Here is a 72,089-nt window from a genome sequence, read left to right on the forward strand (position 1 = left end):
GCGGAATAGAAACGCTCTCGGCGGAAATTTGAAGAGGGGCACGGCTTTGGCGGTCTGCGGTGTCAGTATCATCAGCTTTCTCGGTCGAAAAGGTCACGGTACGCTTCCGGAGATCGATAATGACCCCATATTCCCGGAGAAAATCGACACCAAGGATACAGTCGCGGGAGTAGTCAGGTATCAGAAGGCAGCTGACAACAAACGTGGAGTTGCGAATTTGGACTCTCGCCGTGCACTGACCGCTCGGAGTTACGACATGTCCGCCAGCGGTTCGAATCTGCGTGCCAGACCATTGCGTCATCACGTTTTTTAGAAGCGCCGCTAGCTTCCCGCTTAAAATCGAAAAATCAGCACCAGTGTCTACCAATGCGCTAACCTTATAGTCGTCGAGGAGCACGGGTATATCCAGCGAGAGTCTATCTTCACGTGTACGAACTGTCGTCGGGGCCGTCAAGTCGCGGTAGCTCACAGGTCGCGTTGTCGGGGGGTCTTCGTCGCGTCGATTTGAAGCGGCCTCGCCCCCTGAGGTTGGTGTCTTTAGTTTTCCCGGCTCGGACTAGGCGACCGTCGCTGCGCCATCCCGGAAGAGCTAGGCTGCCATGATGGTCGGCGTGGAGACGGAGATCGTGACTGTCGCCTAAAAGTTGGCGCCATGCGCTGCTGGGCTACGTAGTCCTCAATATCCCGGGGTCGTTGGTCTAAAGGAGGGCTACGCATGTCGATGGGGAAACCCTTCAGTCCCAGTTGTCGATGTGGGCACTGTCGATAGAGGTGACCAGATTCTCCGCAGTGGAAGCACAGGCGCTGCCGATTTGGGGTACGCCACAGGTCTGCCTTTCGCTGGGGTGGTCGGCGGTTGTCGATGTACGGCTCGGGGTGGGCTGAATACAGTGAGCCTTGGTCGGGTGGCAGTAATTGTGTGGAATCAGTTGGGGGACGTCGCAAAATGTCAGCATACGTTGGCCGACAGGACTCGGTGGAAAAAGATGGCGGGTTAGCAGATGGTACCGAAGGCCGAAGTGGTTGCTGGAGTTCTCGGACAATGCTAGCGACAGAGCCGACCGTCGGCTGGGGAGCACCGAAAAGCTTCTGGAGCTCTTCACGCAAAATGGAGCGGATGATGTCGCGAAGAAGATCCGGACTAGCCCCGAAGGCCGAATGCGGCTCCGTGAGCGAAGCGGCGAGTACCGGCCTGTCGTAGGTCGTAGACCGCTGCTGGAGCATCCTTTCCATCGTAATTTCTTCCGAAAGAAACTCGGCAACTGTGCTCGGCGGATTGCGCACGAGCCCAGCGAGGAGTTGTTCCTTAACGCCGTGCATGAGATGGCGCACCTTTTACTCTTCGGGCATGGCCGGGTCAGATCGTCGGAACAGCCTAATCATGTCCTCCACGTAAATTGTTGTGGTTTCGTTCGGCATCTGTACGCGAGAGCGTAAAGCCCTTTCCGCTCGTTCTCGGCGATCCGGGCTTGTGTAGGTGTCCAGGATGCAGCGGCAGAACTCGCGCCACGATGTTAGGGCGCCTTCGCGATTCTCGTACCAAGTACGAGCGCCATCTTCCAGGCTGAAGAAGACGTTCCTGAGCTTTGCGGCGTCGTCCCACTGATTAAATGCGGCGACCCGTTCAAACTGGGTGAGCCAGTCTTCGACGTCTTCCGTCTGACAGCCGTGGAAAGCCTTAGGCAGTCGTGGTGTCTGTAGAGTGTAATACGTTGGAGTTTGCATGACAGGTCGAGGGGCGGCTGCGGTGAATTCCAACGGCCCGTGCTCTGGTGGTAGGTCTAGGTTCTTCCGGCTAGCGCGGTGAACAGGAGTGTCGATTGGCACAGGACCTGAATCCTGGGTATGCGGAGGAATGCGGGACATATACTGGGATCGATACCCAGCACTTCCACCAAAATATGTCACAGACAACAGGGCTAGAGGTGACTAAAACGAAGGGACGAAGCTGCACCAGCAGGAAACGTTCGGCGCACAGCACGCGAGTCAACTTCAGTGTCCTCTTCTTCCAGGCGCAGCAAGAACATGGGGACACCAAGTGGCAATATTCATCCATCTATAAGCATTTTGTTTATTGTCAGTAGTATGGGCTCTTCCACGTTACTAAGCTCCAGGACGTGGGCGCAACTTGAACTTCGTCAACGCAGGCAGAATTGGTGATGGGCTCTGCAGTTGTTTGGGTAAGAAACTCATTTTCGAGTTAAACCGTGTTATATTTGAAATAAACACCTAAGGTACTCCATCCTTTTAAACAAAATGTCTCGATATAATTTAGCCTAGGCGTGCAGGGAAAAGGCTTTCTTACAGGAAATCTTGCAAGCAGTTTACTATTCGGCCGCGGATGCCAAGGTCAGCTAGGTGGAGAAAAAATGCGAAGCCCCGAAGTACTTCCACGCCTTCAAAATTGCAAATTAAAGGATCAGACATTCTTGTCTTTGTATGAAAGCTTCTCGGACTGAAAGTCAGGTCAGTTTATGAGTATGTTTTACAAAACGACAGTGATGGATGTAAACTTCATGGGCTTTGAAAACTGCAACTAACCTAATGTAATAAACGCATTTCAAAATATTTGGCAAGAGGAGTAATGAATCTACAGTCCCCAAACAACTGGGAGAGGATGGCGTCTTTCCACTTTAAGAAATGGTGCAATCATTGCTCTATGTGTGGAGGTTTTTCCAAATACCTGTATATCTAGCTTTTAAATTTTTAAAATGTATCTATGGTAGAGAAAGATATTTAAGGCGTGTATTTTTCTTTCTAGCCTTGCGCTGCGTTGAACGAGTGGGAGACGAACGACGGTACACTTGGAGCAACACATGAAAGTCAACTTTATTCACCATTTCAAACTACAGAATTTAGTACCAATAATACACAAGACCTCTCTCCTATCAACATAGACTAGCTTGAAACCAAATGCAAGCTCAGCAGCTGGCACGGTAAACAACACTTGAGCTCCCTCGCAATTCTCTTCTCATTTCTTCAAAGCCGGTGTAAGGCCGCGGTGGTCCACTTTAAAATGATTAGGCGCGCGTGCCGGAGAAATCGGCGCAGATGGAAATGTCTAGCAATCTACAGAAGCAAGCGCCGCCGATTGCGCAATGCCGGCCACCGCGTTGCGCCTCCTTGCCCCCCATCGACTTTGGGGAGAAGGCAAGCTGGCCCATACGTGCATCCCACCGCATCGATCCGGTCCTCCTCACTTCACTTCGTGCGCTCGAGAAGTGATGTGATGAATAAACAGCGCTACAGGCCGGCCGCTCAGCGCACGGCTTCCAGTAAGTTCCAGTGAGGAGCAGAAGTTCGGAATCGCTGCGCGGATTGCGCTCCTTCTCCGCGTCTCGAAAATTCGGTGGCGATTATTTGATAGCGTGCCGCGGGGCGACCACCGGTTCTAATCTCGACGAAGCTAAGGTAGCGGTAGCAGGCAGACACCGGTTTAGATGAGGTCGTGAAAGGAGGCTATGACCTCATATCTTAGTTAACGCGCCTGCTCGAGCAGCGGCGTGTAGCGTGAGTTAATGTTTAGTCAAGTGTAGTCGCCTTTTTTTTGGTAAATAAACTTTCTATTCTTTGTGTTTTGCAATATGAAGTTTTGTCTTAATACGCCAGGTTAGTGGTGCTTCGTCTCACTGTATGTGTAAACTACACCTTTCCTGCCAAACCCACGAGCACCTTGAATAGGTGGGGAGAAGTAGAAGAAAAACAACGAACCTAACAATACGACTGGTGTCTGCCTGTCTCCACGATGTAATCTTGAACAAGAACCAAAACACCGGCGTCATGCATCTAACGTACTGACTTCCGCAATTTTCAGAACGTGAGGAGTGGTAGGCACTTCTTGGCTAGAAGCGTCTAGCATGCCTGAATGAAATTAGAAGCGAGTAGTTTCTACACGCTTCTATGTCCGATATTTTACACTTTGATCAGGTAAACAGCTGGAAAGCAGACTCCCGACAAGTTGCACCGATAAACCGTATTGCAATATGCTAATTGCATTCAAGCACTTCACGTATATATATCCGCTGGTAAACAGTGTGCCCCCTGTTGTGCATGATAACATGCACTGTGAAATTTTAATCAGTTGTCAGATCGAAATGTCACTGTAGTGTCTGCCTGGTCTTCAATGCTTGTTCTGTAAGCCGTGAGAGAATGATCTGTGAAATCACACCAGCTATCATTCAGTTTACGAAGCATATTCCCCCTTTTTCCAGATGCTAATGAATGACACAAAAACACGCACGCGCACAAGCACGCACGCACACACATACACGTGCACGCACAAGCACACACACACACAACCGCAATGATTCTTTTTTAGTACAATGGTGGATATTTTGTGCTTGAGTTTTCGAATTCTTTAGCTTTCGAATATATCGAGGTTCTCATGCATTAGGCATGTGAACGGAATGTTAGAAAAAAGAACGTCCAAAACCTCTATTTTCTCTTTCTTGCTTCTTTGGGTTCGCAAATTTACCGTGCCTTAATGTTTTGTTCCACAGCTCTTGAAAACTGTGTTGCAGCCAGCTGTGGTGTAGCCATAACGCAGCCAGTGAACGTTTTACTTAGCTCATCGATGCTAAAGCCATCTGAAAACAATTTATTGAGACTAAGTTCTGTTCGAAACAGGGCTCAGGATTCTAGATAAAGCTTCCAGCGGGAAAGTATCGGCGGAATGACTGGAAATGGTGATGGTATGCAGATGACAGCACGTAGATGATACATTCTAACAAGTTTTATTGGTTGGCGTTCAGCTGAAAATTTCGGCGTATTCTCTGCCGTGGAAGCTGATCTATCTTTCTCATGGTGGAATGTTTAAGTTTACAACCACCAGGCTATTTAACTCACCACCGATGCGTGGCTTTGATTTTGTGAATATCGCCCATAAAAACCGATAGAAAATGCCACTCGGCTGACCGTCAGCTCTCCCACCTGTCTACAGGTGCTAGGTGCAATTTGGGTAGACAAGAAATTGGTGTACTTTTCCGTTCGAGTGTTCATGATCACATAAGTCTCAAAATTAATCAATTAGAATTTTTCGCCTAAATGTAACAACTTAAAAAGGGAGTTCATGGTAGATCGCTGTTGATTTCCAATATAATCTAATCCTGGTCCTGCCAAAAAATGACCCCATGGAAGCATGTGTTCTGTCGGATGATTACGATCAGAGAAAAGCACGCGTTTGTTCTGAAGTTTGAAAAATTCTCTATAATTGGATAGGGCAAATATTATAGTTAAAAGGAAGTTATTGATGTGAAAACTTTAGTAAGCTATGTAGAAGTAATATTAAAAATGGTTGATATTAATAATAGTTGTTGATAATTAACGATCGTGGTGAATAACAATGATACAAAAATAGAAAAGAAAGTAAAAGTAAAAATGCGACAACCTCATGGGAGCGCTAATGCTTCCGAATTCTCGCAATGCTGTTTCTGCCCTGACCTGTAAGTTATTTTTCATTCAGCATTGTCCAGGTTTTATTAGAAGCTCAGATTTTGTGGAAACTAAATCTTTACGGCGCCATTGTTACTCAGGATCACCCATTTGTGACCGAAATTGACTGTTGACTAGGGCACGGTTCTCTTTTGGCTGGCTGCATATTCGCTGCATCCCCGGTTAATTTTGTTTCTTTATTCCAGCAGCTCTCAGCCGTTCTATGATTTGGATTTCAATAGTTTTCTATGTCAGAGCGAAAAGCAATGCCACTTTCGCTTTGAGCGTTTGTTAGGTATAAGACCTCGTGACTATATGACCATACTATGAAGGGTGACAAAAACTATATCAGAAGATTGCCGGTTCTTCTGGCACGCTCTCATGGTGCCCTCATGGCATTTTGATGGAGCAAAAATACTATATATAGTCAACGTGCTCAAGACTGCAGCCTCGTTGAAACCTGAAACACGAATTTTGAGAAAAGGGGCTTAGACATAAGATAACAATAAGACCTCGCTAACATATTGGTTCTATTAAATAAGGCAATTACAATGAATAATAGCACTCCATACAAAGGTAGCAAGCGAGAAAGCACTAATTGATGACGCAATGCAGAGCGGTCTTGGTGCTCTAGTAGCGAATGATTTGCAGCACGTGTTGGAACATTTCACACATTGCATAGTGTCCTCCGATAAAAGTTAGAAGATTGCTTCAAGTGTACATATGCCATATATAACAATCCTCAGGCTATAAAAACAAAATCTCACGCAAAATGAGAGCGTTCAATCACTCTGAAACACAATCAGTCCCGCTGTATTGTAAACGCAGTAGGGAGGCCCAAATCACATTAGAATTAGAGCTATAAAACGCGTTGAATCATTGCTTCGCTTGCTTTCATTATGGGCTGAAAAATTCTTGAGTGTAAACTTGCTGCAGGTGAGATGGCCACCCTAGAGGTACCGATCACCGCTCGATAACTGCAGCGGGTCGAGTAGGTGAGGGAATCCGGCAGGGAGTATGAATGCCCGTAAGCGATCGCAAGAGTCCGTCCTGGTGTCGCTGATCAGCTCGGTTCCTTTGTGGTCGATCCGCACGTAGTATCTCTGGCTGCGCGAATGCCTGGGCCACTCTGCGTTGCTCGCATGGGGCAGACGTCTGCAGAGGTAGGAGGCAAAGTATGGTTAGATAAAATTATCGGATGAAAGCGGTTGATTTTGCGTTTTAGCGTTTGTATTCCATGAAGGGTTAATAAGGTAACGAGGAACAAATGGCGAAACAAACGCCTCTTCTTTGCGAGCATCAGTGGCTTTTTGCGTTGTGTTTTGAGACTGGGTGTCGCAAAGGCAGCCAGTGCGAATAAGAGAAAGGGATTGGTTACACAGCAGCGAGGAAAACCAACTTTAAAGTATTTCTAAAATCATTAATGAATAAGACTCTTGCTTTATGTTCATAATAGTTCATAGCATATTTCATTACGAGACGATTTGGAGTTGTGGTGTGGTTCGTCATGTGTGCATAGGTGCGTTTGAGCGGGTGAGTGATAGGTCTTCATTGACCTTTAAAGAGTATGATTAAAATGGCTTTATTGGCGAGCAGGCATGGATCTCGCGTGAGCGTAAACAGATCAGCCTCGAAGGCAATTGCATTACTCCACTATGCCATTGCTGTAGCCGGATATCCCAGTGTGTCGTTCGTCTTTCGACATGTCGCCTTCATCATCCATGCGTACGCAACGGGCAAGGACACACCACTGACCCATTGCCTGTAATGGACGCAAACCCAAAACTACGACTGGAGCAAAACCCGAAGTGCTAGAGCACCTAGTCCAGCTTAAATTCACATTTGGCCTAGTAGTGTTCAATTGTCCGCCGTTTTTATTTAATTTCACATATTTATCCCTCTAAAGAAATACTGCTATTTATTGTCAGTTCGCTGCTGGCTCAAGTGGTCTTTACGGATCTGCATTCACATTATCTAACCTCTAGCACTCTTGGTTTGAAGCAGGCAAATGCTAGTACCGCCCACGCCCATCCATACTGCTGGGAAGTAAAGCTATAGCTTGCGCATACCCTCAGTCGACAAAAAAGGATAATCAGCCCTGATTTAATTTAACACTCATGTCTTCTTCGGATCTTCCTTCGATCATTTTGGGGTTACTCAGTTCCAAGTTGGAGCATTAAATCAGTCGTGCGATCCGTTTGCACTGGAAGGTTGATTCCTATTCCTCTTTCCCACCTCAAATGGGCAACCCGACTTGGCAGCTTTCCCTCTCCCCCCCCTTCACCAACGTTTTGATATATGTTCTTGTTAAGGCTAAAAATACAGCGAGGAGTCAACGCTCGACCATGGCATCTGCCAGCTATCACCTCCCAACGCCGTGCCTGTGATACACCGCTCAGAACGCCGACGCCGACACCAGATGTTCTGCGTAATGTGTCATTATATCGCGTTAAAGAGGTTCGTAATTTGCGAAGGAATGTCATTCTTTAAGGCCTTCTTTTAAGTTGGAGGGCTCCGATGTAGGGCCTAACGAACTGTAATTTGTCCGTTTATAATGTTGATGTGGGTTTTGCAAAACACAAGGCAGACGTGGGTATTAATACCTTTACGACAAGGAGACCAAGTGTAGATTTGGATGCCGATACACCGTCGCGCGCTGAGTGAAATCTCTTGCGGTGGTACTTCGGCCCATACAAAGTTCTTCGACGCATCGTAAAACTGGACTACGAAGTGATCCTCGACGACACGACCACATCCCAGCGGCGCCGGGCGCGACCAGAAATCATTCCTGCTGTGCACTTGAAGGCTAATTACGCGCACTAAAGGCCGTAGATATGTTAATTTCTAATGATTTGCTTTACTTTTCTTTGTTTATTTTGGAAGCATCGAGTCGATGCTTTTCAATGGGAAAGTAATACGGTGAACCTTTCAAATCTGTCTTTCAACAGCCGCCGGCATGCGGCCTTGTCGTTGTTATTGTGGCGCACGGACCGACGTTTTACTCTGCGTGTGCATGCTCGGTATCGTACAACACTCGCCTTTATAGCTTTCTTTGTAGCGCGAGATGCCCCGAGATTAGGATGGAATGATCGCAGCCAAAAGCAAGTGTTTTCGTAATGTTCCAGAAATTTCCAGCCTAGCTTGGCTGATTTATGTAGATGTTTCTGCGACGATAACAATTGAGTACTCCCAAGTACCGTCGAGCAGGCTTGCTTTTATCGCCGCCCCCGAATCGTTACGTTCTTTTTCGGCTGCAAGTCAGTCCAATAAAGAGTTCATTCAGTCCAACGCCAGTCTCTTCGCTTGTTGGCTCGGGCAGCGTCACCAACACGCGACATTACAATAACAGCCTGAGATGAGCTTGGGCACCACAGTCCTTACTACAACGCGATAAAACTGGCGCAGAAAGACAACAAATTATTGTATTTTGGTAACCTGAAAGAACTGTAAGTACTATCTGGTATTCTCAATCCTTGGAAATCCCACTCAGGTGAAATAACCAATTTAAAATGCTCTGTGATCTCCTCCCTGTTACCAATTTGGATTGTTTTCTGCTGATATAAGTGTCTCGGATTTGTATGTTTTCATGATGTGGAGGCATATTTGCTGTGAAGAGGAAGAAGTGCACAATGAACATGCCAGTTAGTGGCATCGTGATCGCTGCGCGTGCTGGAGCTGACTGTGTTCGCTGCCGCTGTATTCGCCGCTGATCTGCTCAGTCCTGCTGATCAAGTCCTGTTGATCTGCTGAATAAACCCCCCATTCTTACATTTGGTGGAGGTGCTGGGTAAGATCTATCCTCTCGCCCTGGAACTCCGCAGCCGTACATTACCACCTCCTGCGATGCCTGAGGACGTCAACCACCAAGCCGTACAAGTTGGCTCGGCCATCATCTGTCCCGGCTCCCTCCGCCAGCGAGACCCCGCCATCTTCAGCGGCACTGACGACCACGATGTCGAGGACTGGCTCACATCCTATGAACGAGTGAGCGTTTACAACAAATGGGACGCGGAAACAAAGTTAAGCAACGTCATTTTCTATCTCACCGGCGTAGCAAACCTATGGTTTCGAAACCATGAAGCGGACATCCCTTCATGGTCCGCGTTTAAAGCCAGCTTCACTGAAGTTTTCGGCCGACCAGCTGTGAGGAAACTCCGCGCTGAACAGCGCTTGCGTACGCGGTCTCAACAAGTTGGCGAAAATTTCACGAGCTATATCGAGGACGTCGTCGACTTGTGCAAGCGCGTTAACCCACACATGTCAGAGGCCGAGAAGATCAAGCACATTCTGCAAGGCATCGATGACGATGCCTTTCAGATGCTGTCGGCTCGTGATATCCGCACCATCGCGGAAGTGGTCACACTATGTCAAAGTTATGATGAACTGCGGAAACAAAGGGCCATAACTCGCGCGAACACCATGCACTCTGAGTCCCTTGCTGGCCTGACAGATGCAGGCGAGCATTCTGCGCTCCTGCCACAAATTAAGACCTTCATTCGGGAAGAAGTTGCTCGACAGCTCTCCTTATATCCTGCCATCAAGAACCTTCCTCACACCTAGCTCCCAGTTTGCGCCACATTATTCAAGAACAGGTAGCCGAATCTCTTCCTCCAGCCCCTCAACCCATGCCTGTTACAGCGCCGTTAACATATGCGGCTGTTGCGGCCCGACCGCCACCTACATATGCTCCACCGCCACCAGCCTACGTTCAGCCGCCTCCTGCGCCTGCACGAGAACCTGCGCAGTTTATGCGACCGGCTCCAAGACCACGTAATCCCTGGCGCACGACGGATAACCGGCGAATTTGTTACACTTGCGGGCTTGCTGGACATATTTCTCGTTATTGCCGCAACCGTCTCCCGGTGTCGGCACCACCTACTCATGATTCTGCATACTGGTCTCCGACGCCTCAGTATTCCGCGCCTACTGAGCCTCCAGCCCGCCCTCAGTTCTCCCCAGACCGCTCAGCCATGTCCGACCGCCGTTCACAGTCGCCGCGACGCCGCTCTATCTCTCCGATGCGACGTCGACAGAACGCTTCACATGAGCAAAACTAGAGGCCGCAGTTCCTGAGGCGAGAACTGCGACCCAGTCGAACTTCCCAACTCCTCATCTGTCGCCGACAAATCTAATTGAAGTTTTCATCGAGGGTGTTGCTGTCATGGCCCTAATTGACACTGGTGCTGCGATTTCGGTAATGGACGCAAAACTATGTCGCACTTTAAAGAAAGTGAAGACGCCAATTGCGGGACTTTCGTTGCGAACGGCCAGCGCTCAGCATATCTAGCCTTTAGCAGCGTGCACCGCTCGAATAGTCATCCAGAATTCCCTTTATACGATTGAGTTCGTCGTGCTGCCAAGTTGCTCGCACGCTGTAATTTTAGGCTGGGATTTCCTGTCGCGTCATGCTGCTATTATCGATTGTGCTCGAGCTGAAGTGGGGTTCTCGACTCTGCCCGATGCCTTACCAGACGCTGATCAATCAAATTCCGGTGCTAAAGCCCTCGCCACCGAAGATATCGACCTTCCTCCCTGCTCTTCAGTGCTTGTTCGTGTCGCTTGTGCATCTATTAGCGATGACACCGTTCTCTTCACACCAGCCCATACTTTCCTGCGCCGCAAGTGCCTTCCATCGCCCTACGCAGTGCTCGCTATTTCCGCTGGCCTTTCCATGTTATGGGTCTCTAACCCATTTAACTCCCCTACTGCTTTGCGCCATGGCGAATGCCTCGGAAGTATCCAGTCAATCTCATCTCTTCTGATCTCTGAGGAACCTGACGACGCGCCGCACTGTGCCGTGACTGCGCTCAGCCCCCCTTCACCTGCGCCCGCTCCCCCCACTACAGACTTGTTCCTCCGTTCCATCGATGCCGATCTTCCTCCAGAGCAGCGTACTCAGCTTTTGAACCTACTACATCACTTTCGCTCCTCCTTCGACTCTCATCAAAGTTCTTTGGGTCAAACTTCTACAGTCACTCATCGCATCGACACCGGCACCCACGCACCACTACGACAGCGCCCCTATCGTGTGTCTGCAACCGAACGCCAGGCTATTGAAGAGCAAGTCGACCTAATGATCCAGAATGGCGTGATTCAGCCCTCAAGCAGCCCTTGGGCCTCACCTGTTGTCCTTGTAAAAAATAAAGATGGTTCTATCCGCTTCTGCGTCGATTATCGCCGCCTTAATAAGATTACGCGAAAGGACGTCTATCCTCTCCCACGCATCGACGACGCTCTCGATTGTTTGCAAGGCGCCGAACTCTTTTCTTCCCTAGATTTACGTTCCGGGTACTGGCAAGTCCCCTTGGAAGCGGCTGATCGCCCCAAAACTGCCTTTGTAACTCCCGACGGCTTGTACGAATTCACAGTTATGCCGTTTGGCCTTTGTAATGCTCCGGCAACATTTCAGCGGATGATGGACACCATTTTGCGTGGCCTAAAGTGGAAGACATGCCTCTGCTACCTCGATGACATTGTTGTCTTTTCTCGTGACTTTGACACACACCTCTACCGTCTAAAGCACGTTTTGACCTGCCTATCTGATGCCAGACTGCAGCTGAATTTGAAAAAATGTCGTTTTGCAGCCCGCCAGCTCACCATACTCGGCCATGTTGTTTCCAAAGAAGGTGTATCTCCAGACCCTGCCAAACTTCGTGCTGTAACAGCCTTTCCGAAACCGACTTCCATCAAAGATCTACGTAGCTTCCTCGGACTCTGCTCTTACTTTCGCCGCTTTATTAGGAATTTTGCTTCCATTGCTGCTCCCTTGACAGAACTTCTGTCCGGCAGTTCCGACCTTTCGTCGTGGTCACCAGCGTGCGACGACGCCTTCAGTGCTTTACGACACATCCTCACGGCACCGCCTGTCCTACGTCACTTCGACCCCACAGCGCCTACTGAGGTCCACACAGACGCCAGTGGTATTGGTCTTGGCGCTGTGCTCGCTCAGCGCAAAGCAGGTTGTACTGAATACGTGGTCGCCTATGCCAGCCGTACACTCACGAAGGCTGAATCCAATTACTCTGTCACTGAAAAAGAATGCTTAGCGATTATTTGGGCTCTTACTAAATTCCGCCCTTACCTCTATGGTCGCCCTTTTGACGTAGTGACGGACCACCATGCGCTTTGCTGGCTTTCCTCACTGAAAGACCCGTCCGGCAGACTGGCAAGATGGGCTCTTCGCCTTCAGGAATATGATGTCCGCGTTGTTTACCGCTCTGGCCGCAAACATCACGATGCCGATGCACTTTCCCGCTGCCCCCTTACAGCTGAGGTCGCGAGCCTTTCCCCTTCCGACGATTCCCCGCCATCGCTTCACATCAATGACATGCCGTCAGCGCAGCGGCAAGATCCTTGGATAAACTCTATCCTCGATTTTATCTCCAATCCTACAGCTGCTTCTCCATCGCGTGCTCTTCGCCGCCATGCTTCCCACTTCGCCATTCGTGATAACCTCCTCTACTGCCGCAACTACTGTGCAGATGGCCGCAAGTGGTTGCTAGTTATTCCCCGGCAGCTACGTTCGCAAATTTGTGACTATTTCCACGCTGACCCACAATCCGGTCACGCGGGCGTCTTCAAGACATACACTCGTCTCCGGCTACGTTACTACTGGCGGGGTATGTACACCTTTGTACTCAAGTACGTACGCTCATGCCTCACCTGTCAACGTCGCAAGCCATCTCCTCAACGTTCTGCTGGAGAGTTGCTGCCGTTACCCAGCCCACCACGTCCTTTCGACCGAGTCGGCATTGATTTGTACGGGCCGCTTCCCTACACTGCGGCTGGCAACCGCTGGGCTATCGTAGCCGTTGATCATCTGACGAGGTATGCCGAAACCGCCGCACTTCCATCTGCCACAGCGTCAGAAGTAGCTTCCTTCATTTTGCAGCGATTTGTTCTTCGCCATGGCGCACCTCGAGAGCTGCTCAGCGACAGAGGACTCGTTTTCTTGAGTTACGTTGTGAAAGCCTTGCTCACCAAGTGCAACATTATTCATAGAACCACCTCCGCCTATCATCCCCAGACTAATGGCCTCACTGAGCGTTTTAATCGTACCCTTGGCGACATGCTCTCTATGTACGTCTCCTCCAACCACTCAAACTGGGACCTCGTCCTTCCGTATGTCACGTACGCATACAATACCGCAACGCAGTCTACTACTGGCTTCTCCCCTTTTTTTCTCCTCTACGGCCGTCACTCCTCTGCTACAATCGACACCATACTCCAGTATCAGCCAGACATATCAGAGTATACACCTGCGTCTCAAGCAGCCCAGCATGCAGAAGACTGCCGACAAATCGCCCGCGCATTCACGGCTAACACCCAGTACCGCCATAAATCCAACCATGACAGCCAACACTCGACACCGCACTTCTCGTCTGGCGCTCTTGTGTGGCTATGGATACCTTCCAATGCCCCTGGACTGTCTTCAAAATTTCTTGCTAAATACCATGGCCCATACCGTGTTCTGGAGCGCACCTCTCCGGTTAATTATGTGGTGGAACCTGTTACGCCGTCCCATGATCTACGCCGGCGCGGACGCGAGATTGTTCACGTCCAGCGTCTCAAACCCTATTACGACCCTGCCGTCTTGCTCACGCCGTAAGTCGCCAGGATGTCTCCTCTTCGTCCCGCGGGTAATTGTGAAGAGGAAGAAGTGCACAATGAACATGCCAGTTAGCGGCATCGTGATCGCTGCGCGTGCTGGAGCTGACTGTGTTCGCTGCCGCTGTATTCGCCGCTGATCTGCTCAGTCCTGCTGATCAAGTCCTGTTGATCTGCTAAATAAACCCCCCATTCTTACATTGCTTATATTTTATTATTTGTCACATCCCAAAAACCCCACTGTGGTACAGTGTTTTTTATGGCCATGCACATGATTGTGGCATGGCTCAACTTTGCTGTCTCGTTAACATGTCTGAACATAGTGAAAAATCGTTTATGTGCATAGTTGTTTACAGTTATGTTAATCTAGCCTAAAATAATTGTTTTTGTATACCACGCTGCAACTAATGCATGGTAATGGATCTAATGAAGGTCATCGGAGGCTTTTTGTCCAAGGCCATCGGCATCATCGATGTTGGAATAAAGATTTGACTCGGTTAGGGTATGATGAAATGGAGCAGTGAAACCCTTAAGGAGCAGCAGTTGTGCCGCACAGGAAGTTGTAGTTGAGGTGCCGCTTAGTCCTAGTAGGTGCAGGGCGATGAGTGTGCTCCCCAAATGTGTCCGAGTTCTGACTCATATATCGGGTTGTATTTCACGCGCGATAGCCATTCGCCGACTAACCCGGTTTTGGCGAACCCACTGAAGATGTCGATGAGCTTCCGACTTAAGTCCTGCTCGTAGAAGAACGAACTGCTGGTGTTGACTAGTGGCTCTCCGAACAGCAAGGCGAGGTCATCCTTGAACATGACGCCATGGCCAGCCTCTTCAGCAGTGATCAAAGACGATTTGTAGTCCAGCACGTACGGGTACACAGTGTGGCCCAGAGAACTCAGGTACTCGGAGAAGTACAGCACAGGACATTTAATCGTCACGTAGCCGTACAGTTCCTGCAAATAATTCGGCCCCAAAATAGCGCTTGTAAATGAGTGTCTAGGCCACTGCATGCGCTTTCTTCCGCGATATGGTGAGATTTTTTGAAACAAAGCTTTCCCGCTCTGTACCGAACATTAAGTAGGAGATAGAGCGATAGCTTGAGAATGGAAGGATGCAGCTTCTCTAAAGAGAACATAGCAGCAAGATAACGTAATGCCGGTGGGTTTTCTTTCCTTGTTCCTTTATAAATGCAGTGATTTTCGTCCAGACACTGGCTATGTGCTCCCGTGCTCTTCAATGATATGCTGACAATGACCTGATAATGAACAGAATGAGCAAGAAACGAGTGCCTAAGACACTGTCCGCAAACGATGTCCGCTTTTCACTTTATATATTCCTCTTTGCTTTGCTATTCTAATCTGCAGTAGTATGGCAGGGTAAAAATGAGGCAAAAGTCTCCCGCAGTCACCTGTATCAAGCGCGTGCATGACAGTGTGCCTGTTCCTCACAAGTGCGCCGCGGTCATCCCGTTATCACTTGGTCGGCTAGAAAAGTAACGCTTTCCAATAAACCTGCATTCCTTTTCTGGCTATCAAGCTGTTGCACATCCTTCGTGGCACGAATACACCGCCTAAACGCCTCTTGCTTTCCTTGGCAAAAACGATGAATTACCTGTCGGTACTACTCGCCGAAGCAACGTGACATGTAAAACATAGTTATTTGGGTAAGTTTTTCGCTTGTCAGAAAAGTGAAAACATTTGTCCCCCTTGGTCCTTCGCGGCGCGCGGTGTTTCGAGGGATGCGCGGTTCTCCTCGTTCGCTACACCCCACAATATTTTACTACTTCATGTTGATGGAAATAGGCAACGGGTATTCGCTAGGAGCCGCCGCGATCCACTTAAGGCTCCTCTATTTTTTAAAGGTAGCGACAGGTCTTGATCCAGCCGCCTCTCCCTCCGATAGGCTGGTTGGCTGCACGTGACCTCTTCGCCGCCAAGCTCCGCCCAAAGGGTCCAGCGGTGCTCGCTGCGCCGCTGAAATGCATGGCGGTTTGCGCTTGTCAGCGTGATATTGGCCGATAAGTTAAGCAAAAAGTACTTCACATGCCTCTATTGCATCTTTAGGAGTCTATATGCAGTACTTAATGTTTAAGCGGACGCAAGAATTACATCTCTGAACTCAAATCTTGAAGCGTGCGCGTGACATGCGACTGCGTCGGGCTGCTGTGCTTTCGGCTGCCGGTACAGTGCGGAAGACGCAAAAAAGTCATTTTCCATTCTTCGCGGTGACGATAATAGCAACAGAAGGAAGCTATCGTCTCATGAAATCGGGCGTAAGATTTTCATGGCCACGAAAAACACCCGACTATGCGAAGTGATTTCTGTCTGCTTAAAAAGCCATTCGCTTACCTGGGATGGCCTTTGTTTGGGCATATGCTATTTCACGAGCAAAATATCAAGAACGCTATGACTATGTAGTCATTTGTACTGTGGATGTCTAGTGAAAAGTCACTGCCGTTTCGAGCCTCCTTACTTTCCCGAACATATCAGGACTGCAATATTACGTGTGGAATCAATGCTGTCAAAATGCTCAGAATGAAAAGCTAATGCTTGATTATGCTTATTACGAAAGTTTAGTCCGTACAATTGATCAGTTAATTGATATAAATGAAAAATGAAACATTGGAAAAAGAGGAGGTTGCGAATGTGTCAAAGTGATCGAAATGGAAAGTCAAAATTTGCCTATGCTAAATATCGGTGTATAAAATTAAAAAATAAAAATAAAACTTTGTACCATAAAAAGTGAAAAAAACAACCGTGTGTGTGAAACGCAATTGAGCCATTGGTTTAACGGAGGAGTCTCGCAGCTTTGCATCGAATGCTAACACAGAGAAAGAAAAACACTTTATTTAAGAGCGCACATTAAGCACTCAACATATCCTTCGCCTGGTTTACGAAGGCAAGCAGGTCTTCCATCTGTGCCGATGACAGCCAGGCACTCCAGGAGGGAGGTGAAGGGAGGGGGATGTAGTGACTGGACTGGGCGACTGGACAGGAGTAGAGGCAGTGTTCTAGATTGGCATACAGCGCAGGACAGTTGGAACCGGAAGGGTCTGAACGAAGACGGAAATGGAATTGTCGGGAAGGTGTAATAAGAGTGTTTGTTTGAATCCTACGAAGTATATGTGCTTGAGCAACGTTGAGATGCCGATCGGGGCGGGGTACGTGCCTAAATGACGTTTTTAGTTGGCGGTAGTGTTCCTTAATTGTGAGTTTATAGGCCAACGCATCTTCTCACGTCGGAGGGCTTCACCAAGGGATCACAGGCGCCCGTATGTGAATATCGCGGGCTAGCTGATGAGCCAGCTCATTTCCTGTGATCCCTGCATGGCCAGGGACCCACCGTATCGTGACTGACGATGGAGCCAACGAACGTAAGGCGTAGTGTAATGCTGTTTCTAGGTCCGAAGGAATTAGCCGACGCTGCAGCAACCGAATAGCCGCCATTGAGTCAGTGTAAATCGTGTACGAAGAAGTGAGAGGAAGTTCAGAGAAGGACATGATGGCATGAATGATAGGTACAATCTCTAGAGTAGCGATGGGGGGAGGATTGCTGTATGGGCCGCATGTATGAAGGGAAGGGTCCGCCTCCAAAAGGGTGAAGATTACATATGCCGCAGAACCTGCGTCCAATATGGTGGCGTCTGTATATGCTACTGTCTGTGTTGATAATGGAGGACTGTGGTGAGCTGCCTGAGCTTCCCTGCGACCATTATTCACACAAGGGGCCATATGACGGGGTAGAGGGGCGAAGCGCATGTTGGAGGGAAGGGGTGCAGATGATTCTTGGATAGGCAGGTTGATAGGAGACAGATATTCTTTCTCTAGGAGCCAGCCACCCTGCAAAGTGCCAGACAGTCGAGCCAGCTGCCTGTCTCTGTGGAGAATGAGTAATGTGCGGAGGGGAAGAAAAAGGCCCGTGTCGTAGAGCCTCTTGTTTGAAGTGTGTACTGGAAGGTTAAGAGATGCTTTATATAGGCTGTTGAGCGCTGATGAAGCTTTTATAGTTTGCTGTTGTGTGAGTTCAAAATAAGGAAGAGTGTATAAAATTTTGCTTAGTGCTAGTGCGTGTACTAACTGACTGGCTTGTTTTTCTTGCAATCCGGCTTGGCGTTTAACAACACGCCTGACCAGGTGAGTAACGGAGCGGCATGTGCTAATCGCTGAATTGACACTTAATTGATTGGACCTTTCATGAATATAATGCCTAGAATTCTTCATGAAGAAACCTGGAATGCTAACAAGTTCCGCTGAACGCGCACAGGGACTCCTCAAGTTTCAAGAGGCGGCATCCAAGTTTACTGGTGATATTATTGCCCGGCAGGCTATAAGGAAACCAGTAAAAGCAAATAAATAATAGAGAAGTCAAAAAATATTATCCGTGAGCTTTTTATCACATCATACCCGATTATTGTTTTGTATTTGTTGGAAGATATACATGCGTTGTTATTGCACAGTTGCAAAAAAACTGACTTTTTCTCCAAAATAAAGCTATTAGAATACTGTAAACGAAATAAACTCGAGCCAAAAAAAGTTTGTACAACGGAGTATACCCGAACAGTTACAAACGCAATTACTCCCTTATTTCATCAGAGCTCTGTGCGCAACGATGTTTCCAAAAGTTGCAGAACACTCACAGTCTACTTATTTTTTAGTAAGGAAACGAGCCCAATAAGTTTACTGAAATATCGTTTCTACTTCAAGTTTGCTATTAATTTCAAACCATAATTAATGAACAGTTTCCTAGCTGCTGTACTGAGTCGAGAATGGTTCAGAAGAATGAGCTTGCTCATTTAACGCACGCCTTTTTTTTTTACATTAATTGCAGCACACGCATGTTTAAGTTATTATTCCTGTCTTTTGAAGTTTCCTGAGCAGCAGAGGACACAAATCTGTTGAGTTCACCGGTTTATGTGTGCACCGAGCGCGGCTTCATGAGTACGCGGTATACGCTAGAAAGAGTGCCACGCGTCGTCTGCCAGCGCTGCTCCTGGACCCTTCGAGAGGGCGCTCGCGTAGTTGTCGCTATGTTTAAAAAATAGAGGAGCCTTAAATCCCCTAGCAAGCCAGCGCCACCCTGCGAGCAACGATGAGAGTATTGCAGGATCATTTCGACACCGCCGGCGTAGGAGGCTGGCTATCGTAGTGAGAAACCGAAGGCATCGCAAAGGAAAGCGGGCGGCTAAATTGCTATTCCGGCGGCGATTTACACGTTACATATTTTAATTACCAGTTCTTTATTTTGCAGAGGCAATTTAATTTTGAGGCGCGCTGTGTAAAAGCACGACGCGTATAAAACGCGAATGAGTGATGTCCCTTACAAAAATGAGCATTGACAAAGAGTTTACAGATTGTGGAAAACTTGTGGAGTCAACAGCTTCTACACAGGTTGTTGACTGTGGTCAACAAGTGTAAGGGAAATGGATATTTACCTTTAGTCGACAGCGTAGTTGTTGACTAACATTTGTGTAAAGTTTGTTAACCATGTTTTGACCTAAGCAAATACATATAGTTGTTGACTAACAAGTGTGTGAATTTTGTTAACTATGGGTTGACTGAAGCATATACGGATGATCTTCAGAAATTCTCATCGAGACCTTAGTTCATAGTTTGACTCCGTTAGCATTTCTTCTTGCGAGTGATGTTTCTCTTTCTTCCTTTAAAGCTTTTTGTCTGCTGATTAGTCTGCTTCCATGTTTATTTCATTTTACCCTTCTGGCACAAAATTAAAAAACGCGTTACAAATGATAACAGATGTTTGGGATTTCTCGCATTTTACTTACGCAAAAAAAATAATAGAATCAGTTTCAATGCAATAGCCTGTTAACAAGCAAATTATCGTTCATTATGCCGAGAAAAAAATTGAGCTCCTGAGAAGACAGCTCCATACACTGGACGGACGGACGGACGGACGGACGGTGGATGGATGGATGGATGGATGGATGGATGGATGGATGGATGGATGGATGGATGGATGGATGGATGGATGGATGGATGGATGGATGGATGGATGGATGGATGGATGGACGGATGGATGGATGGATGGATGGATGGAGGGATGGATGGATGGATGGATGGATGGATGGATGGACGGACGGACGGACGGACGGACGGACGGGATGGATGGATGGAAGGATGAATGGATGGAATATAGGAGCGTCCCCTTTGAAACGGGTAGTAACAGTAGCTAAATGCTCATTTTTCTGCCTATATCTTAATTATTGATTTAGATTAGTTAACTAAACCATCATTCTATTTATTACATTTTTGTTTCTACATTACTAGCAATATGTGACTTCTCTGCTTTTAAGCCACCAATCTTCCAGTCGTTTTTTGCTAGTTTCCACCGCCGGTTTATTCACCCGGCCACTGGTATCTCTATACCCCAGAGCTTCAGGAACAGTGATTGCGCCTGCATACACTTCCGGATGGATACCATTACATTCGAGTATAATTGGTCAATTGTTTCACTTGAGTTACCACATACAGCACATGCGTCATCTTCATTGTTAAATTTCTTTTTGTAGCTGCGTGTTCTAAGGCACCCTGATCTAGCTTCAAAAAGTAGGGCACTGCCTCTTGAGTTATCAAAGAAATCTTCCTTCCTGATCTGCCTTTTCCACTTTCGGTATAATTCCATACTCTGTCTCTTTTCCATCGAATTTATCCAAATTTTTACCTTCTGTGTTTTTCACCTGTTGCTTAATGCTCTTTATTTCTCCGTCCTTATGACTAGCATACTTACTAATTAGTTTCCTAGTTCTTTTCCTCCATTGTTAGTCAACGCTTTTTAAATACAGGTATTTAAATACTTTAGCTGCCCATCTGTTACTGTCCAATTTCCTCACGCGTTCCTCATATAATATTTTACTTTGAGCTTCCCGTACTTTGAAAGATGACCAGCCCATATCTCCCTGTGCCGCCTCATTTGTAGTTTTGCCGTGGGCACCTAGTGCTAATCGTCCAGCGGATCTCTGATTTATTTCTAATGCTGACTGTACCTTTGATTTTAGGCACAAAACCGCATTCTGAAAGTAAGTCCGGGCACCATAATTCCTTTCCAAATACCCCTCAAATTCTCATATCTATTGTATCCCAACAATGCCTTATGCTTCATTATCCCGGCATTCCTTCGCCCTTTGGCCTTAAGTGATTGCGCATGCTTTCCAATGTATGCCAATCCTTCGTTTACCCATATCCCTAGATATTTATATTCAGGCACTCTAGGTATTTCATGGCCTTATATTTTAAGACCATGTAACACATTCGAGCGCCGCCTAGCGGAGACATTATGATCACGTGATTGACATATACGAGAGAGAGAGAGAGAGAAATAACATTTGTTGCACCGTCAAAAGGTTGGTGAGGATCTGAGGCGAAGCTCTGTCCCAACCATGTCCTCCCCCTCAGCCGTCGACCTGGATCCCTTGGATCTTAGCAGCGGCCAGGGCAAGACGGATGACTTCTCCTTTACCCTTTTTCGTCCTGCTTAAGACGTAGTGCCTCCCAGGACTCATCTATTGGGTCAGATTCTCCAAATCTAGGACACGTCTATATCATATGGATCATGTCCGCTATGCCCTTGCACCTGGGGCTAAAATTTCCGGGTGCCACTTGCTGTAAAGCTGGGGGTTCGGGAACACTCCAGTCTGTAGCTTACGCCACATAACCTCCTCGCTTTTGGTGAGTTGCTTACACGCTTTTGGTAGTACTGATCTGCCTAATTTGTAATGATTTAGGATATCTTGGTAGGTGTTAAGGTCATCGTCGAACTGCAGGGGCTCCTCATCGCGCAAGGGGTACGGGGTTGCGCATAAGTCGTCACTGGGATCCCGGAATGTAGCTAATCCTCGGGCCAGTACGTGCGCTTTCTCGTTCCCCCTCAACCCCTGGTGCTCCGGTGTCCAAATGAGCGCGACCTGCTCTGCCGGTGGTGAACCACTGGCCAACACTCTTGCTGCTATGGCCGAAATGCGGCCCGCGTCAAAGTTTCTAATCACTGATTTCGAGTCTGTAACTATAATTTTGACCTGTTGTTGTGTTAGAGCTAGCGCGATGGCCACCTCTTCCACCTCCGTTGTGGTCGAATTTCGGGTGCTGCAGCAAACTACCGAGCCCCCGTCTTCTCTAGTTGCTACTGAAACACGTCCCATACCGTTCGTGCATTGTGCGGCATCTGTATATAAGACGTCCTGTCTTCCTTGAAAACGGGCTTGCAGAGCTGTTGCTCTATCACTCCTCCGGCTCTCATGGTAAACGGGGTGCATGTTTTTGGGGAGCGGAATTATTTTTAATTTGTCCCTAACCTGTCCAGGTACTTTTTCTGTAAGTCTGGAGCATTCTTGCGGCTCATACCCCAGTTTTTCCAAAATGCTCCGACCAGTACGACTGCGCAACAGTCTCTGGTATTGTGAAGTCCTTGCAGCTTCAATGAGCTCTTCGAGGGTATTGGAGACCCCTAGTCTCATAATCTTGTCTGTCGATGTATTGGGTGGTAAACCTAGTGCCGTTTTTATCCCTTTACGAATGAGAACGTCAAGTTTCTCCTTTTCTGCCTTGTGAAGCTGTAAATACGGCGCCACGTAGACTATCCTACTGATTATAAAAGACTGGACTAGCCTAAGGAGGTTAGCTTCTTTCATGCCCGCGTGTTTGCTTGCGATCCGCTTTAGGAGTCTACAGGTTTGACAGGCTAGCGTCTAGCCTCTGCATCGTTTCCGAGTTCCTGCCGTTGGCCTGAATTCGTAATCCCAGAACTCTAATGGTTGCCACCGTTGGTATAACGTTACCGTTGACCCTGAGTGTTATTTACGGGTTATCCTGCTTTATACGCCGACGATGGGGCGATCGCATTGACGTGAGAACGAGCGCTTCCGATTTCTCGGCTGAACATCTGAGCCCGATCGGTTCTAAGTATCTTTCTATAACTTCGATTGCCCGCTGGAGTGTCTGTTCAATTTCACCGTCACTGCCCCTGCACATCCACAGAGTCAGGTCATCTGCATATAATGCATGGTGTAGCCCTTGGATTTCCTCTAGTTTTGCGGGGAGACCAATCATGGCGATATTAAACAGCGTCGGGGACAACACCGATCCCTGTGGTATGGCTTTGTTTCCCAGACGAATACCTTCTACTGTGTGTCCCCCCATACTGATAGTTGCCGTTCTATAGCTGAGGAAGTCGCGTATGTAGTTGTACGTGCGAACTCCAACATCTAATGCACTAAGATTCTGCAGAATAGCTGAGTGCTTCACATTGCCAAAAGCTTTTGACACGTCTAGACCAACGATCACCCTGGTGTTTACTGTTGAACTGTGTATGATCTGTTCTTTTAGCTGCAGCATGACATCGCATGCGGCCAAATGCGGTCTAAATCCTATCATGGTGTTCGGATAGATATCGTTGTCCTCCAAAAATCGTTTTAGCCGGGCCTGAACAACATGCTCCATTAGTTTCCCCACGCATGACGTGAGCGAGATCGGACGCAAGTGTTCGAAACCCGGCCGCTTCCCCGGCTTCGGGAGGAATACGAGGTTTGCGGCCTTCCATGTCGCCGGCAGCCGACCGGCCTCCCAACACTCCTGCATGAATGCTGCGATGTGTCGGATCGACGCGTCGTCCAAGTTTCTTAGCATTAGATTGTTGACTCTGTCCGGACCTGCAGCAGTCTTTGTTCTCAGTCTATTTATTTCTGCCCGGACTTCGGCAACCGTTATCGGGCTATCTAGCTCCGGGTTTTCCTGGCCCTTGTAATCAGGCATTTGTTGGCCTATACCCTCTGCACAGTTCAAATACCGGTCTCGGACTTCGGCTATGAGAGTAGCCGCGGTCCCATCAAAGGTATGTATTAGCCTGTGAATTTGCTGCCTGGCCTCCAGTTTAGATTTGTTGGGATCTAGAAGATGCCGAAGTAAGTGCCACGTACTTGCCTTTCCGATATTCCTGTCCAGTTTTTCACAAAAGCTGCCCCAGTTTTGCCTCGTTAAAACGAGGGCATATTCTTCAATTTCTTTGTTAAGCACTGCCAATTCTCTGCGCAAGTTCCTATTCCCTCTTTTCTGTGCGAGTCTCGTTTCTAGATCCTTCTTCTTACGCCAGAGCCTGACCATGTGACGGTCTACTCCTTCAATGTCTTCGTCAACCTCCACCTCCTCCGTTGCTTCGTTGACCGATTGAATGACCTTATTATTCCAATCGTCAATGTTACTTATGCCTTCCTCGTCACCTGTGCGGCCGTTTCGGAAAGCCTCCCAGTTCACCAACGTTGCCTTTTTGGTGCAGACGACCGGTGGGTCGTTATCTACTACGATTTCTGTAATTTCATGGACGCTGCCTAAATTTTCACCTGTGTTGCACCACGTGGCGTAAATGCAGCCTCCGGTTAGAGTTAAGTCCGGAGATGTGTCTATCGAAACGCTGTTACCCTGGCGGGTTGGTTTCAGGGGATCCGTCAGAAGCAATAAGCCATTCTGCTGAATGCTGTTCCATAGTTCGCGTCCTTTTACCTGCGTGTATATATACCCCCATGCCGTGTGATGCGCGTTAAAGTCCCCTACTATCAACAGGGGTCCTCCTTTCGCGATCACTCGCTCTTTGGCGAATAGCTCATTGAAGTTGCATTGACGTTTTTGTTGAGGCGGGCTATATACATTGAGGATGAATAGACTTTAGAATTTTCTTTTTTGTGGGACTATCTGGATTAGTATGTGGTTAACATTTGTTGTCTCGGTATTATGCTGCAGCACCGTTATATTCCTTTTGACAAGGGTGACCACTCGCGTGTTGTCATCTCGTCCCGCGTATGATTTGTAACTCGCTAGCTTCTTACTGCACTCCTGCAATGCGATTACTTCGGGTTTGTCAATGTTGTCCAAAAAAGTTTCCAGTACCGCGCGTTTGCGACTGAAGCCCCTACAGTTCCACTGCCAAATGGTATTTCTACGGTGATGCAGAGCCATTTTTAATGTTATGAATCTCTTGGTAAACCAACTGAATTCTCTCGTCTCTCCTTGCCATTTCGACCCGCATCTCTGCCATAGCACTGTTCAGGCGTTCTAACGCGGTCATAACTTGTTGTTGGAAAATTTTGTCGTCGTTTTTTTTAGCGAATCGTTTTTTCAATCCTTGGACGCGGGTTTTGAGATCCGGCTCCGGACCTCTTTTCTTTTTTGCTGCAGGAGGAGTGTCCCTAGGCGTATTTTCCTGTTCCTTCTGCGGTGCCTCCGCTACCGGCATTTCGGTTTCCATTGGCTGTGAAATTTTGCCTATCGCAATGATTTGTTCCTGCAGTGCCTTAACTTGCGCCTGTAACAACTGATTCTGTTTTATTAGAGCCTGAACCTCAGCTGAGTCCTGAGAATCACTACTCACTCCTTTTGATGGCGTCTGCGGCGGTTTCTGCTGCTGCTGCTGCGGCTGTTGCTTTGGTCGAGAGCCCTCCATTATCGTCTTGGACGACGGCGGCTGCAGTCGCGGGAACGAAGGGGAACGGGTTCTTGTACGGCTCTGGGACCGGCTGTGGGACTCACTACGCCCATCGCGACGACTAAAGCGGACCTGTTGCAGCTTCTTGGCCTCCTCCTCGGCGGCTAGCTTCTTTTTGGCTGCCTCCTCGGCGGCTAATTTTGCTTCCCACTTTCTCTTCTTGATAACGTAGGGTGTACGGAAGAGTTCTTTGCAGCGTCTGTCTCCCGTTAGGTGGCCCTTTCCACATAGGCGACATTGGGGGAGTGCACTGGTGATCTTCGGGCGGCGATACCACCCCACAGCCACGGCATTTAGGTTTTTCACTATCGCACACATCTGAGCGATGACCAAGTTCCCCACATCTGAAGCAAACTTCATATCTTTTTTTGAACAATCGACATGGCATAAGCATGCCTTCAATCCTGACAAATCTTGCGACTTCAGGTTCCAAAAAGGCGATAATAATAGTGGAAGTTTTCCCCATCCGCCGCACCCCAGCGACCGTTGGGTTCTGTGAATCCTTCCTCAATGCTCTGAACAACTGTTCTTCCGTGAATGTATCACAGATCCCATGAACGACTCCTCGGCCGCAATCCTCCGGTGCGATCAGATTGGCCACCACTTCATGCTCCTTGTCATCGAGTTTAAAGCAACGGATTGCGGCTACCTTCACGCCTCGACTAAAGTCCAAGGAATGAAAGAGCACCGTACCTTGCTTTCCGTTGACACACCATGAATACAGCTCCGACCAGCTGATTCCGGCAGCCATGGCAAGGGCCTGACTAAGCAGCGGGCCCGACGTGCGTTTAATGACGGCTAGACCATTACGAGGCCTAATAATCACCTTGATGCCTTCTTCCGGGAACCTCGGAAGAATCATAGCTATTGACCGTGCAGCCAATTTTCTTCTAGCTGCTTTAGCAGCGCCATGCGTGGCTTCCCCGTTTGGAACGCGGTGTTGCACCACCTTGTCCTCCTTGGAATCACTCAGAAGCGTCCGCTTGCTTTTTGATTCAACCATTTTCCTGAGCGTTTGTACCCAGGTGCTGTGGTAGTCTTCTGGATCGAGGTCAGTACCTTCTACGGTTACGTGCATCGTCATTTTTGGTCCACAAACGCGGCTGTAGACCGGCGGTGAAGGGGCCTCCTGGCCGGTCTCCTCGACCGAAGCCGCGCTAGGCCAAACGGGCGCTAGCGTTTCGCAGGTGGTCCGCACAAGACTGACAATAAAAACCAAACTGCTGCACTCACAGTCACAAATTCGGTATCCACAAGATCACGACGCCTTCCGACGCACAATGGTACCACTGAAACCAAATTCCGATGAAAATTTCTGGCACATCGAGACAAAAAGTGTGGATTCGACGCAAAACGCGTCCGCACTCCTCAGCCCTTGGTTGCCAACCCCTGACATATACGATGCATCGTTTGCGATAGATCTCATCACGAGAAACCGTTTGGTACCGCTCCCGTTTGTTTACGGCTGCCAGCTACAGAGTTATGTCCCCCTTAGTAAACGTCCCAAATCAAAATCGGATTCGTTTGAGGGGTTTCGGCGGTCCAAGATTCGGTCGCTAATTTGATATGTTTACGGTTTAATTAGTACTTCGAAGTATTCATAGTGTAGGTTGTATATAAATGTAATTTTATTTGTATACCACAAACCATAGTGTTATACTTTAGAACCAAACTCGGTATACAACTGTTCCGGGTAATGTGGTTCGTGTGGTAGGAGTCGGGCTGCACCACAAGATTGGAACTGTGGCTCCTGAACGTCAATCCCCCCTTTCCATCTGACAACGGCAGTAATCCCGTAGTTGCTGATATATTCGTATGGCTGTGTAGTGTGTGGTTTTCTGACTCTGCAATGAGACCTTTGTGGCTATGTTCAAATAATGTCACATTATTCCAATAAATGTTCTGGTCAGACATTTATTAAAACATAACTGGCCAGACCTGCCTCGATAAATTAAATCACTTGGTTACTACTGTACATAGCTGACGTAGGATGCTTTTAGAGCAAGGTTGACACTTTGAGCGCAGTCAACAACTATGATACAACTTGTAAACTCCACAACAGCAACACACTTAGTCAACAGCGTGAACAGAATCAGTGCTGTGTTGACAACCTGTGCTAAGTCAACAACTTCAATACAATTTGTCAGTCAACCACATCAGTACACCCAGTCAACAATTCGGAGTGCCACTATTTGATAGGTGTTGACTGGATATCAACAACATTTGTGTGTCCCTTTTGTGAGACATTTATTGACTTTACGTAAGTAAACAACTGGAACACATACTTTACACACCCATTTTTGTAAGGGGTTTGGCTCCTCTGGAAATTAACACAGCCAACTGCAGGCCTCCAATGATCAGCGCAGCCGCGCGTCCTCTTAAAAACCCCAGTAATAAATGGGCTCGCAGTTATGGGTGCTTTTAAAAGGTTTTTGCATGGCTAGTACGTCCAGCGCCCTAACGTGTACGTCGGTTGTTATCGTTTGGCGACGCGGCCTAACTTCGACGTCTCAACGGTGCAGTACTCGAACTCCTTCATCTGTCACCTGTAAATAGTTTAAACAGTGATTTCGGATAAACCTTTTCTGAATGAAACCTAAATTGTGTCGCAGCTCAGTTGGAGACTCTGGGATGATCCCATTGAGGAAACGAAATCATGCTGCGCCGCGTACCTGGCCGCAAGAGCCGTCATGCAATAATTTTCAGCATATTTATAGCACGAGAATTATAGGATTTTATTGTGAGGACACCACAGTACTCCCGACGTCCTAAGGCTGTGTGCAGGACAGCAAGAACAACAAAAATGGTAAGATTTTAACGAAGTTAAACTGATTCGGTAGCCCGAGTGAGTGCTTTTCGGCACAGATGGAAGTTGATTTAGACGACGATGTGCAATGAACGGCACGAGAGCATGTTGCACTGTGAATGCGGGGTGCTCAGCTGTGGTGCTAGATACGGAAATTCTTATCCGCTTCCTACGAAAAATTACCATATTCGAATCCACTGATTTCCGATAGCGTTTTTCCCGCTGTGCTCACCTTCACGCAAGATTAGTGGTCGGATTTGTGTGTTTTGTCTAGCCTAGTGCACTAAAATACGTGAACATGGTGCAGCTTTTGCGCTACTCATTCAAGACACGAAATTGCGATGATAAACCAGCCAAATCTGGCGAGTTTAAGCAGGTAAAGAAAATGTTCATCGGAGGAATTGTTGAACATATAAGAATAATAGCATATAAATGAAAAAAAAAAACAGCTGCTAAGTCACATCTGGCTAAGGTGAAATAAAATATTCCAAGTTGGCGCACAGCCGATTCCAGCTGAACAAAGGCTGTAATAGCTTATCCTTCATAATTTCCACCCCTGAAGGTATTTTCAACTTGAAGGAGACGAGTGATAATTCTTTGATAGGACCTAAACAAGAAATAAGCATGCATATTTGGAAAACCTTCGTAAACTATTTTTTTTTCGCACTCTCCCGGCGTTCCCAATAGGTTTGCCAGCTGTTAATTTAGGTCACGTGCGACTATAGTTCTGCCACACTCTGCCCCGCTTGCCGTTGCTTACGAAATCGGCATTTATTTGCAATCGAATGGGAACGAACCACGACATGTACAACAAACGTCCGTGTGGTAGTAGACAGAGAGCGAGGTAGAAATGCATGAACAATTTTTTTTCTAAAAGGTTTTTAATAATGTAGCGATCCCTAGCAATTGGTTTGAGTGTGAGTTTTATAACACATAGGATGGGCCTCTTCAATTACGTTCGAAACGAGAACAAAATGATTGATCCCTATTCTCAAGTACCGTCAGGGGAGAACATTTAGATCGATGTTGCGTATGCTGCGTCCATAACATCCATTCTCCGAAAATCAAAAAGCGCTGTATTAAGCATGAGGTAACGAATGTTTGCCGCAAGATCAGCAGTAATCAAATGACTAGTGTAAGCTGTCAAACACGGTTCATGAAGAAATATTATATGTTAGTGCCTGCGGAGTCGACAACACCACGATTTATGTTTCAAATCGGATGTAGTTGCCAACTGCAAATGCAGTAGCAACCTCGCAGCAAACAGATTGCAGCAGTTCCCCACGTGCGGCCGGCGAGGGTATCCTGCAACGCGTGCACTCCTCGCCGCGAGCGGCGCTCCCGTATACGCGCCGGAGTTAGTTCGCCCGTTACCTATAGAGTTTATCCTCCTTCTAGGCTGATGGCGAAAATCCCTCGGTGGTGCAATTTGTCTGCATGACGTCAGCGAGAATCCACGAATGACAGATATGGCGTCTTTCTTTTCCTGTAAATCAGTTGTAAACGCCGGTGAACTTTGATGCGCTTAAAGGAACGCTGGTCTTGCTTGGCAAGGGGTGCGCGATGTACCGTGTGCAGCAGCAATGCCGAGACTTCCGCATTTCTCCACTGCAGATTCTGCAGTGCTCTCGCCAATTATTTCTTGGACCTGAGTGAACCACGCGCGTAATTACTTTGTATAAATAAAGCTTCTTCTCTCTTTCTCTCTCTGCGAAAATTATTTTGCCTGTGAACGACATATTCAAGCCGTAGTCAAGTTCACCTTTTTAGTGCAGTTTAACCTTACGTAGTAAGACTGCGACGTAATGATCTGGAGGACAAATCTGGAGTCAGGTGCAACTTAAGTCATTCCACGGCTCTAGCATCCGTATGACGCTCGCAGTAGAGCCAATAATTGACTGCGGGAGAATTATATTCTGTAAAAGGCTGAACTGACACCTGTTTCAGGGAATAACAATAACACGGCACCCACTGCATTCTTTGCGACATGCTCTGAAAGAGTTATCCAATGCGGCGAGCTTACGACACTGGTTTAGCCTATTCGACCATACGTGATCCGAATGCGTTAACATCATTCCCTGTCTTGAAGGCCTGTGTCGGTGTGAATTTCCCTCTCGTCATCTTTCAATTCTTCGACCTGACTCTGCAGTTGAATCACTTACCTTACCAGTCTTCGCCAGAGATGTGACGCTCTGCTTCTGTTTAGACTAAGACTGGTTGGTTGGTTTGTAGGGTTTAACGTCCCAAAGCGACTCAGGCTATGAGAGACGACATAGTGAAGGACTCCGGGAATTTCGACCACCTGGGGTTCTTTAACGTGCACTGACAACGCACAGTACACGGGCGTGTTGCTTTTCGCCTCCAGCGAAAAGCGGCCGCCGAGGCCGGGATTCTATACCGCGTCCATAGGAACAGTAGTCGAGCGCCGTAACCAGTGCGCCACCCCGGCGGGGGAGTCTAGTAAATCCGTTAAGTGCCGTGAAACCGAAGTGGAAACCTCAGGCACGGACCTTAACATCCTCGAGGCATTTCGGGTCACTGCAGCTGGTGGCATTCGCAGACATGTTGCCGGGTCCATTCGAAACCAACAGACCGATAGAATCCATCTCGTCCTTGATGAAGGCCACTAGGTTCCTTTCGTCTTGACGCATTAGTTGCATTTTCAGTGCAATCTGCGGAAGATTCGTCGATTAGGCGTCATTATTTTCGGCTTCTCTTTGTTCTTGTTTATTCGCTGCCATGGCAGATGGTATGAAAGGACTGTGAGGATTCATGAACTAGAAGATCGATATGAGAAATTCACGCAGATACACCGTTTATTCGAACAATGCAGCAAGCTGGGGCCAGCGGGCGAGCAACTTCTCAACCCTCAAAGTAAAAAATGGTATTTCAGGTTCCGAACCAGGCAGGGTCACGGGCTATAAGGATCAGCAGTACCTAAAGGTTCATAACTATTTCGACGAAATGAGGGGTATAATGCGTGCTAACATTGACAACAATCCGTAGCCTTTCGAGTTTTGTCTATGAACGGCTACAGCGGGTGGCTTCCGACACCATACTTATGTCTTCGCTCATTGATGAGGAGCCCTCCTCGAATTGTCACTCTCCTGTAATTAGCCACAAATAAATGTTTCCACGATCATCACCTCTGCAGTTGGGTGCCATAACCACTCTACTATAGCTGCGGAAGGAAAAAATAAGGCAGAAAAGAAAACAAATAATTCCAACGGCCACGCGCGAGTTGTGCTAGGAACACGAGCTACAGACCCATTCTGCACAAACTGTCAGACCTCTGTGGTGCCTCCATGTGGGCAGGCTGGGCGGAGGCAACCCTTCTGATGTGTTCGTTGATCCTGTGTGGGGAATAAGTGGCCAACCCTTTGGTTCTCCTATTCCTTGCGTTTCTAGGCGTATTCCTTAGCTTTTAACTCCCGCTCGTCCTTCACATCTTTCGCTGAAGTGGTAAACCATCCAATCTGCATCACCTCCTAGCTTCTCCAGCGCATCGCATGGTGGATGCCGCACGAGTACGCGTGTCCACCAATCCAGCTCTTGGATGCCCTCAGAAATCTTTTGCATCCTCTTACTTGCGGAATGCCAGTATCTCCGACTCTCTCGAGTACGCAATGCTTCCAGGAATTTTATTAGTCGTATATCAATGACGCAATAGTGCTGATACCGGCTGAACTCACCACGAGCTTGAGACTTCTTGTGCTGACGTCCTCGATAGGATAGATAGCCGAGACTCGCACCCAGTTTTATTCATCCTTGGCATATATTGCGGCAGAAAATAATAAAACCTTCGCTTGAAAGAATATTTTAAATTTGCTTGTTTACGTGTAGGAAACGAAATTGTTTGCTTACTTCTAGGTTATGGCTTTTTGTCAGTGCATTCCAGAATTCAATGGCATGTATGATAAATGTGTGCGAGATGCTATTGACGATAGACAGTTTTCTAGTCCAATGAGAAAACTTCCGATGTTTTCGGTTTGATGTCTGACCAGTTTAATTTGAAGAATTCGCTAAAACTGAAAAAGTGTAAATTGCTTCCTTTAATTTTTTTTTTCAAACTCAATAAAATCTGAATTTATAGATTCAAACTGTGTTCTGGTAGTGGTAGCGGTAGTGGAAGTTGTAGTATACGAAACAGGGTTTGACGAAAGCAGGAAAAGCAATGACGACTTGGTGGGTGGTTGCTTTGTTGGTGAAAAGCCTGATGTAATTATGAGTTGTCTTTACCTGGGCATTGTTCACGATCACCATATAGGAACAGTAGAAGGAGAGCAAGCAAACAAAACCGAAGCGGTGATATAAAAATGACTTCTGCTTCACACGACACAGTTTTACTGACTCGTATGAAGTAAAATCGTAGGTACTGTTCTTCGACCGGTAGGCTGGTTCGCGAGACTAACTGTGAAATATGAAAGGCAGATGTCTATGCGATGCAACGAGGCGGTCGCTCCGTGGCAACAAATAACGAGATACCTGCCCAGTATACGTTCTATAAGGAGTTGTACATACGTACTGTGTCTACAAGTATGCCATGTCGCATTTCTGAGGCCACCGCGGCATGAATCACTCCAAGTAGTGACTGATCCTTCAGAGGATTTCCGCGCTTAACTTGGCTAACATTCTGAGTTTTGAGTTTGGCGGGATATACGAATCGTTGCGTTGAGTGGGCGGAATATTCAGGCACTGCTGCAAGCCTACTACCCTGCATCGTATGAGGGTTGATGGTACGTCAATGTGCGCAGGCTTATTCTTAAGTTAAGACTTTCGTTATGATCTTGCCTCCACAAGTCCTTCGCTGACTGTGTTTCCGATCAAGACTTGCTTCCTGATCAGCCGTTCGCTGCGCAGCGGCCACCTCTGCGGGAGGTAGTCGGAGTCGAACGAAGGCCCCGCAGCGAGGCTGCCGTAGGCGCGCGCCGTCACAAACTCGCTGGCCGGCTGCTTCAGCAGGCACGCCCACTGCAACTCTCCACCGTCGTCCAGCCGTGACTGCGAAACGCTCAAAAAACATGTCACAAATGCCCACTGATCTCGTGCAGCGACAGCAGTGCCGTACTGAACGCACCTCATTGCAGCCTAGTGAGGCAGCGACCACGGATACCTCGCTATTCGTGACCAAGGGCTGTAGTGGCGAGCCGCTCATGAAAGCCAGCCGTGAGATGGGCCTCATATCCTGGTCCCCGACGGGTGAGATAAGGTGCAGGCCTAGCGACAGCGCGCCGGCGCCGTGGCCCAAGATGACGATGGGTGAGCGGTTCCCACCGAACTGCTCCGCGTTGTCCACCGTCCACCTCAGCGCCTGCATTTCAAATATGAATGCGAAAGCATCGCGTTGGTAAAAGGAAGCCCCCTTAGGAGTTATCCGGCATTACCATTTATACTACAAAGTTAGAATAGAAAAATAGCTCGGTTGGTACATGCTGAGATAGTTTAGTTGAATCGAGAATAATACTCTACACAAAGAAGCACACAACGTACCGTAAAGTACTTGAAACACCTGCGAACGTTCCTAGACTTCTCAGTGCTGTTATGTTGGTTAATGTCGGAGAGACTGACGACACGGACCAGCCCAGTTGTGAACAGAAAAGGAACTAAGGTTTATTCAGGATTTGAACATGGGTCGCGGTTACGTAGGTGGCGCTGTCTGGAGTCTTGTTAGAATTGAGGCGGCCACGTAGAGATGGCGCTACAGGATGAGAAGCAGAGTTGCAGTTGTGCGCATACATAACATGCCCTTCTTTAACAGAAATTGAGAAGGTTGCACACGGAATATCCTGGTTATCTGAAGTCACTGGTTAGGCTCGGATAACGTACAGGAGGCTTCATCCTTCTTCCTGATCGAGTAGTATGAGGTGGGCGAGAAGGTACTTGAAGTGGTTGGGTAGGAAGGACCGGATATTCTGGGTTCTGTTGAGGAGTGCTTGAGTCGATTACCTCGTAGTCTTCCGGCGAAGTTTGGGCAGTAGGGCGTTCCGCCGTTCGAGGTCGCAGGTGGATTCGATTTCTTAAAAAAATGCCTCCGGTGTCTGTTTTCACGGCGTACCTTCTAGGCTCTGGGCCCACATTTACCACGGTGGCTTTTGTCCAGTTGCGGCTATTTCGGAGCCATACGGGTTGGCCAGGAACAAGCGGAGGAAGGTTTCTTGTGTGCAGGTCAGCATGCTTGTGTTGTTGTTTCTGCCTTTCTTGCAGAAGATTCTGGTGAACCTCAGTTGGAAAGCTTGGTTTCAAGGCACTTGGTAGTGTTGGTAGGAATGTGCGAAGCTTTCTACCCATCAGGAGCTCAGCCGGTGATTTTGCTCCTGGTATTGGTGTGGAGCGGTAGTTGAGGAGCACTACTGCTAGGTCGTTGCCTTTCTCGGCTGCTTTAGTCATCATAGCCTTGATGGTCTGTATTGTTCTTTCCGCTTGACCATTGCTACGGGGGTACAAGGGAGAAGACGGCTGGTGTGTCACGTCCCCCTCACGGAAGAACTTTCTAAGCTCGTCGCTGTCGAAGGGTGGTCCCTGATCAGATGCGATTGTCACAGGAATGCCAAACCTGGCAAATGTTTCCTTCAGTACCTGTATCAGCGAACTTGCTGTGGTCGTTCTCATCTGCCGAACCTCTACATACTTGGAAAAATAATGGACAATCAGCAGGTATGTCTTTCCCTGCAGATGGAAGAAGTCCATGGCGAGTTGTTGCCAAGGTCGATCAGGAAAGGCTCGGTCCAATAGAGGCTCGTGTGGATTGCCAATTTGATGTGATTGACATATGTAACAGCTCTTGACCAAAGTCTCGATGTCCTGGTTTAGAGTTGGCCAATACACACTCTGGCTTGCCAAACCCTTGCACGCAACGATTCCGCGGTGTGCTTGGTGGAGCGTGCGAAGCACATTTGCCTGGCATGCGGCTGGTATAACCAAGCGTTGGCCGTAGCACACGAAGCCTTCCGTTGTGTAGAGCTCGCTTCTCACATGGTAGAATGGTTTGACTTTGTTGTCTACCTGTGCGAGTTTTTGAGGCCATCCTTCTTTGATGTATTTGGCTACTGTTTGAAGAGTCGAATCTCGTGATGTCTCCTCAGCGATCTCGCGAAGTCTGCTAGGAGTTGCTTGAACCAAACTTGAAACGTCAAGTCCGGGATCGTGATCTGCTGTTTCCATTCTTGTTGACCCATCGGGAGCTCTTGATAAGGCATCTGCAACTGCTAGTTGTTTTCCCGGAACGTAAGTCAGAGTCACGGTGTACCGCTGGAGGCGCAGTAGTAGCCTTTGAAGTCGGGGTGACACTTTGTTCAGGTCCTTATTCTGCAGGCCAATCAGAGTTTTGTGATCCGACTGTATGGTCACTTCTCGTGCGAACGTGTAGTAATGAAATCTTTCACATGCAAACACGACGGCTAGCAGTTCTTTCTCGATTTGCGCATACTGCTGCTGGGTGGCTGTGAGAGCTGCTGAAGCGTAGGCCACGGGTCTGCCTTCTTGCAGTAAGACTGATCCCATTCCGTAGGAGCTGGCGTCCGTAGAAATTGTCACGGGCTTTGATAGATCAAAATAGCGAAGAACGGGTGCCGTAATCAACCTTGACTTCACGAGCTTGACGATGTCGGTATGTTGTTGCGTCCAGTGCCAGTGAACATCCGTCTTCAGTAGTTCACGAAGAGGGCTTGTGAGTTCCGAAAAGTTGGCAATGAATTTCGTCAAGTAGGTAACCATTCCAAGAAATCTCTGCAGTTCTTGCTTGTTTGTTGGCAGTGGCATAGACGCGATGGCTGTCACCTTTGCTGGGTCTGGAGCAATCCCATGGAATGATAGTTGGTGTCCAAGGTATGTAATGGACGTCAAAGCCAGCTGGAGCTTTTCCTTGTTAAGTTTCAGGTTGTTGGCTCTGGCGATGGTCAGCACCTGTCTCAGGTCGCCCGCATGTTCTTCAAGGTTTCTTGATGCCACAAGGATGTCGTCAAAATAGGGCTTGACAATTGCTTGCTGCTCAAACACCCTGTCTATGGCTTGTAGGAAAAGTTCAGGAGCTGTTGCAAGGCCAAATGGAACCCGAAGGAAACGATAGCGTCCCCAGGGCGTCGTGAAAGTGCACAAGCGCGAGCTTGGCTCGTCTACGACCAGCTGGTAGAATGCACTTTTAGCATCGAGAACAGAGAAAATCTTAGCACCATTCAGCGTTGCGAATAACTCTTCAGGGACTGGAACCTGATAGTGCTGTCTTTTCACAGCTGCGTTAAGGTTGCGAGGGTCCAAACACAGCCTTACGTTGCCATCTTTTTTGTGAATAATGACAACTGGGTGAACCCACTCGGAAGGCTCTGTCACCTTCATTATGATGCCGTTCTCTTCCATTCGTTGCAGTTCGGCCTTCACTTTGTGCTCTATTGCGCAGGGTACTCGGCGTGGAGCTGACACCGTAGGAATCACTCCTTCTTTCAGTTGTATAGAGCACACCCCAGGCAATTTCCCAGTGCCTTCAAATACATCAGAAAAGTCGTCGAGCACGTTCCTTATGATCTGGGTTGCTGTGCATGCAGCTACAGTTGTTCGCTGCGGCTGTACTCTTTTGATGAGCTGCAATGCCTTGCATGCGTCGGCGCCTAAGATTGGCTTTAGCGGCTGTTTGACGACGAGGAAATTCAAGATGCAGGAGTTTTCGCCCGCTGAGCATTTCAGTTGGCATTCAGCATATATAGGAAGTTCCTGCCCGCTGTACGTCGTCACACGTGCATGCGTCGGCTTCATGTCTGGTTGCATACACCAGTTTCTGATTTGATGCATGGGCATGATGTTCACGTCGGAGCCGGTGTCCAACTTGAACACGATGCTGTGATCATTCACGCAGACTGTTTCGAACCATTCTGAGGCACTGTTTACGTTGAGGAGATCGAGGCTCTCCAGGAAGAATTCTTGTTGCTGATCCTGCTGCTGAGGACCTTCAAGGAGCCCGATTCGCTGACTTGAGTTGCTGCCTCGTTGGCGTTGTTTACACATGCTCGAAAAATGCCCGAATTTGCCGCAGGCGTAACAGTTGTGACCGTAAGCGGGGCAGGCGGGGGGAATTGTGCGTTGTTCCACAGCGCGAGCATTTGCGTTGCTGCTTCTGCTGCGGGATCGAATGCGGGGTCCTCGAAGCTGGTTGTTTTGACGAGTTCCATCTTTTCTGATTGTTTATGGCTTGCACTTCAAGCTTGGGCTCTTGCAGGTCTTTTACGTGTTTCTTCAAAATCTCTGCTGCTTTGCACGTTGTAATTATTTTGTCCATCGTGAGGTCCCGTTCACGGAAAAGTCGCTCCCTCAATGCTGCGTCTCTAATCCGCCTTTTGCGCGAGGATGTGGCGCCATCATGCGAGAGCGGGCGGGAAACACATTGAGCGGCAGTGTAGCAGACGACGCGAAAGCGCACCATACGAAATGGCCACGCCAACGCTGGTAGAAAGCGAAAGCTTCCCCCCTTTTTTGGCCTCGGAGCGGAAAGTAGTGACAGTGATTGCAGCATATCATGTTCACGCAGTATGGGGGAAGGTAGAGCGTTTTCACAATCCACTCATAACGCATATACTATCTTCGTATTGTAAGAGCGTGTAGCGCGGGCCGTGTTCGACGTGACAGAATGAGACACTCTCAGCGTGCAGGTTTTCGGCAGACAGGAGAGCGTGGGGGCAGAGAGAGAGAGAGAGAGAGAGAGAGGGATCTCAAAGGGCAAAGCAGCCAGGGGTTTGTTGATGCTGCAGAGCTAGGTGGAATCGTCTCCTGTGACTTTGAGTGGCGCATATGCGCGGGGTGTCTTGAGTTACCGAGCACAATTCGGTCACCGCGGTGCCGGCATGGTGCAATGGGCGTCGCTTCCTCCCCGCGTCATCTACAACCGTGCAGCTATAGGATTTCATCAACGAAGATCGGCAGAGAGGCACATATACACACCCCGTGAAAAGGGCATTGTCCCGGCCGGAATGCACACCTGCAGGAAACGCGCTGCATTTTTCTGGCAATGGATGATTCAGAGCTGTAGCCGGTTTCTGGCCTCAGGAGTCAGAACGGATGTGGTCGTTGTGATGAAAAGGTTCTCGGTGCGCAGAGAATGGTCATTCTGTTGTGAAAGGATCTCCAACGTTCATTTCTGCCTCCGCCGCGATTTCTGCGGAATCAACAGCTTGGTGACACATGTGAATCTCCTACATATCGGATGCGCATCTCGGTCAGGAACCAACCCTGTTCTACGTCCCGAGCAATCCACTCTGCAAGTGATCGAGTACGAACCCTCCAGGGGACTCATTTATTGTGCCGGGCGGTTTCCTTGCGTTGCAAACGGTTGGACGTAGACGACGATTATCAAGCTCCCTAACGAAGTGCATCTGATTGCGTACACCAAAGGAACAAAATCCGGATGTTTTGGCGTGCACGAAGGCGAGCCTTTAATTTAAAAAAAATACTGTGCTTTGTGCAAGAGTGTCAAGTGCGTCATATGCTCCGAGCGGCAAAAACACAGATACTACAGGTATGTATGCATCTAAACGAAATATGAATGATGAAAAGTACCTACTGGAGTTTTCACCCAGGCTGTAGCGCACCAGGGATAGCTGCAATGAGGATTTTTTCGGTGCGTGATTGCTTTAGTTGCACCGGGGCCTGAAGGCGATGTATTTTGTCCTTTCATTTCTTTATGTGCGAAAGGGCTAGGTAGTTTAGATATCACAGGCGGCTCTGTGCGCTAGGCCGTAATATTTAGCATGTTTTATCGTGACTGCCTAACAAGAAACAAAAATACGGCGTTTTATTGCACTGCCGTTCGCGAGCCTCATGACCAGCTCAACCACTCGGCTCGCGAACCGCGGTGCATCACAACAAACGCCCAATTTTTCTTTTCTTTTTAGTCAGGCGGCAGTCGCGATAAAACATGCTAAATATTACGGTCTAGCGCACACAGCCACCTGTGATATCTGCGCTACCCGGCCCCTTCGCACATAAAGAAAACAAACGACAAAATACATCGCCATCAGACGCGCCGAACAAATGCTCATTGCGGCTATCACTGGTGGGTTACAGGCTTGGTGCAAACTCCGGTAGATACTTTTCATTATGCACATTTCCTTTAGATGCATACATACCTGTAACGAAGTGTTTTTCGCACAGTCGAGAGTACGCAGTAGGTAGCTAAGGTCGGCCATTCACATCTTGACGCTTGGTGGCCCTAATTGTAGCTTCACGTCGTTGTTGGCCGCGGCTCGGCGAAGGAAACCTGAAAAACCGCGTCTTGCATCTTGGCGCACTTAGAGAGTGACAACCGTACGCGGCAGATGTGGTTTGCATCGCTTTGCCAAGCCTGTGACGGCCACCGTGCCGCCCGGTGCCGCCAGCCCCCGTGCACTGGCGGCGCCGAGAAACGCCGTCGACGCCGCTCAATGTGTTTCCATCGGTCGCCGCTACGACTTCGCGCATGCGCAGAAAACTCGCGCAAAAGGCGGATTCCGACAACGATGCGGTCCCCTATGAGCCTCTCTGCTTTTTCTCCAAAGTCGCATTTTTCTGCTTGCCTCCGGAGGTCAGTTACAAAGTCGTCGAACGGTTGGTTTGCTTTTTGTTGCATGCTGTTGAAGACAGCCGACGCCTGTATTACGTCTTTGTATGGCTTGTACAGAGCGTCGAACTGCTCGAGGAGGTACGTAACTTGATCCGGCGTCTGCGCGCCGTCGGCGCTCGGAGGTTGAGGGGGGAATGTCTGGGCGACGCGGCGGCCGCGGGGCCCGAGAACATGGAGGAGTAGGGCCTTGCGAGTAGCGGGAGGCTTGCTGGCGTACTCACATGCGAGTTCGTAGATGTTGTAGGCGTCTTTCCAGTCTTCCCATGCCTGGTGCGGGTTGTCACCGGGCTCGAAGTGAGGAGGTGGTTGCAGAAACACACTGGCCATATTTACGGGGTTCTAGGTTATTCTGACACCATGTTATGTTGGTTAATGTCGGAGAGACTGACGACACGGACCAGCCCAGTTGTGAACAGAAAAGGAACTAAGATTTATTCAGGATTTGAACTTGGGTCGCGGTTACGTAGGTGGCGCTGTCTGGAGCCTTGTTAGGATTGAGGCGGCCACGTAGAGATGGCGCTACAGGATGAGAAGCAGAGTTGCAGTTGTGCGCATACATAACAAGTGCCAATAAAAATTTCTGAGGAACGTTCTTTTCATGATTATTCCGATAGAGTATGCAGCGTTATTCTGACCTGTATCTGATCGAAGAGCGCCAGGTTCCCAGGAGCGCGGTCGGTGCCGTTGCCGAGGAACCCAAGCAAATGGAGCCTATAGTTGGGCACCACGACCACCATGTCTCCGAGCGCACACAGGGCGGCCGCGTTGTACTCGCGGGACCACTTGAAATCCCGGCCGTGGAGAACAAAGAGCACTGTGCGAGGTTCGCCCTGCGCAGTTGCAACACTGCTGGCTTTTGTGCCATTCTGTTCTCACAATTTTCAGCCTAGCGCAATGTGTCTTAGAGGGCATGCGCGCAGACTGCACAGCTTTCTTAAAGATTAGAGTGACCATACTGTTCATTAGACTACAGTTGTACATATTATTAGTTGTACAGTTATGCCAATAAAATACAGCACTTACACTTAATTTTATACAAAACATGATTCTATAGTGAGAGCATAACGAGCAATGATACCTGCTGTGAGCAAAATTTGCTTTCATGAAGGGATTACTGGGCCAATTATTTGGTTGTCCTTGATGCCAATCGTTGCGCATTGTTATGCAGAAAGGAAGCCACATTGTTATGGAGTTTACGGCCTCAAGACGAGCTAAAAAATGGCTCGACTGTTACTATACTCAGTAAAGAAAAATTTAGGCGTAACTCACAAAATAATTTATTTTTAGGTATAACCCACTGTGAACAAGCCTGATCTTAGCTTGGGCTTACTGAAAAGCAGGTGGCAGCTCGGATTGTTGTGCGCATATACCTTACGCATTTAGCACAGCAAGCAATATAGAGGCTTTACAGAAGTTAGCGCCATGCTTTGTTCAGTCCGCCCGCGCCTCCCATCGAGTACGCTGTCAACGTGCGCCTTCGTAGAACCCGTGCATGCACCGAAAGGTGCATTGTAATGCTCACAAGCGATTGTTTCATTTTTTAACATCACAGCAGTCGCTGTTAGCTCCAAGCTCTATTCGGAATGATGCCAGCATGTTGTTGCGTGCCCTTCTGCAGCCAGCACACCATCGTAGACGCGCACGGAATCAAGGCATATGCGTGTATGCGACCGTTCGTTTGCAGTCCTAATCGGCTTTACAGGGGTCACTTGCATCATGTAAAGCATTACTGCACGTCCCTCTGACTGGGAGCTAGCTCACAAAATGTGCTATCACCTAAAACAGCAAGGTTGTTTTGCGCGCTATGGAGCCTTGTGAACTTGAAGGATAAGCTTATGCTGCGATGGAGGACACGGGAGAAGGAGCAATGCATGTATAACAACGCTATTGTGCAAATACGTTCTTTGAAACATTTTGTACGTAGATTGCGTTTACCATTGTGTATTGGATTTAAGAGACGGGCATGATTACCGAAACTACTTTTCACAGTCGTACGAAATGGTAGTGCTTGGTGCCGAGAGCAATACGGTTGTCTAGTGCGCCCGAGGTGCGTGTTTCACGCTGCAAAAGCAAGCGGCTGCCAAACCCGCGGCGTCTAGAAAAGCAGGAAAAGATGACATCCCACTAGTGTGTTGTAACATGCTCACGTGCAGCCCGTTTCGTCCGGTCCATGTCCAGAGCGCGCAGCTCAGGTTTTATACCTGCCAGCGTGGCCGCTAAAATAACAAAGTGTGCGCTTCACTTTTGTGTGTTTTTTCGAGTCACCCGATGGTTCGCCAATTCACAGCTACCTGAAATTTACTGGAATTATTAAATATGTCGATTTCTTGTTTATTCCCTCTGTCAGTAAACATTTGAAGCCGTAATCTCATATGAAAGCGCTGACATTGGAAGCTGCGAGGAAATCGGAGGAGGAACTCGGCTAAAACGAAAATAAATTTGAAAAGTCTACTCACATTGCTGCGAAGTGTTTGTGTTTCGTGGAACTGACTGTGTTCATAAAATCAGATTTATATTATATCATATCGTTATAGAAAAATTAGGGGGTCACTTAACCTCCGCCGTTAAAGGTATAACGCGATAATGTCTCTGATACACACACACGCACGATGCTTTCTTTCTTCACGTGTTATATTTTAGCTCTTTTATTTATTTATTCATTTTATTTACCAAATACTGCAGGTCCTAACTGGGCCCTAGCAGGAGGGGCGAAAAGCATACGATGCAGTGAAATATGAATTCATCAAAAGTAACATACTATACACACAAATGTAGTATGTTATATGTTATGTATGTTACATTGCTATGTTATGTATGTTATGTTATATTCTATTATTTCTTTATTTATTTTTATTTATTTGACGTTTTATATTTTATACACCAATACGCATGCGTCAGCAACAATCGGCTTTTCATTCTGAGCAATTTGACACTTTTGAACACATTCTTCAATTATTTCAATTAATCAATTACACATTCTAAATTTTCTTCCTTAGCATCACCAAGCACTGGTTTTTCATTCTGACACCTTTAAACCCTTACTTTCCATTTTTTCCTTTTTTCGTTTCTTTATTTCATCAATTGATCAAATAATTACAAATATCTTATTAACTCGTCATCGCCTATCGCACACCAATCAATATTCAATCACTGGAAGCACAAATTACCATGGCCCTTTTTTTTTACGCAGCCCCCGATTATTTTCGAGACTAATGCCAACTACTGCGTCGACGGCATGCGAAGGAAAGTGCTAAGCGCCAGTCCAACTTTATTCAAATTACGCACGGTCCTTTTATCATAAAATAAAATTCATCCTCGCTCATTTCACGAACCAAGTAACTTCCAGTGGGATGAGCGACGGTGATTGCTCAAACCAAGCAAACAAACTCGCGATGATCTCTCATAGGCGTTTAAGTAAGCAGCAAAAGCACACAGACAAAAAAAATATCCACATTACAGAACTCTGGATACTGTAACTGTATAGGGATGACGCTGCGGATTGCCGAGGGGCCCATGCACGACTCGTAGAGCAATTTGTAACTGCGCTCGGCAGCGCGGCCGGTGGGCCCCGCCATGTCTCGGCTGTCAAAATACGCTTCTAGGCGTCCCTAACAGAAACCACCAGGTACCGAAGAGAGGTCCAAGCACAGCACAATAGGTTAAAACGTGAAAAGCGCGAACAGAACGGCGAGCGCTGATGGACGGACACGAAGCGAACGGATGGAGCGAACAAAATATGGCGGCCAGCGCGGGATCAGCGTGCCGCAGGGTTCTTTAACGTGCACTGACATCGCACAGCACACGGATGCCTTGCTTTTCGCCTCCACCGAAATATAAAGTAAGATTCTCGTTATTCCCGTTCGCGGTTGCTGTGGAAGCCGCTCTAAAGCAGGAATAGTTTAAGTTTGCCGAATTTAATTCGACAAACTTCAATAGAAGTGCTTTGCTTCCCCTTAAGGAGTAGGCATCAAAAGCTCGATTTAGTATTTGCTGAATTTAGTTACATTTTAATTTATGCAATATCTATGCAATGCTTGTAAAGTCATCTTCTTGTTGGAATTGTCATGATTGCTTAAGTGGAATAAATTCGTTATTTCTAGCAATTTTTATGGAAGAACGCAAGTGATGTTTGAACCTTTTCTCTATCACATAGTTTTTTTTTTTTGTTGCGAGGTGCTTTGCTACTTTATCCAGTTCTTAACTATATTATTTCATTTGTCCTTTACGAGAAAAGTTGACACTACTCTATTGTTAAAACCATTTTTTCTTACGTGCGCATATAATTACGATCAATAGCAAAACGCTTTGCAGCATGATAGTTGAGGTGGAATTCTATATTAGTTTATAGCAGCAGCACGAATGAGCCGACATGACGAGCATTCTTGTCTACAGAGCTGTAGCCCAGAAAAAAAGGCGAACCAACACGGAGCGAAACCGCCGTTCACCTAAACTGCAGGTTGCGTACATTTTGCACTGCAGTAACTGGTACTGCAAAACCTGCACTAACAAAACTTGTTTTTAATAACTCCCATAAAATCAAAAGTTGCATAGATTTAGTGAGTAAAAAAGAACAGTTCACAAAACGTTTATTACGCTAGCATCAGGTCTCCAAAGTTGCAACTTTTTGGAATGGCAAAAACGGCGTTTTACGCCTTTAGTGATATACGATTTTAATCAATCCGAGAAAGCTATGCCGTTTCTTTCCAAACTAAAGCCCATTTCTTTGTGTCAAGGCATGTGCACATCAAATAGAAAATCATTATGCAATAAAAAATGGTCATGGGACCTCAATTATCGTTATTATCTGAACACACCCATAATATATATATATATATATATATATATATATATATATGTGTGTGTGTTCAATGGAGCAGCTTTTCAATGGAGGCGAAAAGCAAGGCGCCCGTGTGCTGGGCGATGTCAGTGCACGTTAAAGAACTCCAGGTGGTCGAAATTTTCGGACTCCTCCACTACGGCGTCTCTCATAGCCTGAGTTGCTTTGGGACGTTAAACCTCACAAACCTAACCAAACCATATATATATGTAGGTATGTGCGTGTGTGTATGTGTGTGTGTGTGTGTCTGTGTGTGTAGAGCGCGAGGAAAATTTATGGAGTCGCGTACAGCAGACGACAGTTCAGTTGTACGGGCTGGAGCTATATTCAGTTTTCATTACACTTAAGCGTTACCGTCTCAGTAGTAGCGGTCACCATTTCACTTTCTTCCCTAAGCATTCGTAGATCGGACTTTTTTTTGCGCTAGCGTTAGAGTTATCCCATCCGAGTTTCTCTGACATTTATGGTATTGCCGCGAAACCTTGAAAACTGTATCTTTGTTTTTTTTTTTTAACAGCCGCCGGCATGCGGGCTTAACACTCTGATCTTGGCTCGCGTATCAATTTTGTATCCCGTGTTTGTTCATGCTCATTGTCGCGATACGACGCGTTATAATTTTCTTTGTCGCGAACGATGCGCCGAGATTTGTCTCGAAGATTAAGATCACTTGCGTATGTTTCTACAGTGTTCCAGGTTGTGCTAGTAGCAGTTTGCGACGTTATCTAGATTATTCTGAGCAGCCTCTAAATTGAGCGTTGACGAGTGCGACGGGCATTCTTTGTTCGACGATCGACGAGCACGTTTGTTGCTATTGGCGCCGCCGAGTTGCTTAGTTCTTTTGCGGGCGCAAGTCAGCCCGATAAAGAGTTTCTTCAGTGCAATCACCGACTCTTCATTTGTGTCATCGACCCTGGTCGCCACCACTTGACAGTAATTTGCTCGTTCGCCAGTGTCTGGTCCTTTTATAATCTTGCCGCGTGTTGTTTGCAGACGCTACGCTAGGCATAAGCTTCCTATATTATACATGCAACTTCGGCGGCCGTTCAAGGTTTGCTCTCTAGAAGCACGTATTGTTTGCGCCGCTTCGCGTGACTCACCAAAAGCAAGTTGCTCGTCGTGATAATGAGCATATCCGCAAAGAGGCACCACAAGACTCCCGCTAATTGCACCGAGGATTATTTTGGGCAGCGATTCAAGCTGCAACCACCGCAGCCTGTTATGCTACAGCGTTTGCGACTTTAAGGGGGTGCAATAGCGAAAGAACGCAAACAAATGCATGCTGACAATTCGGATACATATAGAATAAAGAGTTTTAACCACAGGAGCGTACAAGTAGTAGGTAATGTTTTGAAAACGGGGTGCGAAAATGCGGACAAGGAAAATGAAAAACAGAGAACGTTCGAAGAGCAGTATGTACAGAAGCCCAAATCTTTAACTGGCTTGCGTGACGGCTGCGTGTTCTTTGACTGTGAGCATTACAGAGGAGATAGCCTGCGAAAAGTCCAAGTATAAGCCAGTTATCGAATTCGCGCTTAATGTCAATTATCCGCCAACTTTTACCCGCCCTAAAGCGCACGCGCACAGAAAAGACGGCCATCGCGCACGCCAGCTAAAGATTTCGGCTGCTGTACAATCTGCTCACCTGTTGTGCAGAAGGCAACACTCTATGAATTTAATTAACAGGTCGATTGCTATCTGTAAATCTGATTTAATTCCCAAGTGGAGTTAAGGTTTATGCGGCACTACGCGTACATTGCGCTGATGAAGATGTCACTTTGGTTATGAGGTATCGGTTATGAGATAATAGAGTTCCTACGGGAAATATACCGGGATAACACAGTAGAAAATACATGGGAAGGGATAAGATGTATGGAAGATGTCAAAGTATGCAAAGGATTAAGACAAGGCTGTCCTCTATCACCGCTGCTGTTCATGCTTTATATAATAAACCTGGAACGGAGGATACAAGACAGTAACCTAGGTTTTAACCCGTCATAGAGATTAGGTGGAAAGGCGGTAGAGCAGCGCCTCCCCGGTTTGATGTATGCAGACGATATTGTGCTGCTAGCTGAGAGTCTCGAAGAATTGCAAACTCTAGTTAAGTATTGCGGAGACGAAGGGGACGCTCTAGGCTTCAGTTTTAGCGCAGTTAAGTCGGGTCTGATGATTTTCAACTGCACAACTGTTCAGGGTCTTAAAATACAAGGCCATGAAATACCCAGAGTAACAGGCTACAAATAACGGGGGGTATGAGTAAACGAAGGATTGGCATACATTGGAAAGCATGAGCAGTCACTTAAGGCCAAAGGACGAAGGAATGCCGGGATAATGAAGCATAGGGCATTGTGGGGATACAACAGGTATGAGGTTTTGACGGGTATTTGGAAAGGAATTATGGTGCCCGGACTTACTTTCGGAAATGCGGTTTTGTGCCTAAAATCAGAGGTATAGTCGACATTAGAAAGAAATCAGAGAGCGGTTGGACGGTTAGCACTAGGTGCCCACAGCAAAACCACAAATGAGGCGGTACATGGAGATATGAGCTGGGCATTTTTCGAAGTACAAGAAGCTCAGAGTAAAATATCATATGAGGAACGCCTAAGGAAATTGGACAATAACAGATGGGCAGCTAAAGTATTTAAATACTTGTACTTAAAAAGCGTTGACTCACAATGGAGGAAAAGAAATAGGAAACTAACTAGTAAGTATCCTAGTCACAAGGACGCAGAAATAAAGTGCATTAAGCAACAGGTGAAAAACACAGAAGGTAAAAATTGGATATATTCGATGGAGAAGAAACAGTGTGGAATTATACCGAAAGTGGAAAATACAGATCAGGAAGGAAGATTTCTCTGATAACTCAAGAGGCAGTGCCCTACTTTTTGAAGCTAGATCAGGGTGCCTTAGAACACGCAGCTACACAAAGAAATTTAACAATGAAGATTACGCATGTACTGTATGTGGTAACTCCAGTGAAACAATTGAGTGTATTATACTCGAATGTAATGGTATCCATCCGGAAGTTGATGCAGGCGCAGTAATTGTTCCTGAAGCTCTGGGGTTTAGAGATACCAGCGGCCGGGTGAATAAACCGGCGGTAGAAACTAGCAAAAAACGACGTGAAGATTAGTGGCTTAAAAGCAAAGAAGAGACATAAGGTTAGTAATGTAGAAACTAAAATTTATTAAATAGAATCATGGTTTATTTAACCAATCTAAATCAATAATTAAGATATAGGGAGAACAATGAGCAGGATAGCTACTGCTATCATCCCGTTTCAAAGGGGATGCTCCTATATTCCATTCAGCCATCCATCCTTTGGGCTTGTAGGTCGCAGCAGCCGAGCAGGGTCGCCTCCCAGTCCTTCGGGAAGGGTTAGGAATGGGTGAAGGGATGGATTTCGTTGGCAAGCCCATACCATGTGGTAGGTGTCAGCCACCTCCCTACAGTACTGGCACTGGCCAGTGAATTGGGAGTCAAAATTTTTAAGTAGTGCTGGGCACAGCATCGTGTTAGTAAAGAGGCGTATGAGCAGCCTCTCATTTGCTTTTCCTAACCCTTTGCAAGGGTTAGGGTATTTGCGATGCGAGTTTTGATAAAAAAGTACAATACCTTTGAATGTGTAGACCGTATTGGAACCGACGTCCACAGCCGATTCGAGTCCCGAGGAAATTGCCCGGAGAGAAAGCGCGCGGGCGGCTTCGTCAGCTGCGTCGTTCCCTGCAAGACCCTTGTGGCTAAGAGCCCAGACGAGATATCGGCTCGCGGGGTCCGTGTCCCGACAGCAATTTTAAAATATTCTATAGGCTAATGGGGTGGTCCCCCATTGGGCGACATTCCGGCAAGCCCCTCGTGAGTCGGTGATGATATATTTAGAAGTGTTTTCTGTGGCGGCGAGTGCAATGGCTACCTCTTCAGCGTGTGTTATAGATTTGGCCTTGAATGTAAGGCCATCGACTGTGTTCCCGTTGTGAACGACTGCGGCCGTATACCAGCCCCCCGGATGGGGGCACGAGGCATCCACGTAAGAGCTGATTTGTTGCCATAATGGCGGGACAAGTCTCCCGCCCGCGCCAGGCGCCGCCCATTATGGTCTTCTCGTGACATGTTGGCAGGGAGACGCCGCGCCCTGAGGGCGCGTCTCCAGAGTTCTGGGATGCGGAGCATCTCCTCTGTGAACTGTGTATGTTGTTCAGCCGGGCAAGAAGGTGGCGACCCGACACTGTCTCTGTGAGGCGGGTATATTGGTTCATCAAATGTGCTTCCCGAAGCTCCCTGAAAGTGTTCACCACACCTAGGGCCATGAGAAGTCGAGGGCACGTTTTATGATTTTTCGGGAGATCACCTCGAGGGTATCCTCCTCGTGCTTCCGAAAGTGGCGGTAAGGAGTCGAATACAGGATTCGACTGTTTATGAAGGCGTTTGCCAGCCGCAAAGCATCCTTACTTCGCAACCCCCCGCGTTTCTTAGACACCCGGCCGACCATACGGCCCACCTGGTCCCCCACCTGGCGGTACTTGGCTAGTGTTTTGTCAGGGCGGCTTTGGTGATGGATGAAGAGACCGAGTACTCTGATCTCTTTTGATTCATGAATTGAACCGCTCGCAAGCGAGAGCGAGATTTGTGTACTGCATCTCAGAGAGGGGCGGAGATGCAAGAACTGTGACTTCTGGGGGAACATTGAAGACCACAGTGCCGGGCATAGCGGTCCACTATGCTCGCCGCTGTTTGCAGGCAGGTTTCAATGTCGCCCACACTGCCCTGCGTTGCCCATAGGGTGATGTCATCGGCGTAGAGCGCTTGCTGCACGCCTTCGACCTCAGCCAGCTGGGCCGGCAGATGCATCATGGCAATGTTAAAAAGCAGCGGGGAGAGAACTGCGCCCTGAGGTGTGCCCCGCGTGCCGAGCATGAATGGTCCGTGTTCCTCGTCTTGTATTTTGGTGTAGGATTGTCGGTCCGTAAGAAATTGTCTTATATAATTTAACGTATTGCTACCACAGTGTGTTTCACTTAGATGGGAGTATGACTCGTGTGTGACGCTATCGAAAGCGTCTTTTAGGTCTAGAGCGAGTACAACCCGGTGATTGGGGGGGGGGGGGGCATTCGAATGGGTTGAGAATTTCTCTGTTAAGTTGGAGAAAGACATCCTGTGCGGATCTGTGTGGACGAAATCCGAAGATGGTGTCCGCGAAAGTGTGCTTGTGTTCAAGATACTCTTATAGCCGATTGCGCACCAGTCTCCATTAGTTTGCCCACACAGGAGGTGAGAGAGGTGGGGCGGAGGTTACTCGTGTTTATTGGTTTGCCAGCTTTCGGGATGAAAGTCACAAGTGCCGTTTTCCAATCGATGGGTAAGGGGGTTTCCCCTGTACAAATTGCGTTAATGTATTCGAGTAGGCACTGGTTCGTCGAGTCGGGCAGGTTCGCCCAAAGCTGTGACCTTGACCCGACCAGGCGCGGTGCCTCTCTTCACTTTGACTAGACTGGCCCGAAGATCGTGAAGCTGGAAAGGTTTGTCCAGCTCCGAGTTCTCCTTGCCTGCGTAGGAGTAGACCGATTCCCGGGGGTCTTCAGCTGTGCACAAGTAGCGGTCCCGGAGCGATTGTGCCAGCTGCATAGTGTTGCCTTTAAAGGAGTGGATTGCTCGGTGTAAATGTTTTTGGGTTTCGGTGCGGGTCTGCGCCGGATTGAGAAAAGCTCGGAAGAGCCTCCATGTATTACTGCTTGACATTTGTCGGGCCGCTGTATTGCAACGATCCACCCAGTTCGAGTTAGCGAGCTGGGCCGCGTACTCGGCGGCTCGGTGGGCGATATCGGCAAATACGTTCTTTAAGTTTGCGGTTGTGTTTTCGGCGACACCAGCGGCGTGTAAGGCTGCGGCGAGCTTCCCAGAGGTGAATGAGGAGATTATCTACGTCCGTTATTGCCTCTCTGAGCTGGATCTGCGTTTCATGTGTGCGGAGGTGTGACATCAGTGACCGGGACCAGTTGGTGTACCCCTGCTCTGCATGGCAGTGTTGGTAGTGGCGGGAAAATTTTGTCAGAAAGTAGTCCAATTATAGATGTGGGCTTGTGTGGTAGGCCGCTTGAGGGGGCGTGTGTAGATCGTGATATTAAGAAGGCAGTGGTCGCTGCCGAGGGTTTCCTCGGTGTTAACCCAGTCTGCGTGTCGTATGTTGCGAGTGAAGGTAAGATTCGGACACGTGTCGGTGTGGAGGGTGAGGCCGGTGGGTGTGGAGGGTGAGCCCCAGTGTGGACACAAGCTCCGCCAGTTTGCGTCCTCGCACCTCCTCTTTACGGTACCCCCACAGCTGATTGGGGGCACTGAAGTCACCCAATGTCAGGAGATGGCCTCGACCCGCTGTCTTCAGCGCACGGCTAAAGATGTCTGCGAACGTCATTCGCTTTAGTTTGGGGGAACAGTATATGTTCGATATGTGCATGGGAGGATCTGAGCGGCGGAGGGGTAAGATCGTCACCATGACATACGAATAGGGAAGTGTTAGGTCTAGATCCCCTTTTGTGGCCGTGTATGATTTGTGTACGGACAGGAAGAGGGGTCTCGCTGGAACGTCGTGTAGTTTTTTTGATTTAGCCGCCGCTCCTGGCTCCTGGAGGGCGACCACGCGGGCCTAAGTTTCGAATGTTTCTAGGTAGAGGCGTAGACTCGCGCGTTTTTGGCGGTTCCTGAAGCCCCTACAGTTCCATTGCGTTAACAATAATAATTGACATAATTTGGAAGGAAAGGTACTGCTGGTTAAGCTGTCCCGCGATGAGTGATATTTAGTGAGACTGGTACAGACGCCACCCCGGAGCTGGCACATGAAGTAGGTGCGGGGTTGGAGTCCTCGTTATCCGAATCCGCAATAATTTAGGAGTATTTTGAGAGACAGAACATATGTTTAAGGTTCCGTGCTCGACGGCCTGTTTTTGTGAGACAAGGTTCCCAGCCCGACGGCTCGTTCTGGGATGATCCTGCATTTTGGTGACAGTTTCAGGAACCATTGACGAACATTTGGCAGTGACGCGGTCCATGGCGGCCTCCACCATGTTTTGCAGTTTGGAGGCGAGACGCGTCTCCATAGCGGCCATAGCTGCCGCGAACGCGGCCGGCAGCTCCGGCTGTCTCCATGGCGTCTGAACTCTGGGGACTCGACGCGGCTGTGAGTTTAGCTTCCAAATTTTGAATTTTAGCGAGCAATTGCTCGTTCTGTGCCGTGAGCAGCTCGATTTCTTTGCGGCTCTCGGCGTCTACGCCGGGGACCGCGGGAGGGAAGGAAGGTGAGGAAGGGATAGGAGAGGAAGCAACCCCTGCCCAGCTGCTCACCTGCTCACGTTGCGGCGCGGAGGGCGCCGGCAGCACCGTCTGTGTGAAGCAAGGAGGTTGTCTGAAAGGCCGGGAAGTGTCTGTCATTCTTTCCGCTTGGAGGCGGTGGGGGCGCCTTCTTGTCTTTCGATGACGTCAGGTTACGGGAGGAAGAATCGTTGACGTCACTGTCACATGAGCCGGCGGCGCGGTTGCCGCGTTCCGTGCTGTCATTGGCTACGCGAGTGGCGTGACCTGGCTTTTTACCAGGTGTGTCCGTTTTCAAAACGCCACGTTGCCGAGGCTTGTTTTTGGGCGTCCGAAGTCTTCCGAATATTGCTCTGCAATCCTGTGAGCCCGCGGGGTGGGACAAGCCGCAGATTACACACGACGGTTTACATTCATGTGGAGCTTGACCTTCTGAAGTAAGCTCCACACATAGATAGATAGATGGATTTATTGATAGGAAAAGGCAGAGAGGTTGGCCCGAATAATTCAAATCTGGCCTGCTACTCTGCACTGGGGAAGGGGAAGGAGAGAAGAAAGAAGGTCATGATGGGTGACGATGTGGGAGAAGGCATATGAAATATATATACAGACACAGCAGCTTGCTTTACAAACGTGAATCAAGTCCACTGGCGCTCAAATAACGGCAAAGAGCGCGCATTGCCTGGATGCCCTTCCCCTTGTCCTGCCAAGCGCCCAGCAGCAGTTCCTCCGACAGAGGCCTCTTGTCTAAATGCTTCAAGGAAGCAGCTAGCACATTTCTTTCGTTCGCATACTCTGGGCACACCAATAATACATGGTCCACAGTCTCTGGGATGCCACAAGTTAAACATTCCGGTGAGTCCATCTGTCCAATTAAATGTAAGTACTTGCGCGTGAAAGCCACGTTTAAACGAAGTCGATGTATCAAGCATGCCTGATGACGCGGAATATCACGCGGAACAGTAAATTTAAATGTTCGATCAAGCTTTCTTAGACGCATGTGTCGGGCGTCTGGTTGAGCCCAGTAAGTCGCTGTAGCAATATTCATACAACTCTTTAGAAGACACGTCGTATCCGCTCTTGAAAAAGGCACAGCTGTTTGGAAGCCATTGATGAGAGCGCTTTTCGCTTCAACATCGGCCTGCTCATTCCCATGGAGGCCGCAGTGGGCAGGAATCCATTGAAACATTATCATGTGGCCTTGCAGCTGGGCAGATGTGATGAGCTCCGTAATGTTTAGTGCCAGGGACTGATAGGCAGTGTGGCGTAAGAAGTTTTCCAAAATTTGTAATGCAGTCTTCGAGTCCGTGAATATACACCATTTTTGAGGTGGTTCCCCACATATATAGCGAATAGATTCCCGAATGGCTACAAGTTCGGCAGCGGTTGATGTAGAGTTATGTCCCAAAAGGAAATGCAGAGTCGTTTTCTGAGCTGGTATGACCACAGCTGCAGCGGATGCCTGTGCTGACACAGATCCATCGGTGTATACGTGAATATAACTGGGATATTCTGACCAGATGTGTGCCAGAGTAAGTTGTTTGAGTCCACTAATTGGTACCATAGATTTTTTTAGTATTCCGGGAACACGAAGGTGCACCAAAGGTTTATCCATCGTCCATGGTGGTTGGGTGGGACGATATGGGAGGGCATATCCTGTCGGTACTTGCGACTGATGGCAGCGGAGTGCAGTTGTAAAACTGCAGTCCGGCCTCTCATCCAGAATCTTGCTGAGTGGGTGAAAACGGTGTCTTGTAAGTGCTCGTAAATATACACGAAGTGGTTCGTGTGACAAGTATATGGACATTGGGCGAGCGTGTGCCTCTTCAATTGTGCCTTTGTTAGAGGTGCATCTGGGCAGTCCAAGACATATTTTCAATGCCTGCGCTTGCACGCTCTCTAAAGTCCGCAAGCAGGAAATGCTCATACTAGAAAGTACTGGGAGACTGTACCGGATGTAGCCAACAAACAAAGCTCCACACATTGGCCACACAGGCCGCACATTGAGGGGTTCGGGGCAGGACACGTGTCTGCCCGATGCCCGATAGTACCGCACCTCATACACGCCGGCACAGTACGCTTGTATTCATGCACGACAGCCAGTTCCGAATTGTAATGCACAAAACGCGGCACCACATTCCCCACAAAAGTGAGTACCGCGACGTTCGTCTTTCCCAGCTCGCGTACTTCTGCGTACTCGGCAGCTCGCCACTGCAGTTTCTCTCAGGTTTTTGCTTGTCTCCTGGTTGGCCACAGAGATCACACCACGGCAAATTTCACCGGTCTATTTTAAATGTTCACGCATAGGGAGGGATCACTTGTCGGTATCCAATTTGAAGTCGCGAATTAGGCGGTCAGCTGTGGGTGGTCCTGGGTTCCCACTACTACAAGATTTTGGTCCCATGCCGGGATGATGTTGAGAGTGGCTGCCGCCTGCTTGCCAAGGTAGGCGGTGGGCGCCGCTCCCAGTTCGCCATGTTGGAACACACTCCGCAAGTTCGCCGTGACGCGGGGCTTGAGGATTACAATAATGTCTTGGGGGTGCGGGTGTGGCATGGATCGTAGATGTCATTGCATGCTTGCTGCAATTTTCGGTTGTTCAGCAGTTTGGACAGGACGGGCGTGGGGCTACGCGCCAGCGTCCTTATTGGCTTGAGGTTGGGAGGCCGCTGACGTGTCGGCCGCCATCTTGCGTCCGCTTCTGGACTGAAAGCGGCGTTGTACAAGTTTGAAAAGGTTCTCGTTCTAAAGGGGCTGTAAGACTGAAGAACTAGTATCTTGGACCGTCAAAATGGTGGACCATGACATTTCGGACGAATCATAGCCGCATTGCAAGGTAGAGGTCTACTGGAGAAAGAGGGGTGAGCAACCTGCAGCGGCGGGGAGCGGCGCAGCCGTTAGGCGTAGCGCCGCTGCCGCGATGCACGGGTGAAACTCAGCCCCTAATCGGTGAAATTGGGGCCCACCTGGATAAAGCTGGTGGCTCCAGATGTCGGGTCACTTGCGTGATGCTGTCGCTGATTTCTTCAAGGGTCGAGTTGCTGTGCGACGATCACAAGCGAAAACTCACGGAGCCGATGCACCATGCGTCCGCTTGCGAGAAGCAACGCGTTCCATCCCCCCCCCCCCCCCCCGAATAGTGGTATGCTCTAAATAATTCCCTTCGTCTACAGTGAGAACGATAGCGAGATTCCGCGAGTGACAGATACTGGGCCTTTTCTTTCGTGTAGACAAAATTATAGAACGCCGATGAACTTTTTTGCGTTCGATGAAATGCCGGTTGTGTTCGACAAGGGGTGCGCGATGTACCGTCACGACAGGTCATGACATCACAAGACAATTAGGAAGAAGAAGAAGAAAACTTAGAAGCAGAAAAAGAAGAGGAAGAAAAACATAAGAAGAAAAAATAGAATAAGGCTGGTAACTTACGCTCTCGCGTCATTCTCTTAAAGGATGAGCTTAAGTGTCCCCAATAACATAGCACCTTACACTCATAGGGAGTGATAGGGAAATAATGTAGCAGACAAAAGAAACTTCCGCCGTTGCTGTCGCAATTCAACTAGGGTTAACCAGAGTTAAACCACAACAAATTTTTGTTTATGCTCCTTGTTGGGAGGCGAAACGAAGTGGCGTCCGTGTGCTGTGCGATGTCAACGCACGTTAAACATCCCCAGGTGGTCGAAATTACTCCGTAGCCCTCCACTACGGCTCCCCTTTCTCTCTATCCACTTTCACTCCCACCTTCCTCCCTTCCCTTATGGCGCGGTTCAGGTGTCCACAGAGCAAGTGTGACAGATACTGCGCCTTTCCCTTCCTCTGAACCAACCAACCAACTCCTTGTTGGGAGACGCCGCTTTATCAGATTATTTGTCGCGCAAGATGAGCAGAGATGTGTTTTGAAGATTTTAACATCCCTGCCTTCCGCCCTCCTTTTTCCCCTCATCCTCCAACCACTGGAGAGTGTTTCTGCAGTGTTTGTCCGGCCGGGGTGGTGCAGTGGTAAGACGCCCGACTACTGTGCCGGAGTTCCCGGGTTCGAACCCGACCTCGGCGGCTGCGTTTCGATGGAGGCGAAACGAAGAGGCGTCGTGTGCTGTACGATGTCAGCGCACGTTAAAGATCCCCAGGTGGTCGAAATAACTCCGTAGCCCTCCACTATGGCTCCTCTTTCTCTCTCTCCACTTTCACTCCCATCTTCCTCCCTTCCCTTACGGCGCGGTTGCGGTGTCCACAGAAAAACAAGTGAGACAGTTACCGCGCCTTTTCCCTTCCTATAAATAAATAAATCAGTTCTAAATCAGTGTTCCAGGTTGTGCTAATCACAGTTTGCGGCTTTATTTAGATTTCTCCTCGCCGACTCTAAATTGAGCATTGAGGGATGCGACAGGTATTTCTTGTTTGACGAGCGCCGAGCACGATTGTTGCTATCGCCGCCCGCCAATTGCTTAGTTCTGTTGAGCGCGCCAGTCAGCGCAACAAAAGAGTTTATTCAAGTGAAGTTTAAGCCTCCTCATTGTGGGCAACGTAATTGTCCCCAATACGTGATGTCTGGTGAAGGTGGTGGCCCTCATTTTCGGTACTCCTCCTAAAAGTCGGGACAACAGGTCTGTCTGTGTGGCCCGCTTTATCTAATAAAGCACGAATATTTTCCTGCTATACTTGTCCGACACTCTATTCAGGTTTGGGTGGTTACTCCATCGAGTATAAGAACGCTGAGTCTGTCCCTTTGGAATATGTGCTGGTTTGCTCCCTTCCTCTGCCGTCTTCTAATTGGCGGTTACACCCTCAACTGCACTCAAACAGCACAATACGAGTCCACTTGAATGACAATGGCTGGCGAGCGCTGAAAGGCGCCCTTCTAAAGGACGGCCTAGAAATTACGGCAGGGTGCATCCAGAAAATGCCGCCTTGTAATTTGCGTCAATATTATACGTAGCCATGAAGTTATTCAACGTCACAAACCTTAGTTCCCCCCCCCCCCTCCTAAAAAAATCAAAACATTCAGGTGCGCTGGAGTGCCCACGAGCCACCATGTTTTGATCGTGGGCTTCTATGGACCGCCTATGGAAAATAATTCTACCTTGAGACAGACGCAGCAGCTGACAGCTGCCGCAATAGCTGGACGGGGATAACAAACGCGCGCGGTCCGACAGCGCATTATCCATGGCGCAAGCTGCGGCGTTACTTGCACCTCCTGCTAACAATATAGCAGTTTGGAGGGGTTGCGAATTGGACAAGGGGCGCATGCTCAATAAAAGCTCTTGGCACCAGGCAACGTTTACCCTAGATGACGTCGACCCACGTTTTTCATTCGTAGCCGCTGTCCACGACTGCACATTGGAAGGAACATCTGGGTCGCTTGTATCGGAACTTGCTCCACAACTTAACGAAGGGCACCTGGCTCTAGAAAATAATATCGCTCAATGCATCTTAGTTACTTAGCTAATTGGTTAGTTGGTTTGTGGGGTTTAACGTCCCAACGCAATTCAGGCTATGAGAGACGCCGTAGTGGAGGACTCCGGAAATTTCGACCACCTGGGGTTCTTTAACGTGCACTGACATCACACAGAACACGGGCGCCTTGCTTTTCGCCTCCATCGAAAAGCTGCCACCGAGACCGGGATTCGATCCCGCGTCCTTGGGAACAGTAGTTGAGCGCCGTAACCACTGCGCCCCCCGGGCGGGGTACTTAGCTAGTTGAGCGGAATATAAATAAATATTCTGCGGAACGCTACATTAAGGAAAATATATACCGTTGGTTTCACCAAGATTCGCTCTACCGCGTTTTGTGATTACTTAGTGCTAGTTATGTGAAACACCACACACACACACACACACACACACACACACACACACACACACACACACACACACACACACACACACACACACACACACACACACACACACACACACACACACGCACACACGCACACACACACACACACACAGATATATATATATATATATATATATATATATATATATATATATATATATATATATATATATATATATATAGGAAAGAAGGGGCGCAATGACGCATGTTGTCGGTGGGAAGCCAGCTCTCAGATGTCATTGCAGCAGGTTCTACGGCCGTCTGAGGGTGCGTCGTCCTGGTAGCGGCCGGAAGGGGTCCGAATTCAGGGGGCTCTCCACGTAGGCGGCGGCCGAGGCGTTGATGTACGGGGGTAAGCTCCGTATTGACAGGTTGATTATGCAGGACTGGATCGATACCCAGCACCTCCACCAGATTTGTAACGTAACGTTACACAGAAGGCGCTCTGGCACTCTGACACCGAAGAACACCAACACCCAGTCAGGGCAGCACAAAAGCGGAGCACCGTTTCGCTTCGTCGTCTTCTCCGAATCGCCCGTTCAAATCTTCGTCGTCTATGAATGGCACGTGTCATTATATATATATATATATATATATATATATATATATATATATATATATATATATATATATATATATATATATATAGTATATGTAGTATATACTAGTATATTACCGTCTGGAACAGAGAACGGGGAATGTAACACGGTGAAATATCCTAAACGACTTAGTTGACCGAAGGCGACTTCAGTTTAATTACCGATGCATGATTCAAGCGGGAAATATAATATTTCGGAAGCCAATCATATAAAAAGCAAAAGACGCAATCGTAAAAGCTTCCCCATCTCCGCAGGTTGCAAGGACGGTCGTTAAGGTTTACGCTAGCGCCGTAGCAAGCTCGAGTAGAAAAACAAAAAATGCTGGATAGCCGTCATCGCACCACAGGTCTGGCCGGCTGCAAGGGCGTTCACACGTTCAGGCTGAGGCAGTCCTCGGTCGTGTCGTTCCAAGAACGGTTACCAGGGTTTGTTGCCAGCGGCCGAGACTGGAGACAGAGCTTGGGCATCTTCTTTCCGTCTATTGGCTCCTGTCGTGGTGTCACCGGCTGTGGTCGTAGGAACCGCGCCGTGCCAGTTGGGCTGCTGGCAAACGGGATGCCCAGGAAAGCGTACACGGTGCTGCGAACGGCACGGCAAAAACGTGCAGTATATATTATTTTAAGCGCTAACGAAGAGCGCTACACGTCAGTGTGAAACCGGCGTATTGTAGTATGGTTGGTCGCGTTAATGTTTGCTCAGTTCAGTTCAGGCGTTCAGTCGTGTCCGACTCTTCGTGACCCTATGGACCATGTCACGCCACGCTTTCCGGTCTCTCACTATCTTCTTAACATCACATAGCTTCATCTGCAATGCCTCGAGAATGCCATCTAACCATCGCGTTCGCTGCCTACCCCTTCTCCGGCGACCCTCAACCTTTCCCAACATCAAATCTTTCTCCAGCGACTCCTCTCTTCTCATCAGATGACCAAAGTAGCTGAGCTTTAACTTTAGAATTTGACCCTCCAATGAGCAGTCAGGGTTTATGGTTGACAATATCGACTGATTTGATCTTCTGGCAGTCCAAGGAACTCTTAAGAGTCTTCGCCAGCACCACAATTCAAACGCGTCAATTCTTCGGCGGTCAGCCTTTTTCACAGTCCAACTCTCGCATCCATACATCACAACTGGAAAGACCATAGCACGGGTTATACGGATCTTGGTTGCTACATATATAGCAAATGAGACATGTAAATGTAAAATATTCACGAATTCACACAAATATACAAAATATATCATTTCTTTTTTCTTTCAGTGTCGAGTACGCTGTCTTTGTACCGTTTCGATGTTCGTGCGTTTCGCGACGGGCTTTACGGCGTGTATGATTTGAACTGTCTGTTTATTTGTTGCTCATATTATGAAGTGGGAATACTTTTCTAGAGATATGGTCTCCTAATACCCTGCTGCAGATCCTAAAAGGAGCGCAATCGCTCCCTTTTACTCGGATATTTTCGAAGCGCCACGTCGCTCGCACTTGTTTCACCGTCTGTCCGGTGCAGTCGCTATACGTGCTAAGCTACCCTGGGAGGCTAGCATGTGGCTGAAGGACAGTTGCAATAAGCAAGGCTTACTCGAGGCTGAAAATCATGTCACATAGATGAACGTTTGCTTCATTCGATTTGGCCGATGCAGAAAAGTCTAAACAAAGAGTTTTTTATTTTGGACAGCGAGTAAATAAAAATCCAAATGAGGGTGTGAATGCGCAGGAAACAAAAATGCTGGTGCCGAGGGCACCCTTGACGTCTCGCCTTTTTTCGAACGGTATCCTCGAGCCCTCCACGAAGCCGCTCGTTGTGTTGACAGAAACTAGCTCGTCGTCGTTATCGGGCAGCGAGTAGAAGATGAGCAGGAACACCGCCAGCGTCACCAGGAGCAGAAGCAGGCAGAGCTTGTGCCTGCAGTCGTAACGGGTGCCATTGGGCAGAATTAGCGACAGCAACATTGAAAAGAGTGGATAATTTGAATTTGGTGAGATCGCAGTTGACAATGCTCTCTCTCCGTACCAGTGCTTCGGACAAGGCATTTATTGTAAGAAAAATTCTACCAACTCACACATATACAAATGATGAGCTCACGACCAGAATGCCTGAAAGGATGCCACACGCGGAGCACCTTGCCATCTGGGTTGGTTGCGCTGTTCTCAAAGCTAAACCCAGTCCTTTATATCTGGAAGCTTATACATATTAGCTGTCTACAATAAACAAAACAAATATGAATCGGAATAAATAAAGGTATTCAAAGCTTATATGTCGCTTTGAAAATTCAATCGTGAATATTTTTTTCTCTTCCCGAAGAAAATACTGGATCAGTGACTAGCTGCTCTCTTCGTTTGCGCCAGTGAGCAATGATTGCGTGAACTAAATCTAGTATATAGCGTGTTCAGTTAAGCTAAAGAGTGAAAAGAACCATCTTAAGCGGAAGAAACAGAGGCAGCTCAGAGAGCAACGCGTGCTGCGACAATGCAGTAATGGCAGCTTGATAAGGCCAGGTGCCGCAGCGGCGTTGCAGAGTTCTGCGCGAAAAACGCCATCACTGTGTAGTCCGGGACAGCAAGCAAGATCAGGTACCTTTTGAAGCAACCGTGGTTGCGAAGAGCAGGGCGCTCACATGATTGTTATTTACGGTTTTATAAGCCCACCACGGCAGGTACAAGTGCTGTCACCTACCGCTGTTACGTCAGTGGCGCCACCTGTTTATAGACGCCAAGTAGACGCAAGAAAGAAGTTAATGGCATGGAGCTCTTATGAAGCGTATATTTATTCATTTATTTATTCAATGTTACCCTCAGGATAGGAACATTAAAGGTCGGAGTGGGTGGAATACAGTAATACAAAATATACGCAGCATAAAAAAGCATGCAAGCAATACAAAAGTAATAAAAGAGGTCGACATAGTTTCAAAAATGCATAATATTGCACAAGTAATAATTCTTGCAGAAAAGTATTACAATACATTATTAAACAAGACATAAACATTATTTTCACAGAACGGTTCTAAATGCATGGTACCCTGAGTTGAAAACACAAAAATTCAAGCAAAACTTATACAGTACTAACGAAAATGTGCATGGTCAACATTGCTCACGGCAGACTGTAATAATAATAAAAAAAGGTTAGTGATGGTTGCAACTGGAGAGGGAAGGCGATTCCAGTTTTTCGATGTGCGGGGTATGAATCAGTGAGAGAAACCTACTATTGCATGAGGTTTTGCCGACTTAGTGAATGTGGTCTATGCGAGATGATAGATAAGAAGGCGGAATGAGCAATTTATTGTGAAGTCATCATGATAAAATATGAAAGAGGCATATAGGTGCGAGCTTCCAATGTGTTGCGAGAATTAACAGATTGAGATTATATTCCATTGTGGATACGCTGACAGTGCGGTGATAGAAAAGCTGAAGCGAACTGCGTTTTCTGAATCATTTCTAGCTGGTTAATAAGCTCATTAGTGATTACTGCATGAATCCCAAACTGACGATGCATATTCGGGTTGCGAACGAACAATGTTTTTGTAGAAAAGAAGTTTGTTATTAGCAGGGGCTGAGTGAAGCTTCGCTAGAAAGAGGCTCAGCTCATGGTTGATATGGTTAAAATCAACGAGATGGTAATTCGCAATGTTTTAGTCTTCTTTGATCTTTTTTGTTTGGGGACGGTAATGAAAAATTTTATTACAAGATGATCATTCAAACTTGGCAAGAATGTTATTTCTGAGCATAATTCTGGGCTTGAGCCAACTAGACCTAGCATATTAGCTGTAGTGTCTGTAATGCGTGTTGGTTGTGTGACAATTAGCGTGAGGTTAAAGCACGAACATAAGTCTGCAAGTTCTTCAGAAATAGAGAAACTGGAATGTATAGCATTAGCGCCGTCCAACCAGGCAGTTCCAGGAAAATTAATATCGCTCAGTAAAAACGTAAGTGTTGTCCGGAATCACTTCGTTACGATATTATGGTGTCATGAAGCTTCGAGACAAATGTCAATGATGAGTTCGGAGCGCGATGATAAGCCCCTATGATAACATGACGGTGGGTTAGTTTCAGATGTAGCGCTGTATAATTTCGAAACACATGTTAAAAACGAAAGATGCGATGTGCTTGTTAACGGCCGTGAGGATGCCGCTACCTTGACTTGCGCTCCTATTGCATCGATAGAATTGAAATTTGTTAGATGAGTCAAGGATTTTGTTGTCGCGTGTGTGGCGATGAAACCATGTCTCGGTTAATTAAACTATCAGCGGAACAAGAGTCAACAAGAGATGAAAGTTCAGTACAGTTTCTGATAGCGCTTCTTATGTTAGTGAACAAGACAGTTGGTGGGGAGCAAAGAAAAAAAACTTACCTTGGCTACAACATTTAACGCAACTAAGTAGTTTACTGACACATGTTTATGTGGATGCTTTAAGTCTGCAGCTTCTATCGATCGACGTGTGTTACGTTTGTCTGAGAAAACAACGATAAAAGAACATACATTAACGTACTAATCTCTCTTTGCAGCAGCATATTCTCACAAACATCAGGGCTAGATCTGACTAAATGGCGTAGTGAAGCTTTACCAGCAGGCAGAGCAGAGTTTTCGAATCATACCAGTTGCAAAACTCCGCTTCAAAAAGTACCCGAATTTTGTACGCATTTTTCGGGTGTCTATGAATTTTCCAAGTCTATGCACCGACCACTACTGCTGAAGAAGCTGAGGTTGAGAGATTTTATGCGGACCTACAATGCCTTTTAGACCGCACCCCATCATCAGGCGTCATTTTCCTCATAGGAGACTGGAATGCTAAGTTCGGGAGTGAAGAAATATCCGGAATTATAGGCAAGTTCCGTCTTGGCGAGCCAAATGAAGCTGGGCAGAGGCTAGTAGAGTTTTGTCAAGAAAACAACCTGACCATAGCGAATACTCATTTTCAACAGTACAAGAGGCGCCTGTACACATGGACTTCACCGGACGGTCTTTACAGGAATCAGATCGATTATATTCTTTGCCGGCAGATATGGAGAAGCGCTATACAAGGAGTAAAAACAAGGCCTGGGGCCGATTATGGCACCGATCATCAGCTGCTTGTTGCCAAAATTAAGCTTCGATTGAGGAAAACGCAGAACACTAGCAGGCCTTTCAGGTATGATCTGGATCAAATTCCATTAGAATATGCTGTGGAAGTGAGGAATCGATTTCAAGAATTAGATCTAGAAGACGGAGAGCCCGAAGAGATGTGGACTGATGTTCGTAATATAATACAAGAAGTTGGTACTAAGGTAGTTCCAAAGCAAAAAAAATTCAAGAAAGCAAACTGGTTATCTGAAGAGGCTTTGCAAATAGCTGAGGAAAGGAGGATGGCAAAAGTTATGGTCGAAATAGAAAGATACAAGGTTCTCAATGCGGATTTTCAGACAATAGCAAGGAGAGATAAGAATGCCTTCCTGAACATACAGTGCCAAGCAGTTGAGGACAACAGCCAACTAAGGAACACAAGAGCTCTGTATAAGACAATCAAAGATATCAAAGGAAGCTTCTGTGCTAAGCTGGGCGTGATAAAGGACAAACGAGGCAAGGACCTCATTGAAGCCTCAGAGATAAAGAAGACGTGGCAGGAATACACAGAAGAGCTGTACAAGAAGGACAAGAATGTGCAAACCCAACGTAAGACGGTCGTGATTACTGATCTCGAGCCGGGCATCCTGAAGAGTGAAGTTGAAAGGGCCTTAGCCAGCATTGCTAAGAACAAAGATAGCGGAATTGATGGCATTCCAGCTGAGTTGCTTCAAAACCTCAACCATGACGCTGTTAACATTCTGCATACATTATGTCAGAAGATTTGGACAACCCTGCAGTGGCCACAGGATTGGAGGAGGTCAGCTTACATCCCCATTCCAAAGAAAGGCAGTGCCAAAGATTGTTCCAACTAGCGCACGATCGCGCTTATTTCGCATGCTAGCAAGGTGATGTTGAAAATCCTCCAAGGAAGGCTGCAGCAGTATGTGGATCGGGAGCTTCCGAACGTGCAAGCTGGGTTTCGCAAGGGCAGAGGAACTAGAGACCAAATTGCCAACCTTTGCTAGATCATGGAAAAAGCAAGAGAGTTCCAGAAACCTATCTACTTCTGATTTATTGATTATGCGAAAGCGTTTGACTGCGTAGATCACAGCAGATTGTGGCAAGCTCTCCAAGAGATGGGAGATCCAATTCACCTCATCTGTCTCCTCAGGAACCTGTATGAAGGGCAAGAGGCCACAGTCAGAACGGGGCATGGTCTTACTGATTGGTTTCCGATTGAGAAAGGAGTGAGGCAAGGCTGCATACTGTCGCCCTGCCTATTTAACCTATATGCAGAGTGCATCATGAGGAAGGTCGGTCTGGGCGAGTCTTCAGCTGGAGTGAAGATTGCTGGAAAACGTATCAACAACCTTAGATATGGGGTTGACACCACTTTAATGGCAGAAAGTGAAGTGGAACTCATGAGAGTTCTGATGCGCGTACAAGAAGAGAGTGAGAAGTTTGGGCTTAAACTGAACATTAAAAAGACATAGATCATGGCGTCTTGCCCTATCAAGTCCTGGAGCATCAATGGACAAGAAGTGGAAGCTGTGACAGATTTTCTCTTCTTGGGCTCCAAGATTACCTCGGAAGGAGACTGTAGCCATGAAATTAGGAGACGCCTGCTTCTGGGAAAGAGAGAAATGGTTAGCCTTGACCGCCTAGTAAAGAGCAGAGACATTAGTCTGCCAACCAAGATCCGTATAACTCGTGCTATGGTCTTTCCAGTTGTGATTTATGGATGCGAGAATTGGACTGTGCAAAAGGCTGACCGCCGAAGAATTGACGCTTTTAAATTGTGGTGCTGGCGAAGACTCTTGAGAGCTCCTTGGACTGCCAGAAGATCAAATCAGTCGATATTGTCGACCATAAACCCTGACTGCTCATTGGAGGGTCAAATTCTAAAGTTAAAGCTCAGCTACTTTGGTCATCTGATGAGAAGAAAGGAGTCGCTGGAGAAAGATTTGATGTTCGGAAAGGTTGAGGGTCGCCGGAGAAGGGGTAGGCAGCGAACGCGATGGTTAGAAGGCATCCTCGAGGCACTGCAGATGAAGTTCTGGGATGTTAGGAAGATAGTAGGAGACCGGAAAGCGTGGCGTGACATTGTCCATAGGGTCACGAAGAGTCGGACTTGACTAAATGACTGAACTGAACTGATGAATTTTCGCACCATCTAGAAGCTCTCAATACAAGCTTTTTGCTATTGCCGCCATTGCCTCTTGGAAAATAAATTTTTCTCTCCTCTTTTCGATCTTAATTAATCCTATGGCTGTTACCCTAATAATGTTTGTCGCTGCAAGTCTTCTACTAATTTTTCTTTAGGTTGTGCATTTATCAAAAATCAGAAAGTTTGGAATTTAGACGCAGTGTCCGTTAATGGCCACGGGTGCCGCCACCATTTGTAAACATCGGAATTTTGACCAATAAAAACGGCCGTTTTTTGGTACATGGGCTTATGGGAAGTGTCGCAACTGGTAGTATTGAGGAGCTCTTCAGGCAGAGTTGTCTACACAGCACGTGAGCCTACTTTGGCGTCATTTTCTTCCAGGCGCCACCTAACAACATCAGGAGCACCAGGTGGCATTACTCCCGGTCCTAAAAAAAACGAAAGGAGAGACTGAGAGCGAGCGATGCAAGCGAAAAAAAAAAGGATCAGCACAGAAACCGAATAGATAATAGAGGCGGACCTAGGTGCCCAATACGACAACAAGACAAGCGCATAGCACACTGCACATTACCGCGTAAAATACGGCTTCATGCGGACAACGTGCACCACCTCGGAGCGTGGTGTCGACGCGAGGGCTGCACAGTACCCGCTGGAAGGAGTTCGTATATCACTTCTGTGACATAGCGCAGAACTTCGTAAGGTCCAAAGTAACGCGACATCCGTTTTTCAGACAAGCCGGGCCGGCGCACCGGTATTCACACCCAAATGTGCTCTCAAGGTTGGTATGTGACGCATCGATGAGAGGTTGTAGCTATGCGTATCCTTGCCCTGCTGTTATTGAATGCGAATGCGGGCAAGTTGACGTGCTTCCTCGGCGCGCTGAGCAAACAGTTCGGCGTCTGGCGTGAGAGGATGATCATCAGTGCAGGACGAAAGCATGGCATTCAACATCGTCTGAAGGTCGCGTCCGTAGAGCAGGCGAAATGTTGTAAAACGCGTCGTCTCCTAGATGACAGTGTTGTAGGCATATGTGCCGTACGGGAGAATCTCGTCCCGGGCTTTGTGCTGCGAGTCTATGTATATTGCCATCACGTCGGCGATCGTTTTATTGAGTCTGTATGTGAGGCCATTGGTTTTGCGTTTGGTCGTGTGGCTGAGCTCAAATATGTCGAGCATAAGTTGTGCGGTAAACGCAGTGCCTCGATCGGCGATGACTTGGGACGGTGCGCCATGGCGCAACACGATTTGCTGCACAAAAAGCTGGACGATCTCAGATGGTGTGCACGCTGCACGCGCCTTGGTTTCCGCATACCGTGTGAGATAGTCTGCCGCGACTATAATCCATTAGTTAACGACCGATGTCAGCGGAAATGAACCCAGAAGGTCGATACCGATTTGGTCAAACGACGTCCGGGGAGGCGCAATAGGTTGAATCAAACCCTCTGGCTTGAAGGCGGCGCTTTTCGACGCTGGCACTAACGACAGCCTCTGCCGTAGCGATGAACGGCGTCGGCAAGTTTAAGCCAATAATAAGCTTGACGAACTCAGGCGAGTGTGCGTGCAAAGCCCAAGTACCCGGAGGTGGGCTCATCGTGTCAAGCAAAAAGTATATCGGTGCGAAGGCCGGCCGGCACGACGAGGAGGTGCGCTCGGTCAAGGGTGCTGCAGTTTTTCATGAATAAAACGCCATTCCGAAGACAGAATGCAGACAGGTTTCGAGAAAATTGGCGAGGGATGTCAGCAGTGAAAAGGCTAGCGCAAATAACACAGACACAGACATAGGAGAAGACAGGACGAACGCTCGTCCTGTCTTCTCCTATGTCTCTGTCTATGTTATTTGCGTTAGTCTTTTTATTTATGATGACTCACCAACTTGCTCAGCTTTCTGCTTTGATATCAGCAGCGCGACTCTCCAGGTGATAAATTACAGGTCGAACGTCCGGGTCAGCTCGCTGTCGGGTCATTACGCCTGAAGCACTCACCAGTCCAAGAAAACTACTGTCGTCGTCCGTGTTCTCATCGGCGAAACCGACGGGTGCCCGCGACAGCACGTTAGCACCTTCGTGCTTCTGCACAGATTTTTACGCAATGGTGTACTCAAATTCTTGCAGTTGAAGGCTCAATCGTGCTAGGCGTCCCGGTGGATCACGGAGGTTAGCCAGCCAGCATAAAGAATGATCCTGTTCCTGACCGCTGCCGTGGTCAGGAACAACTGACCACGGCGGCGGTCAGACCTGTGACGCAGCAGGGGCTGCTAAGAATTCACGGCTCCGCTGGACAGGCCGCCATTGGAAACTGACCCTGGCAACGTTTAACGCTAGAACCCTAGCTAGTGAAGCTAGTTTCTCAGTGCTGTTAGAGGAACTAGAGGGTATGAAATGGGATGTCATAGGGCTTAGTGAGGTTAGGAGGCCGAATGAGGCATATACTCTACTGAAGAATGGGCATGTACTGTGTTGCAACAGATGTTGCAACAGATTTTCGAGGAAAACCGCAGCACAATTTATGTCCAAACTCACGTGACAATCATACGGCCTTATACTACGACCAGACACAGTTTAACAAAGGGCGGCCGACAATATTGACCCGGAAAAACCATAAGAGAAACAAGGGGGGCCGGAAAGCATTATCAACAGAGTATATAAAACTCATTGTGAACTTAATACAACAGAGGGGGTGCGAACAACATCGTGGCCAAGGGACAGTGCCAAAGAACCCAACCACAGCAACGAGCGAGCCTAAAAGGGCCCAAAACGAGGGCAATAAAAGCAGTCATAGGTCGAAACCAGAAAAAACGTGCGAGGCAAAAGCAGAGTCAGAACTAAAAACAGATAAAACGTGCGAAGCAAAAGCACAGTCAAAAACTAAAGACAGACGAAACGTGCGAAGGAAAAGCAGAGTCAAATCTAAAGCAGAACAGTCTGAGCGAAGCAAAAACAGGGTCGCGAACTAAAAACAGACCAACCGCGCGAAGCAAAAGCAGAGTCAAAAACTAAAGACATGTGAAACGTGCGAAGCAAAAGCGGAGTCATAAGCTAAATCAGACGATACATGGGAAGCAACAGCAGAGTCAAAACTAAAAACAGACTCAGGAGTGTAGAAGGCTCCCCGCTAAAACATTGAAGTGCTAAGCAAGAATAATCAGGATGGGCGAGTGGAAGAACAATTATGAAGAATGAGAAAATCAAGGGAGTAAGCACACCAGAAACCGGGAAGTAATAAAAGAAAAATTCCACGGACGATAACGAGTTATCGTCTGTGGAATTTCTTGGTGAGGTTGGTGAGGTCCACAGGTTGGTGAGGTCCCGAATTAGCCTAAATCTGAAGAAGGAACGCAACAGATTAGTAAGAGAGAAACCCATCAACAAATTAGCGGTGAGGGGGAGGGCAGGAGAGTTCACGATCTCACTACAGAATAGATATTCAACTCTAACCGAGCATGGCGACATTATCCTAGACGCAACGAACAATAATTTCAGAGATATCATTACTGAGTGCGCTGTAGAAGTAGGCGGTAGGATAGTTAGAGAGGATATTGGTAAGCTCTATAAGGAGACGAAAGATTTGATTAAGAAACGCCAGAGTAGGAAAGCTTCCCATCAAACAGACCAGACCAGATAGAATTCGCCGAGATATCAAAGGTAATCAATAAGCGCAAGGTGCCCGATATAAGGAGGTATAACATGGAGAAAATTGACCATACTGTAATGAACAGGGAAAGCCTTAAAGCGGTAAAGAAGAAATTGGGCATAGACAAAAACCAAATGTATGCGATAAGGGACAAGGCTGGCAACGTCATCACTAATATGGATAAGATAGTCAAAGTAGCCGAGGAGTTCTATACAGATCTCTACAGTAGCCAAAGTAGTCAGGACCGTAATGAGATTGGCGGTAGGGAAAAACAGTCAGACGTTCCACCAGTGACGAAGGACGAGGTCCAGAAAGCATTGGAAACTATGAAAAGGGGGAAATCAGCTGGAGAGGATCAGATAACTAAAGATTTGCTGAAGGACAGGGTTATATCGTGGTAGAAAAACTGGCCACCCTATATACGCAGTGCCTGGTGTCATCGACGGTACCGTAACCATGGAAGAATGCAAACATTATCCTCATTCATAAGAAAGGAGACTCTAAGGACCTTAAAAATTACAGACCAATCAGCTTACTGTCTGTTACGTATAAGGTATTTACTAAGGTAATCGCTAATAGAATCAGGATAACCGTAGACTGCAATCAAGCAAAGGATCAAGCAGATTTTCGGAAGCGGCACTCTACTATCGATCATATCCATACCATCAACCATGGTGATATAAAAATACTCCGAATATAACCACCCCTTATACATAGCATTCATTGATTACGAAAAAGTTTTTGACTCAGCGGAAACCTCGGCGGTTGTCACTAAGTCGACGCACGTTTTTATCAAGCGCGGCACCGCGTGGAAATTCCATTCTTCAACAGACCTCTGCCAATAAGCCCAACTACCAATGTTAGAAAGCAGAAACAGCTATGAAAGGCCAAAAACTCTTTACCTCATTATCAATAATTATTTAAAAATTAATAACTCAGACTACTTTGAGAGCAAAACTAATGAGACATCAAGGCATCGTCATAGTAGGTTCATTCCATTGCCGGCTATAAAAAATAATTGCTTCAAGTTTAGTTATTTCCCGCGAACTTGTAAGGACTGGAACTCTCTTCCAGATTCTGCTGTTCGATCATCATCATTATCTGAATTTGTACGCCATTTAGAAAATTTCATCTATGGCACTACCACAGGGTGATGAGGTTCTATTGCTGTTGTGTAGGATGGCTGTTGTTCCGATTTCTGTGTAATTCATTTTTGTTTTGTTTGTGAGTGTATTCAGAGACAATTTTTGATTGACTATTGATTTTCATCGTGTTCTATATTGCTCATTTTTCGTTTTGTATTTTCCACTCCTGTTACAGCCCCTTATGGTGGCTGACAGTATTAATAAATGAAATGAAATGAATGAAAAGCCTCCTTCCCCGCGCGGAGAGCGTGTAGCTTTGTACGCGTCGCCGTCACCCTCTTTCTCATCACCCGGCGATGACATGACAGTGATTCATCACTCTGGAATATGCCAGAGATCTCCAGAAATTTCTACGGGTTCTAGCCAATGACGATGCGCGGCTCGACGGGAGGAAAAGGGAGCGCTCTAATCAGCGAAGCCAAGTGTATGTGCGCGCTAGCCTTAGCGCGCCCTAACAAACAGACGCGGCGCGCCCTATTTATTGAGGCCGCGCCGCTTGTGTAGTCAGTCAGTCAGTCAGTCAGTGGTTGCGGCTTGTTGGCAAGTGCGAAAACTGGACTCCCATGGACCACCCGCTGCTGGCAAGCCCACGCACCTGCGAGGGAGCAGCGCTCGTCTTGCATGGCGGCCACATCGTGACTCTCGAGGCGTCGGACTGCAACAGTGCCCGTTGAAATATTTGGTGTTTGTTTATGTGTCTCTCTCGTGTTTGATCTGTGTTGTAAAACCTCTGTGTTATTGAATACCTCTGTAGATGCATGCTTAGCGTTTATTTTTCTGTGAACCTCTCGTGTGTGCAATTTTAGTGTTTGTGTATTCCTCTGTATCGTCTCTTGCTGTGTATAAAGTTTGTTTTGTTTGTTACTTCTGACTCCAACCCTTACTCTGGATTGAACCGGTGACAGCTGGGCACCAAACGGCCACCCCCTTCTGTCACTACACGATAGTTGAATTCCGGCTGAGCTTGCCACGCAGGTCGAGGGCATCTCCTTTGCGACCGGAACAGCTACCCCCACTCACTTTAAGGGTGTCTGGGAGTGTGCGCACCATTAAGGGCGCATTATTATCAATACCTTATAATTATAAACGGGTGACAATTATTGTGGCGTCCGCGACAGGACGTTTGGTCCACTAAAGCTCAGAGGACGGAGAACGAGTTGGAAGAGTTTACGAATAGGTCGTAAACTGTGTAGCAGCAAAGCGAAAGCGAGAGGTGCCGCACGAAAGCGGTTGTGAAGGTCCATTGATTAGTGCTATGTGTTAGCATTAGGAAATTCAGATTAAATATGAATCTCAAGGAGATTATGGCGTTGAGCCTATAAAAAGGTCTAAAAGGAGCTGAACGGCGAGAATGGCTGGACCAAAAAGAAAGAGCGGTTAAAGCAGAAAGAGAGAGAGAATGGCAGCGGAAACAAGCAGAGGCAAGAACACAAGAAGAAGAAAGAGAGAAAGAATGGCTCGGGAAGCAGGCAGAAAAAGAAAAGGAATTCTTAAAACAGAGAGATACTCTTCTGAAGAAGCTGGCTGAGGTTCGGCGTTTGAAAGGTATCACCGAGCCTCCGGAGTTTACATTTCCCTATATTAGAAAGTACAGCGAACCTAGTGATTCATTGACAGTCACAGGTGACGTGGAAATTAGCTCCA

General features: G+C 47.7%; 2 protein-coding genes and 1 pseudogene across 2 annotated transcripts; all 3 read right to left on the minus strand.

Moving 5' to 3' along the window:
- Positions 1–734: 734 nt before the first annotated feature.
- On the minus strand, positions 735–26,602 carry LOC146200788 (uncharacterized; annotated as a pseudogene).
- A 6,134-nt stretch (positions 26,603–32,736) lies between these two features.
- Positions 32,737–33,528, minus strand: LOC146200789 (uncharacterized). The gene is made up of 2 exons (XM_084592978.1): positions 33,402–33,528; positions 32,737–33,325 (listed from the first exon to the last, which is right to left on the minus strand). The coding sequence occupies exons 1-2, from the start codon at positions 33,504–33,506 to the stop codon at positions 33,104–33,106; spliced, it is 327 nt and encodes a 108-aa protein (XP_084449104.1). The 5' UTR covers positions 33,507–33,528; the 3' UTR covers positions 32,737–33,103.
- A 25,316-nt stretch (positions 33,529–58,844) lies between these two features.
- On the minus strand, positions 58,845–60,415 carry LOC146200790 (acetylcholinesterase-like). Its single transcript, XM_084592429.1, has 2 exons — positions 60,222–60,415; positions 58,845–59,055 (listed from the first exon to the last, which is right to left on the minus strand). The coding sequence occupies exons 1-2, from the start codon at positions 60,413–60,415 to the stop codon at positions 58,845–58,847; spliced, it is 405 nt and encodes a 134-aa protein (XP_084448555.1).
- Between the last annotated feature and the right edge of the window lie 11,674 nt (positions 60,416–72,089).

This window comes from Amblyomma maculatum, chromosome 2, assembly GCF_055883805.1.
Source record: "Amblyomma maculatum isolate TAMU_Amacu chromosome 2, ASM5588380v1, whole genome shotgun sequence".
NCBI lineage: Eukaryota > Metazoa > Arthropoda > Arachnida > Ixodida > Ixodidae > Amblyomma > Amblyomma maculatum.

Coding starts and splice junctions, on each gene's coding strand:
- LOC146200789 (XM_084592978.1), bottom strand. CDS start 33,506: ATGAGGCCCATCTCACGGCTGGCTTTCATGAGCGGCTCGCCACTACAG. Junction 33,326..33,401: donor CCTCACTAGGCTGCAATGAG/GTGCGTTCAGTA, acceptor AGCGTTTCGCAG/TCACGGCTGGACGACGGTGG.
- LOC146200790 (XM_084592429.1), bottom strand. CDS start 60,415: ATGTTGCTGTCGCTAATTCTGCCCAATGGCACCCGTTACGACTGCAGG. Junction 59,056..60,221: donor AGGATACCGTTCGAAAAAAG/GCGAGACGTCAA, acceptor TGCCGTTCGCAG/CACCGTGTACGCTTTCCTGG.